Raw genomic sequence first — 72089 nt, forward strand, 5'->3', positions numbered from 1 at the left:
AGTAAAAGAAATTTAAGATCTCAGCATTGCCTGAGAAGCAGTAAAAGAGCTAATAAGTCATGGTACATGTGTAACTGCTACTTATGTAAAAATAACAAGCTAATACAAGGGAAAATGGAATTTGAAGAAATCTCAAAGGAAGAAAGAAGAGCAAAAGGAACATAACAAGGTGGGACAAATAGTAAACAAGGAGTAAACGATCTGTAAGAAAATACATTAACAGTAAATACTCAAAGGACAAGGATTATTGAAACAAAAAACCTAATTCTATGCCACCTACAAGAGACAAGAGTCAGATTGAAAATGAAAGGATTCAACAATTATGTCATAACAACAATAAGCAAAATTGAAGAAGATTTTTTAATGTTAACATAAATTTGAAAGCAAAAAGTATCACTGGCGATAAGGCAGGATAATAAAACCCACTGTTACTTTACAAGGAATATATTATAAATCTAAACTTCAATGCAATATATGAAGGGAAATTCCAAAAATCTAAGTAGAAATAGAAAAATCTGAATTACCTAGATCAGTAACATAGAACCACAACAATAAATCAGCAGATTATAGAAGATCTGAGTACCATCATTAAAAACTTTGGCCTAAATTTATATAAAACACTGTACCAACAATGATGGAATATATATATCACGCAGAAATTTTTAGGTGCACGTGGCACATTTATAAAATTGACTATATTCTGGTTATAAAACAAGACTCCGAATAAGCAAGAAATTTAAAACTATATAACCAATATTTTACCAAATAGTTGGATATTAAAGACATACTTCTGATCATTATGTAGGTCAAAGATAAAGTCGCAATGGGAATTAGAATTTTATTAATTGAATGATAATGAAAACATGCCATAACAAAACCTATGGGTTGCAAATAAAGCTGTGGTCACAGAGAAGTTTATGTATTCCAATTATACTCTCTAAATGTAAAAGGGAAAGGAATAAAGCAACTAGAAGAGAACTTATCACCCTGAGGTAGGCAGCTCCTGAACTGTACCTGTTGGGGAAGGCAGGGCAGAACTTCAGGAGGCCAGCTGAGAGCACGGTGAACACCATCTCAGGAGCAGTCTCCAAGAAAGAGAATTTAATGTACAAAGGGATGACTAATATATATTTAAGAGCTAGCACCCTGAGCCTTCTTAAGGATGACTTACGTTGCTGGGGAAAAAATAAGAAGTGCTCGATGTAGAAGGTGAATAGCTTTATAATTCCCAGGAGAATCTTGCTACCAGGACCACACAATGAAGAACTTGGAGTCCCCGTGGCTAATCCAGCAGAGAGAAAAGGAGGAACAGAGATGCGAGAGAAAATAAAGGGAACTCTTGGTGCAATTCGGTGCTGCTGCAGGGCCAAGTCCAGGTATGTGCTCTCTATCTCCACATCTTAAATAAAAGCCACCATGTTCCTCAGTCTTTCAGGTACTTAGAATTTCTCTTTAGAACCTGAAAATGGGGTCACGTTTCCGGTCTGCATTGCTACAATACAAAATAGAGGCAGGATGTTTGAAATAGTTCTCCATCTGGCAGAGGAGGCCTTGAAGCTGTGAGCCACTCACTGCAAACCAGCAGGACATGAAGGATTCTTGAGCAGATCTGAAGCTACTGGGAGGCCTTTGAGGAGTTAAATCCCATAGTAAATACTGTACCTTCAATGGCCCCTTCTCCCTCTCTGTCCAGCCTTCCTCCACTCCCGTGGGGGCCCAAAGGGGTTAAATGAGCACTCTTTGACTTGTACTTGGTGGTCCCAGAACTTGACGTGGGCTTGGAGACTTCCATGAAAAGTCTGCCTTCCATCTACTGGCTTGGGTTTCTTGGGCTCTCTGCTCCAGGCTAATCCCTTCAACCTGCTTTTTCCATTTCTGCCAATAATCCCCCTCTCCAGACCTTCCTAATGCTCTTCTGGGGCAGGGGGGAGACTTACTGAGGGCAATATTTATTTCTAGAGGGAGAGGTGACCACATGACTTCACAGTGGTCGTCCCCTTGATGATTCAGTTTCTGTCTAGATTAGTCGTGGGTGTTTGTGCACCCCAGCCTCACCCCCAGGAGGCTTTAGAACACTGTCCTTATCTCAGCACTGAGCCTCTCTCTAGCCTCCTTCCCTCTCTCTCCTTACCCATCTTTACCCACAGACTCGCAGGCTTTCTGGACCTCTGAGGAAGATAAGCACTTCACAGAACCTCTGCTACAGAACCAAACATATTGAAATGCTCTTTACGAAGATACTGAAACAACAGAAAAAGAATACATGACGATTGTTTCTCCTGAGGGTTCAGTTACCTAGGGGGCCTTTAGCAAACTTTGACTGATAAATGTAACCTTTCCGTCCTTGGCAATAGTTGATCACACTGTGAGGAAAACAAGTTAGAGAATGGAAAAATAATATTTGGATTTCAACGAAATAATAAAGATGCAGGGACTATCTTTGACTTTTGCAAGGTAAGAAGAGAGTTTACATTTTGATTATTTGATGGCAGGAATCCCTTTTAAAACAGGGCCAGTCTGCATGATGCATTTAAAAATCAACCTTTTCAAATATAGCCATAACCCCCACAAGATTTCTTGATTTCTCTGGGGTCAGATAAACCGTCACATTTCACAGTGGTGCCTGTATATGAAAGTGATAAACATACCCTGGAAGCACGGCAGTGGCTAAAAATATGGAGCTGGCAGCCATTCGCTGAAAGGATCTTTTGCTTTTAATTCATTGCAGAAAATGCTAATGTCCAAATTCAGGCAGGTAGATCTTACCAACCATCAAGAGCTTCAACCCTGCTAACAGCTAAGTATGCACTTTTAAACCCTACTTTGACTGCTCCAGAAACTTACTGGGTTTCGTTAATGCCTCTGTTACTATTTCCTTTGTGTCGTTTTCTTTTTCTTTAAAAACACAGCTGTGTGATCTTGGGGAAGTTATATTATTTCTTTGAGACTTGGTTGCCTTCTCTGTGAATATCTGGGTATAATTTTAGTATTGCTCAGTAGAATTTTTGGTGATAATGAAAATATTCTATATCTGTACCATGCAATGCAGTATTCAATAGCTACATGGAGCTAATAAACATCTTTGAAATATGGCAAATGCAACTGAGGAACTGATTTTTTAATCTTATTTTTAAATTTGTTTAAATATAAATAATGCCATGTGGCTAGCATCTGTTGACTGTACAGATCTACATAATATTTTAAGGACACTCTCCACTCAAAAACTCTACCATTCATTAACTCAACCTAAATATTTTTGCCCCCTGACAAACAGAAAATAATTTATGCTTCCCTTGAAATTATCTGTCAAGTCCTTTATCAGTTTGGGGACATTATATTCTTAAAATTCACTTTGCTTTATGAAACTTTAATAATGTTGGAGTTCCCTGCCCTTGGTACCACCTTTGTGATGATGGGAAATATTGTGGATGATCAAGGGCCATTTCAAGAGATCATGGAGAGAAATCTCCTTTTGGATTTAATTTCATTATGAGGATGTCAAAATGCTAAATTACTTAAAATAAAACCCATACCGTTTTTATGCTAAGTTATATTCTACATGTAGATGGAAAAATGTTAAAAAGATTTTTAAAGAACTGCGCATCTATTTTTGAAGCTGATTTCGCTGTTCAAGGCTTGCTAGCACTTTATCCATCTCAGTACTATTTCACTTAGTAAACAAATGCAGTTGCCATAATTGTTGCTTATGTGTCTGTGTTCCCTTCTAGGCTGTATGTTTTTGAAATTAGATACAATATTTATATCACAGCCCCTATGTATAGCACAATACCCATTGCTAATTCAGATTGTGTTTTAAGATATGAGACAAAATGTAAGACTTTTATTATAGTCATAAACATCTAGCAAACCAACCAGAAAATAAATGCTAATTTTCAGTTGGTTGGCCGAGAACAAAAAAGCGAAGAATACCTAGTGCAAAACCATATCTCTGCTAACTACTGTTGGATTTAGAGCACACACATGCTAAAAAATATCTTCTTATCAAAGATTTGAGGTTGGACCTGAAAATATTATATCGGAAGTGAAAATAATCATGTGGTCTGACCAGCGTGGATCATACAAAGTAAGTGTATACTATATATAAAGTAGATAGACTATGAGGTCCTACTGTATAGCACAGGCAACTATATTCAATACCTTGTAATAACCTATAATGGAAAAGGATCTGAAGAAGAAATACATATATCGGAATCACTTGGCTGTACACCTGAAACACAACATTGTCAATCAACTATACTTCAAGTAAAACAAAACAAAAAACTAAGTGTAAAGGGAAGTATAGTTTTATAAATTCACCTCTGATATCCAATGGACCAACTGAAAGACAACAGAAACTACAACTATCTAGGAGACAGGACATGGCTGGCAAACCAGGCCGTTACCCTCGGTAACGGTCATACCTGCCAAAAAATATACAGACTAGCCTGCATTCATGAATACATAGGAATTCTTCATTTATCTGGCATTGTTAGGCAATGAGGTATGTTAGGAGAAGTTTTTTTAAAATGACAAATTTAAGAGGAGTTATTTTAACCTTCACTCGGTAATTTTTTTCTAAAATTAAGAAATGTATCTACTGGTGTATCTAATGTTTCCGTGATAACTCGGGGTCATCAGTTCAATCAACGTTTGCATGAATAATGCAAATGGAAACAAGACAGGCAGGCTTACTGAAACTGAAAATGACATAGCAATGGCTGGAATAACTGATGAGAGAGCAAGAAAAAAGCAAAACTGAAAACAAACCGTGATGAGGAAACAATCAGTCAAGTTCTGACTTTCTGTACTTAGTTTAAAAAAGAGATACCACAAATCCCAGCGAGAGACTCCAGCATCATTAGCTGTCTTCCTCCTTTGTTTCCACCTTCCTCTCCTTTTCCTTCTACCCTAGATTGTTCCAGGAAGTGTTTATAGCTCCTTGCAAGACACATTCTAATACTTGCTTTCTCTCACACAAACTTCACAATATGTCCATGTGATAAATGGTGTGGAGGTGAAAGAGAATTCATCACAGGGACACCTCCTACGAAAATAAAATTAGAAACTAGCTTCTAAACATGCAGAGAGAAGGGCGTGGTGTCAGGCACTAATTTTCTTGCGAATTCCTCTCCATTTCTAATAGACGTTCTTCTTTACCAAGATCCCTTTTTATTGGTGTCCTATTCCAGACTGCTCCACTCCGCCCATCCTCATCCTGTAAAATACATTCACACTCTTTTGTGACCCTACTTATTTGCCCATTAAATAATCAATCATAGAACTGTCGGAATTAAATATAGAGTGAAATTAAAATGCTGGAGTCACTAGGAGGGTTTAAGCAGCTCCACCAGAAAATACTGGGCATGGATTTAAAAGAGGCTGCGTGGGACTTGCTCTTGTCCAACTTCTTTCTCAAGAAGTATCTGAAATAAGCCTAAATTCAGAGTTAATCAGACTCGCCTGCTTTCTCAGGTGGACTGGAATTCATTGCTCTTTCCCCTCAACTCCCTGATGTCAGTGGCACTTTCCGGAGAGGAGGTGGACTTCACTGCCTACTGCAGAAGCTCAGTTCCCCCCGGGGCCACTCCCTGTCTGAATCCCACACTTGAGGCCAGATGACAGCCTTTCCAGAACATTCGTGGCCTCCTTTCAGTTTTTGACCTGCTCAGATTGAGTCCCTCTAGACTCTTTCTGGAAACCTGACTTCAATCCCTTTCCCTGACCTCGATGGTTACCTGCCTACTTTAGGCCTCAGGTGCTTTATCTATAAAATGATATAGTTGCCCTTAATTCTAAAGTCTTCTTTCTAAAGCGCTACAATGTGGTGGCTCCTTGAAAATGTTTCTCTTTGCTGGTTTTAATTTTGTAGAGAATTAAAACCCCAGCCACTCTAAAAGACAGTAAGTTACATTGGATAAGGAAAGTGTGCTTTTGTAGTTAGATTAACAGGGATGGAAGACGACTTAGTATGTTTTAAGATACTCATGATCCGTTCTCTTGAGAGTCGGGGAAGAAGGGGAAGAGAGTTAATAAAATACCAAACCATTGTGACAAATTAAGTTCACCAAGATGTAGGTAATTAGTTACTACTTGAATAAGCCACACAAATCCAATCCAAGTTTTCCTTTAGTTTTCTAAGAAGGATCCCAGTGAACTAAGTCCCACGTTCAGTAACTCCATGTTCAATGGCTTAGTCTTTAAAAACTGTTATGTTGCTGGAAGCAGAAATATTGCCCATCAGTCCTAATTGATGTTTAGCTATCCCGCACATTTGAAATAAATTTATTACTTTGCCTGATCTCAGTGTAATACATTCTAAAGGGGCAAAGAGCACACGAAAAGTTATGGAGTCTCCATCTTCTACACTGCAGTGTGCAATAAATTACATATTATTTGGCCGAGAAATTCACAAGGCATAGAAACCACACCATTAGCAATGTATACAGTGGTAAACAGCAGGTAATGAGAATGATATAAAACCAAACAGACTGTGTAGGTTGGCACTGCTGCCAATAAAGCAATCATTAAATGCATTCATATGCATCTACGCTAGGTAAGCTCTTTGAGGGCAATTGCTATGAATTCTACATACCTGTCAGGATATTATATATAGCCCAGTTTCTATGCCCTTTATTCAAAGACGCTGAGAAAGGGTTACTCTGAGTAAATTCAGACCTTTTCTCAATATAGAATTTGGTCAACATGCATTCTGAACAGCAAAATTTCACAGTATTTTCCTACACTAATTGCCACCTCAGCAAATGCAGGATTAAGTATAATGGATTATAAGAAGTTAGAAAGGAAAGATGGAAGAAAAGAAGGAAGGTAGAAGAAAGGTGGATATGGAGTACTTCAACATTTATGTAGAGTGGACCTAAAACTAACCTGAGGTTTCCCTGAATTATTAGCATATGCTATAGAAACTTAAATGAAAAAATAAAAAAACCCAGCAAGGGAAACTCAAAGATTCTCTGTTTTTTCACTTTACTGCATATACACGTCCATCTTAACCAATCTATATGCTTATATCCAACAAGAGAGCATTGTTTTGCAAGGCTATTTGGGTTCTATCAGCATGTAAAGGTCGGACAACTCAACTTTAGCAGAGTCAGCTTTCAGGTGAATAATTGCTTCTTTCAGGTTGCGAGCATTTGAATTCTCCAGAAATGTTTCCCAAAACATGAAAATTAAAAGAGTCCTAGGACAGCATCCTTTAGAAGTTTTATAGTATCAAGGTTTTTGGAGGAAGAGTATCCTTGTCCATTATCAACACAATGACTCCAAGCAGATCAGTTTATGCTGAGAATATTATATAACAGAACCCACTTCACATCCATTATACTGACAGTGATCTTCATTACTTCAACCTTGTGCTTCTTATAAAGTTGAAAATACTGAGCCAAGAACAGACAGTGACAATGCCAGAGACTCAGATGTACCTATAGGTGCCTTCAGACAACATCAGCCACCCAGGCTAAAGTCCTGATTTAAAACATCCCAACATGAATGAATCTCAAAGACCATATGCTGAGCAAGTGAAGCCAGATCAGAAGGGCACCTACTGTATTATTCAACTTACATGAAATTGTAAACTGGGCAAAAGTCATCTCTAAAGATAAATAACAGATCCGTGGTTGCCTTGGGGTGGGAGATGGGGATAATTTTGCAAAAGCCTGGGAGGAAACTTTCTAGGGTTTTAGAATTGTTATCTATCTTTATGGGGGTGGTAGTTATACAAATGTATACATTAATTAAAAGTCACTGAGCCGTTGACTAAAAATGTCTGCATTTTATTGTATGTAAATGATACCTTAATAAGGTTGATTACAAAATGAACCAAAACCAAAACAAAGCAGAAGAAAAACCTCTCAAGACCTTAAAGAAAATACACTGTTTTCTTCCAGGGTACCAGATTGGAAATGAGGCATTGGTCTGTTCTACCCTCAGATTATCCCTAGGATTATCTAGTCTATTTTAAAGCACTAGAGTCCCCTATCAGGAAAACTCACCCCATGTTTAATTACTTGGATTTCTTCTGTGCCTCTTCTCCCAACACAGTGAAGCCATTCACGGAAGAAAAACCAGCTTTTTCCAACTTTGCATCACCATATATTCTTTGCAAAGCTATTATTTATAGAATAAAATGTGGTGACACTTTGTAAAAATCTAGCTTTTTGAGCCTTACAAATCTTAACAGTTAACCTATTGCCTCCAGTGGAATTTGGGAAAAAAATTTTGAAAATGAATAGCTGAGAATTGACATTTTTGCTTTTTGTGATTTTCTCTTCCCCTAAGATAGAAGTGAGTAGGAATGAGAAACACATACATAAAGAAAAAATTATCTTGCTGCCTTTGCATGGTTATAATTTATAGGAGGCCCTTTTCAACAATAATCTATTATCAGAATCAATAAAATATAATCTCCATGAAGGCCAGGCCAGGATATTTGTCCCTTTTTCAGCAGATTGCAATACAAACCACATTCATGGATATGCTTCTTGATGATCTTTGTAATACTGGAACAGTTGACCATTTCCTCATGCCTCTTCACCTTAACTTCAACCTGGTTTTTCACTGATGACCTCACATTTCCTTCTCTATCACTTGGTTGTGGGCCTCTTTTCCAACTCCAACTCCAACTCGCATTTCACTCTGGAACCAAAGGAAGACTCACACCTTCCTGCTTTTTAGTGATACCTCAAGGTCATTTCCATATTGTGATCACCCTGAAGAATAGCCAGACAATTGTTATTTCAGAGCCATCTGATAGTTTGTAGCTCTAAAAATTAACTAAGGACCAAATTTGTCAAAAATATCCTAGTTTAAGATTTTGGTAATACAGCAACAGTAATCCCGAAGTCACTTATGACAATCAGTGTGGGAAGCACCCTCCTTCAGGAAGATCCTTTGCCATACAATACTCTTTCCCTGTCAGGTAATAAGGAAGCACGGCCGAGGAAAGTAACCTTTTCTGGAAAGAAATACTTGGCTTCGAGAAGGCTTGCAGTTCATATCTTTTTCTTGAATTAGATTCCCCATTAATTACTTTATCCACAAAGGTTATTATCAGAATTATGTAAGCAATTAAGGAGATGCTACTCCACATCCTTTCAGCTTGTTGACCTTTCTCACTTTATTTCATGTGGCTATCTGAAACATCAGTGATTTACATGTCTGTCTTTTTTTTTTAACAGATTTCTGTGTGTGTGTGTGTCCCCATGATGAAAACATCATTAAAGTAAAATATCATGAATAGACTCTTAAGAAGCAGAGTCTACTGAAAGTCCTGGAAAATATGAAAGCACTAATATTCATGGACAGCTCTACACTCTGAAAGTTACTCCAAATTTTGTTGATGTCTCTTTTGTCTAGGACTTTTTCAAATTTTCTACCATGATCATTTGTTAGTTTTATAATTACATAATAAAGGCATTACATCATACAATCTTTTGTTATCCATTGCAGTTTTTTGTTATCCATTGCAGTTTTATCCTTTCCTTGTCATCAGCAGATATGTCATAGATTATTAGTACACAAGCAAAGACTTTCAATGTAACAGTACTTTATAGTGAGAAGAACTATACTGAGCTATCTCTATCCTAAGACAATGCACTAGGAAAGCACTAGGAATTCTTAAGCACTAGGAATACAGAGACGATCAAGGGGCAAGTTCCTTGCCTTCGAGTATACATGATCATTATAGCAAATGCTTAAATAGCACTTAGTATGTAACTCACCACAGCAGTCTTATTATCCTCCTTTTTAATAGATGAGCAGAGGAAGCCACAGGGAAGTCATAGGGTAAAGCCAGAATTTGAACCTAGGTAGACTAGTACACTCTCCACGGCTTTAACTACTACATTAAAAAATATATATATATATATGTTATATATATATATATAAACTCCAAGTATTCCAAAGTGACAAAACACTTATCTACCAAAACTCAAAAAGGAGCACACAAACTTGCATAGAAAATAAACATGTAAAAGTTCATAAAGAAACCACAGTATAACCTGCTCCACATAATATACTGACTGCAGTGTCCTGGGCCTCTCCCATCCTTAGGTAGCTGGAAATTACAACAAAATAATACTTTTCACCTTTGGAAACCACACCATCTCTCATACCAACCAACCAATTACTTCCTTAGAGAGAATAGGAAATTAACCTGGATATCATAAAAAAATATATATACATAGCATTACTGATGTAGAATCTTTGTTTAAAGACAATAATTTCAATAGCAGAGGGAACGTTACCATTGCAGGCTTCAGATAACCTCTATATTTCTCAGATTTCATGCTAAATCATAAAATGCCATATTGTGTCTGAAGCTATTTTTTCAATAGTCCGTTTTCTTAAATGGACTAGCAATGCCGTAAATACTGAGGAACATTTTGGCTCCCAGATCCTAAAGCCATTCTGATTATGCCTGGGTGATCATGGGGACGTCATTGGAACTACCAGAGGACTGGCTGAAATACCAGTGTTCTGGCCAGCTTACAAATTAGAAATTATACAGAATCCAATTTTATTTTTTTCTTAAGTAATTCCTATGAGGCTTTTGGGATGTCAATGTAAAGTCCTTTCATGTGTAATCTTTATCCATTAGATAGGGAACAATGCCAATCCCCATCATAAATACTTTCACAACCTGACGCTGAAAATCCATTGCAGGGCATAGGACCTGCAAATAGGATGTGAATCACACACATCCACTCATTCAAACAATCACAAATATCCATTTTTAAGTCTACTATATGCCAATAATGTACCGGCCTCTCAGATGCTAAACCATGCTAAATGCTGAAACAGACATACTCAGTTCGGGCCCTCCTGGAACTTATTATCTACAGAAGTGCCTTCATTGTAAATGGTCAGGTCTCAGCCAATGCTGAGGTTTGGTCATCAGCAGGTGACCAAAGGATAGAGCTTGCTTTCTAAACAAGCTCCACACTCTTTGCTTTCAACATATTTGCTTTCCTTCAAGGCACATAATCCAGTGGTCAGTTTCTCCCAGTTAGTGAGGTTTGGGGAAAAGGTACCCAGTGAACAATTCCTTGTGGCCTCACTCTTTCCTCGCACTCTCCTCTGTGCTTCTGAGCTAAAGAGACCTGGATTAAAGTCACTTGCTCTACCCTTATTATTTTAAAATACGGCTGCTCCTGCTTTGAGGATTTCCACTGGACCAACAGAGCAGCAAAGCAGCACTGAATCAGAAGCAGGTAAATTTCAAAATGACAGCTCTAAACATATCCACTCTCCTTTTGTTCTCCTCCTATCCCTTTGCCCTGAGGCTTTGCCTTTACCCTTCTCTGATTACTGCTCCAAAAGGGTTTCCAAGAGCGGGGAGTATTTATGGTTTCATTTGCTCCCAAGTCCTTGGTGGAAAAGGATGCTTGCTTCCTGATTCTTACTATTTCCACACTCACATCATCAACACAAAAATCATCATTAAAAAAAAAATTTCCTCAGCTTCATATTTCTTCTGGGCCAACACTGAAAGAATATTTTCAAAGAAACAATATCCTCTCTCCTTTGCCCTTCTGAGTTTCACGTTCTTACCTCCAGTCTCATTTTCAACCCTTATTACGGGATGCATCACAAAAACAGAAGAAAGTTCTTTGTGCTTTCCTGTACCAGCTAATTATTCTAATTTGTTCTGTCTCTACGGAACAGAATGCGAAATCAACACAAAGGCTGATTATGCGACCTCTTCCAAGGGAATGGTCTGAGAGTTGTCTATTTACTAATGAAGCTCAGTGTGTATTAAGGGTTGACTGAAGCAATCATCAGGAATTTTCATCCCTTAAATTAGTCTTTTCTACCAGATGCACATCTTTCATTTCGGATAATATAACTTTTAAGTTCAGGATACAACTGGACAAAAGAAAAGAAAAAAGGTAACCAACACAACATTTGCAGTAATCACACAGTAACAGCTATCATCCTTCCCTGAGGAATTCAGCCTACTTTATGGACACAATTTAGTACAAACTCATAAGAAAGCTAACAAAGCCCCAAACCACTTCACAAGAGCATAGAGAGGTAAAGGTCAGAAATTATTACTGCCAGACCCAGCAGACAATGGCACCTACCGGAAAGAGCACAGGACAGGAAAACCTGGAAGCCTGTGTTCCAGTTTCGGTTATTCCTGTAAGCACTAGTACGATCTGAGTGAACTCAGCCTGCCCTGCTTTTTCCGTTTATAAAAACCTACATCATCCTCTCAGTAGAATGAAATGCCACATCTGAAAAGTTGCAGATCTCTTTAGGAAAGAAAAAAGCTCATGCTTTCCAACCAAAATGGAATAATTCAGTCAATGGAGACTTAATAAAACTCTGCCATAAAGCAATTGTTTACTTGAAATCTATCTTTTGTGGTATATTTATTGGGGTAAGGAGTGTAAGCAAATCATAATCAGAGTTACCGATTATTCCAGAAATCAAGGTCATTGAGTTCAGATTCCAACGTTGACCCTGACCCAGGCTTACAGAGATGTAAGATGTCCCAATACCTCATATCCAGCATACATGGGAGAAACTAGGTATGCAGACAGATCCTCTTATAAATATCCCATATGTCGTGGTTTTAATACACGGTCTCAGATTCATTGCCATTCTTCGCATCCAGATGTGGGCATTTTCCCTTGAATTTGGGCAGGCTTTCCATGGCTTCAAACAATACAGCAGGGGTCAGTAAATTATGGCTGGTGGGCCAAGTCTAGGCCTCTACCAGCTTTTATAAATGAAGCTTTATTACACAGCCATGTTCCTTAGTATACGTATTGTTTGTGTCTGTTTTCACATCACAGCAGCAGAGCTAAGTAGTTGCAAAAGAGACTGTATGGCTTGTAAAGCCTAAAATATTGACTGTCTGACACTTTATGGAAAAAGGTCTCCAACGCCTGCAATAGTATATAATGAAAGTGATGCTATGTAACATCTAAGACTAGGTCATAAAAGGTCATGCAGCTTTTGCATGATTCTCGTAGAATGCTTCAACCCTGGACACTCATTCTCTTGGAATACTCTATCTTGAATCCTAACTACCACGTTATGAGAAGTCCAAGCCACCTGGGCAGCCATCTATAGGCACTCCAGTCAACAGTCCTTGTTGGGCCCAGTCTTCAAGGGCCAGACATGTGAATTAAAATTATCTAGATGATTCCAGCCCCAGCCATCCGAATCCTCATGAGCTGAGGTTTCAGATATCAGTCATGGAGTAGAGATGAGCCATCTCCTCTGTGTACTGTTTGAATTGCTGACCCACAGAATCTGGGCACATATTAAAATTTTTGTTTATTTCACCACTAAGTTTGGACTTCTTTATTATGTAGCAATAGATAACTATAGCACTGTGTCTGTACACAGGATATCTACATTTCACAGAGCACAGATTTTTAGATGTGAATGTTGACTGCTCAATTTCTAAGAAGAACGTATACACACACATAGGTACAAAATGTTTATGTATATGTAAATATTAGACCTATATAAACTAATCTGTATTATCCATAAAATGAGGGGGCCTTGATAATGGCTAACATTATTTTTCGGTACTTATTGTGTTCCAAGAACTGATAAATTCTTGCATTGTATGAATTTTCTCTTTCACCCTCATAGCAACTCCCTGAGAGAAGTAATGGTATCTCTATTTTATAGATGAGAAAACTGAGGCAAAAACAGATAACATGCTCAAGAGTACTCAACAAGTAAATTTTAGAGTCAAGATTTGAACCCAGGTTCTCAAGTTTTAGATCCCTTACTCATACTTACCAAGCTATATACTGAGGAAGGGGATGAAAGCTGACGCCATTACCTCATGCTCAAGAAGTTAGACAGAAACTTAGCAGGTACGGTTGAAAGAAGACAGGACTTGGAGTCGTAAGTCCAGAGCCTGAGTTATGAGATGAATTCTCCTCTCATCTAGATATAGGTTTGTTTTTAGAAAATGAAGAAGATCACTGCATATTTTGATTGTTAATTTCTGTACTTAATGATTACCAAAGAATGGAATTTTACCAGGGAGCTATTTTGCAATGACATAAATTATTGATTCAAACTCAAACCTTTATTATAAATTATTGATTCAAAATCAAATCTTTATTAAGTCTCCCTTGCATCAGAAGTTTTTCCCACTCTTCATTTCTTTGAAACCCTTTCCTGTCTACTCTTGGCCAAAGCTTGAAGCCTAATTTAACACTTGGAAATAAAATAATGAAATAGTCATAACACAGCAATTCCAATGCCTACTGAAATGGAAGCTCTAAATAATTTTTCAGATAATTTAGGAAATTAAAAATATTTACATCATAGATGCAAAGACAGAAGTTACTTGTGTAATAAATGGTGAGACAAAAAGTTTCTGGTCAAGTAGATTTGTTTAAATATGATCACTAATCTGAGTTCTACCCCTGTGCTAAAACCCAGTGACAGGTTGCGTACAGCTCCTAAAGGGATAGTTCAGTGCATTGGGTCAAATTCATGCCATAAAATGTGGTATTAGTAGTAGTACTAGAAGACAGAGCGACTGTCTTCTTTGGGACATAGATGAAGACCCCAAGATAGACAATATCAAGGACAAATTATGTAGAATAAGATATTATCTCAGTCCTTGCAACATGTCATCCAGGATAGAACAAGAAGTAGATTTATTATCAAGTACATGAAGCCAGAGACAGTAAGCAATGAGTGGTAGTTGCTTAAAATAGACAGGTTTTAGAAGTAGAGGCACGGATGTAGAAAACAAACTTAGGGTTACCAGGGGATTGTGGCAGGGAGGCTAAATTGGGAGATTGGGACTGAAATATACACACTACTATACATAAAATAGATAACTAATAAGAACCTGCTCTTCTTATTAGCCCAGCGAACTCCATTCAGTACTCTGTAATGGGCTATTTGGAAAAGACTCCAAAAAAAAAAAATAAAAGTGGGGCTTCCCTGGTGGCACAGTGGTTGAGAGTCTGCCTGCTGATGCAGGGGACACGGGTTTGTGCCCCGGTCCAGGAAGATCCCACATGCCGCGGAGCGGCTGGGCCCGTGAGCCATGGCTGCTGAGCCTGCGCGTCTGGAGCCTGTGCTCCACAACGGGAAATGCCACAACAGTGAGAGGCCCGCGTACTGAAAAAAGAAAAAAAAAAAGAGTGGATATATGTACATGTATAACTGATTCACTTTGCTGTACACCTGAAACTAACACAACACTGTAAATCAACTATACTCTAATAAAAAATTTTTAAAAAAACAGGTTTTAAGAACCATAGTCAGGGAGCAGTGTGGATTGGAAAGACCTGGCAAGAAATATTTCTGCATCCTCAGACAGTGCTCCCCAAGCTGGCTATTGCAAGGGTAAGCATTTAAGAGATCTTTGACCTAAGGAGGACATGAGATTAACAATCTATCCCAATGTGCATGAATTATTCTCCTCGGTGCTATCAGAAATCAGATGGCATCCTAGAGCAGGGGTCAGCAGATCTTTTTTGTAAAGGGTCAGATAGTAAATATTTTGGATTTTCTGTACCATACGTCTCCATTGCAACTGCCCATCTGCTGCTGTAGCACAGAAACAGCCATGCACAATACGTTAATGAATGGATGCGGCTGTGTTCAAGCCAAACGTTATGTACAAAACCAGGAGTCAAGCGAGATCTGATCAGTGGGCCAGAGTGTGCGGACGCCAGTTCTGGGTCAGTGTTCACAGCTGAATGAGTCATGAGGCCTTAAGTTCCAGTTCTCATTGTACTACTTTCTACCTGGGTGAACTTGGGTTCGTCCTTTTATTTATATGGGCCACTGTATTAGTCAAGGTTCTCCAGAAAAACAGAACCAACAGCATGTGTATACAATGTGCCCATATATACTGAGAGATATAGATCTAGATATCCATATTGATACCTAGATCTATATCCATATCTATATAAAGATAGAGAAAGAGAGAGAGATTTTAAACAACTGGTTCACACAATAATAGAGGCTTGGTAAATTCAAAATCTGCAGGTTAGGCTGTCTAGAGACTCTCGGAAGAGTTGCAGTTCAATTTCTGTAAGTCTTCTGGCAGAATTCCTTTTTGCAACAGGGAGGTCAGTCTTTATTAAGAGCTTCACCTGATTGGATGAGGCCCATGCATATTATGGAGGATAATCTGCTTTACTCAAAGTCCATCACAAATTTAATTATGAATTTCATCCAAAAACACCATCACAGGGACTACCCTGGTGGCACAGTGGTTAAGAATCCGCCTGCCAATGCAGGGGACACGGGTTTGAGCCCTGGTCTGGGAAGATCTCACATGCCGTGGAGCAACTAAGCCCATGCACCACAGCTACTGAGCCCGTGCACCTAGCGCCCATGCTCTGCAACAAGAGAAGCCACCGCAATGAGAAGCCCGCACACCACAACAAAGAGTAGCCCTCGCTTGCTGCAAATAGAGAAAGCCCACGTGCAGCAACGAAGACCCAATGCAGCCAAAAATTATAAATAAATAAAACATAAAAATTTTAAAAAACACAAAAACACAATCACAGAAATATCCAGAATAATATTTGACCAAATAACTGGGCATGGTGGCCCAGACAAATTGACATGGAAAATTCACCACCTAAGCCATAGTTGTGTCACCTTTTACTGAGAAATATGACTTATCTGAACTATTTTGATACCTAGAAGATACCTTCTAGAGGTAACACCCTCAGTATTTTACATGGTAGGCAGTAGAGGGAATGAGCCCATTTGCCCAGTCATATGACACCTGAAGGATAAAATTCTGTCTTCACTCTCCAACCCACAAGGATGAATGCCAAAAATACATCACTTATATCTGCTTTAGCTAACATAGGATAGGTCTGGAACAGACCTATGCTCCCAGTAAGTCTCATGAAATGCTGTTTCATTAAGGAGAGACTTTACTTGCTAAGATTAGAAGCAAAAGAGGGTGGTGGAGAAAAAACTGTCCAAGGATATAAGCTCATGCAAGGAAGCAGGCAAGAGAATGGGTATCCGAAGATGTGCGCTCTGAGCCAACACTAATTCAACAGCATCAGGTTACAATTCAGGGAGCCCAACCGCTGGGTTTTTTTTCCCCCTTCTTCTTTTCCCCCAAAGAGGGACAAGCATACTGACAAAGGAAGAGCATTAGTCACCACAGATAAATTCCTTTTTAGAGGTGATCTCGCAAATGGTTTGGCTCAGTGTAGACTATGATTTGGCTCCCCAAACCATAAGCTAGAGCATTTCATTCCAGGTCCCTCCTCAAATATCCATGATAGGTAAAACTCTGGCATCAAGTAGGTCTTGAAATCTCCCCAGGTGATTATAATATGCAACCAGGGCTGAGAATCTGGAGATGTAGAGCAAATTTAAATTGAACTTTAGTTAAACAGTAAAACAAGCTCTGACTCTACTGGCTGGAGCTAGACAAGGGATATGGATTTAGTGGGATGAGAAGATAGAGGACACCAGGGAGTAAATCAAATGCTTTACACCTGTGCTTAGCTAATTGTTACTCAGATAATTCAGACAATCTTACAGCACCTGAACCCTGAAATTCCTTAGTTCTGTTTAAGAAAAAGGAACTCTTCAAGTAACTGAACTCTGAGAATCATGCCAATCATAAAAAGAAGAAATCTTATTTTTTGAATTAGTTGATTTCATATATACTGTTTCACTTTCATGATATTAATTAGTTATCTTTCTTTCCATTTTATGTTTGAGGAAAGTAAGGCTTTAAAGTCTCAGTAATTTTCTCAAGGTCACTTGTTAAGGGTGTGGTAGGCAGCATAATGGCTCCTAAAAATGCCCTCACCCTAATCCCTAGAACCAATAATATGTTACCTTACATGGTAAAGAGGACTTTGCAGATATGACTGAAGTTATAGGCCTTGAGATAGAAAGATTATCCTGGATTACCTCATGGAACAAATCTAATTGCATGAGTCCTTAAAAGCAGAAAACCATTCCCAACTGTAGAAAGAGAAAGAGAGAGATGTCCTAATAGAAGCAGAATCAGAGAGATGCAACATTTTGGGGTTTGTAGGTGGAGAAAGGGGACTCTGAGTCAAGGACTACAAGTGACCGCTGGAAGCGGATAAAGTCCAGGGAACAGAAACACCCCTAAGAGCCTCCAGAAAAGAATGTAGCTCTGCCAACACTTTTTTTTCTTTTTTAACCATCTTTATTGGAGTATAATTGCTTTACAATGGTGTGTTAGTTTCTGCTTCATAACAAAGTGAATCAGCTATACATATACATATATCCCCATATCTCCTCCCTCTTGCATCTCCCTCCCACCCTCCCTTCCCTATCCCACACATCTAGGTGGACACAAAGCACAGAGCTGATCTCCCTGTGCTTTGTGGCTGCTTCCCACTAGCTAGCTATTTTACATTTGGTAGTGTATATATGTCCATGCCACTCTCTCACTTCATCCCAGATTACCCTTCCCCGTCCCTGTGTCCTCAAGTCCACTCTCTATGGCTGCGTCTTTATTCCTGCCCTGCCCCTAGGTTCTTCATAACCATTTTTTCTTTTTTTTTTAGATTCCATATATATGTGTTAGCATATGGTATTTGTTTTTCTCTTTCTGACTTACTTCACTCTGTATGACAGTCTCTAGATCAATCCACCTCACTACAAATAACTCAATTTCATTTCTTTTTATGGCTGAGTAATATTCGATTGTGTATATGTGCCACATCTTTATCCATTCATCTGTCGATCCTGCCAACACTTTTACTTTACTCAATTGAGACCAATGTCAGACTTGTAAGGTCATAAATTTACGTTGCTTTGAGTCACTAAATTTGGGATAATTTGTATGAAAGCAATAAAAAAAAATACAGAGGTCCTACAAGAGCCAGGCTATATATTTATAGTTAAGTATTTCTGAAATGAATTTAACCTTGTGATTGACAGCAGCAGCAGCAGCAGCTTCCAAGGGATCCCACCACACACCTGAGGCAAAAGGAGCCTAATACAAAGCAGTGACAGCAGCAGGTCACTGCCCCACACTTGGGGTAGAGGGGGACTTGATCTACTGTAGCAGCAGCATAGCCTGAATGGGAACCCATCCTCCTGTGGCACTAGTCCCATCAACATTAGTCTAATCTGCTAGCATCTGCTGTGCCAACAGGCCCAACATATACAAACCCCCCAACTCAGTAGCATTAAGTGAGCCAGGCTCAGTGTTTCCTGAAACTCATATCCAGTTGCACTGGAAATCCAAGATATCACCTACTGTTATGAAAACATAAACAATAACAGAAGACTGGGAACTTCAGAAAGAAAAGGGGAACAATGGAATGGGTGAAAACAAATGGGGTAAATATAAGAGACTATCATTAGCCTCATGAGTTTCTTAAATTCTATATGATGGTCGAAGCAAAAATGATGACACCATCTGATGGGGTTCTCAATGTAGAGAAAGGAAATACTACAGAAAATCATACTTTAAAACTGGGGAATATTAAGAGACCTAAATGGAAGTAAAATTTTGAAACTTCACTTGAAGTAATGGAACACTGATTCCAGTAGGCTATGATAAATTACATATGTATACTGTAATGCCAAAAGCAACCACTAAGAAAACTATACAAACAGTATACACAAATGATTATAAATGAATTAAATTAAAATGGACTTATTAAAAAATGTTTAAGTAACCCACAAGAAGGAAAAATAAGGGAAACACAGGATTGAGAAACTAAGGTAAAAGACAAAACAAAAAATAACATGGTAGATGAAATCTTTGACATGGTAATAATTACATTAACAGTAAATGGTCTAAATAACCAAGTCAAAGACAGAGATTGGAAGAGTAGATTAAAAAATCGCAAGCATGATCCAACTATATACTGTCTATAAGAAGCTTACTTTAAACATCATGATATAGGTAGTTCAAAGTAAAAGGATGAAAATGATATACCATGTGAACATTAATCGGAAAAAGCAGGAATGGCTATATTAATATCAGATAAAGTACACTTCAGAGCAAAGGAAATTATTAGGGGCAAAGAGGGTCATTACATAAAGATAACAGGAATAATCCACCTAGATGACCTAGTGATACTAAATGTGTGTGCACCAAACAACAGAACTTCAAAATGCATGAAGCAAACACTGAAAAAGGTAAAAGGAGAAAGTTTTAAATCCACAATTATTATTTGAGACTTCAACACAGCAATTTATACAACTACCAGAGAGAAAAATCAGCAAGGATATGGAAGAACTGAAAACATCATCAATCAACAGGATATAACTGACATTTAAAGAACACACTCAGTAAGAGCAGAATACATATTCAAGTGTCCATGGAACATTCACTCATATACCATATACTGGGCGATAAAAAAACATTAGGAGATTTAAAAGAATTAAAATCATAGAGAGTATGTTCTCTAGCCATAATGGAATCAGACTAGAAATCAATAAGAGAAAGACAACAGGAAAATCTTCAATCACATGAAAACTAAACATCACACTTCCAAATAACTCATGGGTAAAAAAGACAGCATCAAGGAAAAAATTTTAAATGCATAGAATAAAAGAAAATGGAGATACAACAGATCAAAGTTTGTGGAATGAAGTGAAAGCAATGCTGAAAGGGAAGTTTATAGCACTAAATTGGGAAAGAAAATATTTCAAAGCAATAATCTAATTTTCTATATTAAAATAGTAAAAAAAGGAAGAAGAAAAAACACTAAACAAGCAGAAAGAAGGAAATAATAAAGATGAAACATAAATCCATGAAACTGAAAACAGGAAAATAGGGGGGGAAATCAATGAAACAAAAGGCTGGTTCTTTGAAATAAACAATCTAACCAATAAAGATCTAGCAATACTGATAAAGATAAACAGAGAGATGGCACAAATCACAGATATCAGAAATGCAACCAGGGATACCATGACATATCCTGCAGGTTAATGAGGGACAAGTTACTATGAACAAGTCTACACTATAAATTCAAAAATGTAGATGAAATGGGCCAATGTTTCTACACCCAAAACTACCAAAACTCAGCCAAGATGAAATAGATAATCTCAATTTTCCTGTAACCATTAGAAACACTGGTTTTTCATTTAAAAACTCCCAAAAGAAATGTTCAGGCTTAGATGTTTCACTTTTACCCAAGACTTAAAGAATTAACACCAATTTTACATGATTTGATAAGAAATACAAGTAGAGGGAACAGTTTCTAATTAATTTTATGAAGCCAGTATTACCTTGATATCAAAACCAGACAGGGATAGTATAGAAAGAAACCTACAGACCAATATTTTTTATGAAATTGGCTGAAAAACCCTCAGCCAAATATTAGCAAATTAAATCCAGAAATATATGAAAAGAATAATATACCATGACCAAGTGGGATTTATTCCAGTTATGCAAAGTTGGTTAAATATTTGAAAATTAAACAGTGTAATCCACCATATCCAATAGATTAAGGGGGAAAAGTCATGTGATCCTATCCATTAATGCAGAGAAAGCATTTGACAAAATCCAATCCCATTCATGATTTTAAAAAAAGAAGAAAAAAAACTCCAAGCAAACTAGGAATAGAAAAGGAGCATACTGAAACTCATAAAGATGATCTACAAACAACCTATACCGACATTATATTTAACTGTGAAAGACTGGATGCTTTCTCTGTAAGATCAGAAAAAAGGCACTGATATCTGCTCTCACCACTTTTATTAAATATATCACTGGAGGTTCTAGTAAGAAAATAAAGCAAAAATAAATAAATACATAAATTTAAAAGTTAAATTTTTAAAAAGTTTATTTAAAAGATAAAAGGACTATTCCTACTACGTTGCATAGGAAGGAACATATCCTACTGAATGTTGAATAGTAATATATCCTATTATACTGAATAAGGAAAAGTAAAACTGTCTGTATCTGAAGATGAGATGATAATCTAAATGGAGAAAATACCAAGGAATCCACAAAAAGCTTGAGAAATAATATTAGTTTGTAAATGATTTAGAGTACAAGATCACCACAATTTTATCAAATTATATATTAATAACAAATGTGTAGAAGCTTAAATAAAAATATGTGATGCCATTTACAACTGACCTAAACAAATACTTAAATATAAGCCCAATAAGACATTTATAGGACCTCTATACTGAAAATTACAAAATGCTGATGAAGAAAAATTTTTAAGTCCCAAACAAATAGGGAGACATACCTTGTTCATGGATTAGAAAACACAACATGATAAAGATGTCAATTCTCCCCAAGTTAAGAGGCTTAACACAATTACTCTTAAAATGCCCTCAAGGTTTTTGTGGATCTAGACAAGCTTATTCTAAGATTTATATGGTAAGAAGAGGCTGAAGAAAAGCTAAAACAACTTGTAAAGGAAGATGAAAATGGGAGGAATTAATCTACCCAATTTCAAGATTTTGCAGTAATGATGGAGGGTAGATACATAGATCAATGGAATGGAATAGAGAACCCAGAAATAGACTGACATAAATACATATAACTTGTTTTTGACAGCAGTGCAAAAGCTATCAAGGAAGAATAGACTTTTCAAAAAATGGTACTGAAACAGTTGGACATCCCTCGACAAAAACAAACAAACAAAAAATGAACCTTAACCTCCACACCTTACACAAAAATTAAATCAAAGTGGATCATAATCTTAAATGTAAAAGTAGGACATTTTTAGAAAAAAAAATAGGAGAAAATGTTTGGCATCTAGAACTAGGGGAATAATTCTTAGATTTGACACCAAAAGTATGATCAATAAAGGCAAAAGCTGATAAATTGGATCTCATCAAAATGAGTTAAAAATGCTTCATAGAAGAGCCTTTTAAGTGGATGAAAACTCAAATTACACAGTAGGAAAACATATTTGAAAATCCCATATGAGACAAATGACTTGTATCTATAATATACAAAGAACTCTCCAAACAACTTAAAAAAATCCAACTAGAAAATAGGCAGAAGACAGGAACAGACATTTCATGGAAGAGAATATACACACGGCAAACGAGCACATGAAAAGATGCTCAGCATCATTAGCCATTAGGGAAATGCCAATTAAGACCATAATGAGATGTCAGAGAGTAACTAAAATTAAAGTATAGTGACAACATCAAATGCTGGCGAGTACATAGAAAAATTATATCACATCACTGGTGGGAAAATAAAATGGTTTATCCACTCTGATCAACAGCTTGACAGTCTCTTTTAATCCTAAAAGTAGATTCACCCTACAACGCAGTAATTGTACTCTTGAGCATTTATCCAAAAGAAAAAAAACTTAATTAAGTTCCCACAGAAACTTACACATAAATGTTCATAGCAGTTTTATTTATAATAGCCAAAAACTGGCAACTACCCAAATATCTTTCAGTGGATGAATGTTGAAACAAATTGTGATAAAATCTTATGATAGAATACTACCGAGCAACAAAAAGGAACAAATTATTAATATACGCAAAAATTGAAATGAACTTCAGGGGAATGATGCCGAGGGAAAAATCTTGAAAAGCCGATCTCCGAAGATTAAGTAATTCATGATTATGTTTACATATTATTCTTAAAATAACAAAACCGTGGAGATGGAGAACAGATTAGAAGTTGCCAAGGGTTAGAGATGGGGGTAGAAGGTACAGCGGGGGAACTCTGTGAGGTTTTTGTGGTTCCAGTACAAATAATACAGCAATCTTGGTTTTAATTCCTAAAGATTTCTAAAAGCAATTCCTAATAAGAGGTGTCCAGATATTTAGCAATGGCAGATTAGAGGTATAGCTCCCCAACATAACAACTTCAAAAGAGAACATACTAATTCAATGCATATGTTAATTTCAAAAAGGCCAGTCACAATACTTAAATGGTATATATCTTAACGATATTATTCTAAGTATCCAGCTATACCAGATGGACTAGCAAGATTTTCTGTACATTCAACCTTATTTAAGACAGTAAATCTTATAATAAGACAGTTAAAAAAAGAAAAAGAAAAAAAAAAACAAACCTCAACTACAGTTGGATATTTTCATAGGAAGATGAGGTGAAAATATGCAGCAGCGGTTCAAAAGCTTAAGCAGTGGCACCTAAATTTGGTTGTGCATTAGAATCATCTGAAGCACTTTTTAAAAACCCTCACACTGACGGTTGGTCATCGTAGACCAATAAAATCATTTTAAATCTCCTCAGACGATGCCAATGTCTAGCCAGAACTGAGAACCAGCGGACTAAGCAGAAGGGGATGTTTCTACAAAGATCTCTTAACAGTAAGTCCTTTCACCCAATCAGATTTACCTCCCCGCAAAGGGCTAAAGAACGCTAGTGTTGTCCATACTTGCTTAGCTTTAATTAGCACTTGTGACTTGCCCAAAACCTAGATCATGTTTCCCCTAAATTTCATGTTATTCCCTATGTTTTTCAAACCCAGGGCTAAGGGGTTTGCCAGGATGAGATTTTAAGTGCTCACACAGGGGAAGTCCCTGGCAAACCAGGACAGCGGTCCCTCTACATTGAAATGTAAAGCATCCTAAATAACCCTGCCACTGCTCCCAGATCCTAGTCTGTGCCAACCAGTGGAGAAAAGGCATTCTCCATTACTACCACGGCAAATGCTGCTGTACTTGCCTTGGCTGGTCCCTATCTTTTCCAGGCACCACTCCCCTTCACCTGCTGGTGGATGCTTTGGCCAGCTGACAATGCAGATATTTTCAAACTTTAAGGTGAATAAAAATCATCTGGAGGGCCTGTTATAACAGAGATCACTGAGCCCCACCAGAGCTGCTGATTCCATAGGGCTGGGACAGGGCCCTAAAACTTGAATATCTGACACATTATCAGGGGACGCTGGTAAAACTGGTCAGGTTGTTACCGAATGCAGGTTCGTGTGTCTGAAGCACAGAGAGGCCAAACAAACCTAAAGGTTGGAGTCTGGAGCAGAGAAAGGTTTATTGCAGGATCGAGCAAGGAGAGGGGTGGCCCGAGTTCCAAAACACCCTGAAATCTCCAAAGGATTTCAGCAAAGCATTTTTAAAGGCCAGGTGAGGGAGGGACGTCCCAGGGAATGTGATCAGCTCGTGCACAATCCTCTGATTGATTATGTTGAGGCCACAGGGCAGGTAACATTATCCATCCTTAGGTGCCAGAAGGTCTGGGGGCTACGTGCTCATGATCATCAAGGAGTTAATTTCTTCCACTGGGTGGTGGTTTTGAGCATCTGAAAACTCAAGAAATATGCCTGAGATACTATTATCTGAGTACTTCAGAGAGGAACTACAGCAGAGGATATGGGGGATGCGTCTGTCCTAGGAAGGCCCCATAGGGTACTGCTTGGTTACAAGGTGACCATACTTTGAGAACCACTGCTCTAGTGGCCTGGAATGTTCAGAAAGTAATGGAAGAATCCCTTCCCAGGTCTAGATTCTAGTATCGCCAGCTATTTTGGTGGGGGGAAGGGTAAGTTTTGTCCTTGCTTGGACTTCTTGTTCATTTATATCAATGCCTATTTGAGGCAGTGCGCTTGGCAGTCCTGCAGTTCTGTCTTTTGCTTCAACAGTGTTTGGAATGAACAGACCCAGGGACGCTCCTTGCTCCAGCCCCCGACCACCCTCCAACCTTTCTTCCTGTCGCAGCCTTTGGAATCAGCCACTCAGCTATCCTCAGCCTCCAGGACAGGCCAACACCGTTTTTTGAGCTTAGCTCCTTATCACTGATCAACCACGAGTTCCCAGGTTCGTCAGAATTATTCCATCGAGGTGGAGGCCGCCGTCCACCGCCTGTTCAACATGCATCTGGGGACACTTACCTCTCTCTGAGCTTCTATTTCGACAGCAACAATGGGACTCTGGACAGTGTGGGCCACATTTTTCGCCAACTGGCTGAGGAGAAGTGTGAGGGCGCCCAGCATCTCTTGAAAATGCAAAACCAGTGCTGTGGCCGCGCCCTCTTCCAGGATGTGCGGAAGCCTTCTCAAGATGAGTGGGGTAAAACCCAGGACGCGGTGGAAGCCGCCATTCTTAGGGAGAAGAGCCTGCACCAGGCACTATCAGATCTGCGCGCCCTGGGTTCCGCCCGCGCAGACTCCCACCTCTGTGACTTCCTGGAGAGCCGCTTCCTGGAGGAGCAGGTGAAACTCATCAAGAAGATGGGCGACCACCTGACCAACCTCCGCAGGCTGGCTGGTCCGCAGGCTGTGCTGGGCGAGTATCTCTTTGAAAGGCTCACCCTCGAGCACAAACAGGAGTCTCTGAAGTCCAGCGGCCTCCGAGGAGGCCCTCTGGCATCAGAGCTTCTGCCTGAAGCCCTGCTCTGCAGCTACTAGGCAGCTTTGTAACCGCCCTGGAGCCCTCTCCCAAGCCTTGGGCCAAATGGAAACAATAACGCTTTTTGCAGAAGGAAAAAAAAAAAAGCCTATTTGAAACACAAACAGAATAAAGAGGAAAAAAAGAAATATATGTATATATATATATTCATGTTCTTTTTTTTCCTTTTTTTAAAAATTTATTTTACTGAAGTATAGTTGATATACAATGTTGTGTTTATGCTGTACAACAAAGTGATTCAGTTATACGTATATATAATTTTTCATATTCTTTTCCATTATGGTTAATTACAGGACATTGAATATAGTTCCCTGTACTATGCAGTAGGACCTTGTTGTTTATCCATCATATATATAATAGGTTACCTCTGCTAATCCCAAACTCCTAATCCATCACTCCCCCACCTCCCCCTTCCCCTCGGGAACCACAAGTTTGTGTGCTATGTCTGTGAGTCTGTTTGTTTCATGGATAAGTTCATTTGTATCATATTCTAGATTCCACATATAAGTGATATCATATGGTATTTGTCTTTCTCCTTCTCACTTACTTCATTTAGTATAATAGTCTCTAGGTCCAGCCATGTTGCTGCAAATGGCATTATTTCATTCTTTTTTATAGCTGAGTAGTATTCCATTTTATATATATCACATCTTCTTTATCCATTCATCTGTGAGTGGACATTTAGGTTGTTTTCATGTCTTGGCTATTATAAATAGTGCTGCTGTGAACATAGGGGTGCATGTATGTTTTCGAATTATAGTTTTGTCCAGATATATGCCCAGGAGTAAGATTGCTGGATCACATGGTAGCTCTATTTTTAGCTTTTTGAGGAACTGCCATAGTGTTTTCCATAGTGGTTGCACCAATTTACATCCCCACCAACAGTGTAGAAGTAAGTCAGAAAGAGAGAGACAAATACCGTATGCTAACACATATATATAGAATTTGAGAAAAAAAATGTCATGAAGAACCTAGGGGTAAAACAGGAATAAAGACACAGACTTACTAGAGAACGGACTTGAGGATATGGGGAGGGGGAAGGGTAAACTGTGACAAAGCGTGAGAGAGGCATGGACATATATTCATGTTCTTTTAACATATGAATTGCCCCACTTTATCTGTGTGAAATAAGTTGTTCCCGTTATTGGGCTGCTTCTCAAGCTTTGCTGCTCATTTGAATGACCTAAAGAGCTTTTAAGAAAAACATTGGTGTCTGGGTCCCAGCCCCAGAGATTTTGATTCAGTAGGTCTAGGGAGGAGCCTGGGCACAGGGAGGGCTCAGAGTTCCCCAGGTGATTCTAATGTGCAGCAACTTTGGGAACCACCTCTTGGCTTCAATCCAGCTGGTGAGCAGATATTAAATCTAAGACACATGGGCTAGTGCGTGAGCTCTAGGAAGATTCGTGCCAGGGAAAATGATCGATAGTTGTGTTACTTCTCTGAAATGGATTGAAATTTCCAATTAGCATGAACAGGGGAGGGTGAATGGGTGAATGCAATAAGGTGTATCGTTTACGTATTGCCCTATGTGTATGGCTAGAAGCTTTTGCAACTGAGGTCTGCCCTACTTTTCATGCTAATGGTAATGCTTGTCCTCCTAATGCAGCTGTAAACTTTATAAGCCCATAGGTAGACAGCATCACAAAATATTTACCCCTCCCCACTGGCCCACTCTCAAGCTTCTCTCCCCTTCCCCAATACACAAATGTACATCAATGCTCTTGAGACCAATATCAACATATTGACCTTCAATTCTTCTACTTTGCAGCCTCCCTCTTATCAGGAGATGTCAGCATTTAGTGCAAGGACAAGTGCTTGCCTCTTGGTGAGTAATGTAGGCAATGCCTCCAAGAGACAAATAGCCCTTAGGGAGGGGGAAAAAGTCTTTCAAAAAGGTTGATGCCCAGAGGAGGCATTTTCAGTCATCTCAGCTTAGAGGTCAAATATCCAAAATTAAAAAGGTTAAAAAAAAGAAAAAGAAGAAAGCGAGGAAGAAAAGAAGGAAACAATTTTCTTATCTCATAGTAATAAGGCAGTTTTCCTTAAAAAAAAAAAAGACTTAAGCCATAAATTCTCTTTCCTAATCAAAATGTGCTTTTCCGTCTTTAGACTATTCCTCTTATATCCTGTATTATTCATGACGTTTAATTCTTGAAATAGCACATGGCTGAAAACAGAAGCTAACCTCTTGTCCACTATGAATTAAATCTTCTTTTCCTAGGACCTGTCTACAATGTACAATTTGGGGTTTGCCAACATAATTATTTTCTCTGAAATAAGTTACAACATTTTGCCTTTTCAATATATAGTTATACAATATATTCTTAACACAGCATAGTTAATATAGTCAATATAGTAAATACAACTATAACACACGTGATATGATGCCACTTTGGTGATTTTCTTCATCCATGTAATTCTGAAATTTGACAGTATAGTTTTCATATTCTAATGAGCTGAGTATTACCTTTGCAAGGATAGAAAAATAAAATAAATTCATAATATTCTTGTGTGGTTTGCCCCTGGGGTGGATTACCATAATGGGGGGATATTTGAGCCTTTCCCCAAGTCATTAAAAAACCTCCAGCGAGCAGCCAGCCCCTTGTCCTCTCCAGGGAGTGGGGGGAAAGGATCTTTAATCATAATAATCCTGGGGGGAGAAATCTCAGAAATAAGACATCTGCTTCTGTGCCTTGTTGTTTTGCAGAATAGCAATGATTGCTTTAGCAGCTTCTATTGCCATGTGTGTACAATAAGCAAATGAACATAAAATTGAATGAACGCATAAAAGAAGGATAAACCCACCCAGCTTAACAAATCCACTCTCTCACCTGCTGTGCCCTGAAACATGAAAGAAAGAATCATGGGATCATAAGGATTAATAAAATAACAGTCTCTGTTAACAATATTGACAGAAGGTATAGGAAAATTTGTCTGATGTGGGACCAACAGCTTAACTGCTTAATCCTTTTTTTTTTTTAAGGGCAACTCATTCATTTATTGTTTAAAGATTGCAAGACAACTTCTGAATTTCTGTAGCACAATTTAAATGTTTTACTTTTTTGATAAATCAGAGTATAATAGAAAAAACAATTAGTTTCCAGTAATATCTATATCTCTATTCAGAATTAAGTCTTCCACAGACATGTAACCTGGAAACAAAAGCCTGTTACAATAAGCAAAGCTTCAACAGAGTTGCTACTTTTCGGGCCAGGGAAAGGTTCATCCCTATAGGAGGAGGATGTGCTATGTAAAATGGCTGCAAGGTCGCAGTCTTGAGGGCGCTGGAAGTCTATTATCCTATCCCACATTAAGTAGTTTGGTGAACTTCAAACGTCCGTTCATCTGCAACCAAGCTGGCAAACTTTAACTGATATTTCAAGCAGGTAAAAAATAAATTAAAAGAAATCCTTACACTGATGTTCCTTGATTCACACTGTTAAATGGTTCATTAACATGTAATTCTGGCTAAGAATTACTTTTGAGACTCCTTGCTCAGATTTTGGTTAACAGTACAAATCTTTGAGAAATTCAAGTTCTTATTAATCAATAATTTGTCAGCTAGGCTACATTCAGGCATCAGCTGCAACTACAGAATAGGTGCACTGCCTCAGCGCTTTGGAAAGACATAATCTAGAACACTACTAGCAGACAAAATATCTGTTACTAGACAGCACAGGTGCAGTACAGCAAGACAAAAACATATATTCATGTGTGCCGCGGACCAGCCGGAGAAAGAGGATCTCACCGCCCACGGTCAGAAGGGAAGGGGTAAGGAACTGAAGTGGCACCGACGAATGGGGTCAGAAGGACGAAGACAACTGATGGTTGCAAGGCAAATTTTATTGCGCTACAGTTGCAGATTATCTAGACTAGAAAAAGGAAGGTTGCCAGATGGTGGTTTACATTATCTACAGACTGTCTCGGCTCAAGGTTAACTTCCCTGGGAGGAAACCCATAAACCCAGAAGCATCAAAAATAACCTGCATGTGCAGGGGGGAGACAGCTTTGCTTGTCTCATTTTACATTCTTTCTGATCTCTGGGCCCTGGTGATTTATCTCCCATGGAATGGAACAAGGAGGGGAACAAGTAGGGACAGTCCCTTCGAGCAGCGGCGGCATGCCTAGCATGTCCTTACCTGCTCTCAAGGCTGACTGCTTCCCACAGGTCCCCCATTTTTATTTTTTAACTTTTGCTGCAAAATAATTCCATGAAGTTTAGTGCCGAGAGTAGTGTACTGTTGCATGAGGATACGAAACAGACATGAGAAGATTATTATCAATAATAGGCAAATTATGGCCAGGGTAATAAATCCTGACAACCTTCCAGTAATCCAAGACTGAGGGTTTAACCACTTTAAATGATCCAGTAAAGTTTGAATTACATCTTCTGGTGAAACATCATCAAGATGTGTATTTTGTATATCCTGAATTTCAGCATTTAATTTCTTAAGATCAAGACTAATATTATTATCTGACCAAACACTCAGCAGATGCATTTTTACTTTTTCCCATTCCCAAATACAGTCACTGTACTTTTAAGGAGCAACACACATCCATGTATACGTTGCATGACAAGCTAAACACATCCTCAATTTTAATGCTGCCATCTGATCTCCAATCCCCAAAATTGCGTTTTTAAATTCATCTAACTTGTTATTAATCTGTAAATATATGTGACTTTGTAAAGATAAAGCAAGACTGCTATGTTGAGATAACTGATTAGCAAAGTGAGCATGATGAATACTCTGTGAAAGAGCAAGACCCGCAGTAGCCACGGTAGCAGACAGAGCAGCCGACGCAAGTAAACTTACTATTAGCCACCCAAGAAAACGTCTCCTTCTCTGCAAGGCTTTAGAGAGTTCCATCCATGCCTGTACTCCAGTATCTTCTTACCAAGGTTCTCTCAGATGTACAGGCACCATAACATACATGGGTTGCTTTAGTATAAGCACAGATTGTGTTCCTGCAGAAGGGAACATACAACTGCTAAAAATACAATTAACACAGCTAATATTATATGCTCCTTTGGAAGAATTACCAATGTTAATAGAACCACACAAACGTGTATATGGAGGAGCAACACAAGTTATAACAGGTGTATTGGAATAAGTTAGAGCTAGTTTCCATATATCCCAGTTCTTTTGAAATGTGATAAACCTATCTATGATGGGAAAAGAAGAGATAAGAATTGACACCTTGGTATAATCTATAGTACACCATATTTGGTTATTATTCCAAGATGCATTGCAACGTTCAAAAGTGGATCCAGGAAAGTTAACGGTCATAAAGGGAGGCAATTGATTTTTTGATTTTCTGTTAAGCATAGTAACCTTATGTCCAGCTATAAGTATCCCTTGTCCTCCAAGTAAACGCTTCATACAGAAATAATTTCCTGAATCTTCACCTGTAACCTTGGCTATAGTAATAGCGGAATCCCTAAGTGGTGAGGCGTATGAGATTTGACCTCTAATATTAATAGCTTGCCCATTTTATACCAAATGATGGTATCCTTAAGATCCTCTCGTCGGCTGGTAGCGTGGCATGTAAGAGTAATGTTGGTTCCTGTAAAACGAAGGATGCCTGGAGAGCCTGACAAACTAATTGATTGATCCGTTCCCTCATAAACATCTGTATGCTCATAACTAATAGCCTTTACACATCCAGTTTCCAGATTCAATGGGCTAAGACAGACAGGATGGGTACTAAACCAGTTAGTATAATTTACAGACATATTGATTTGTTTTATATTCCCAATAAGAGGCCCATAAACAGTTATCATTGTAAAATACAGGAAACTCTGCTTCAGACCAAGATATGGGTTGTAATAGTGGAGGATCAGGTACATAGGCCCAGTAAGTTGCTGCATTAACAGAGGAAACACATGAAATGGTTGCCAACATAGCCAAAAATAAAGTTACAGGTGTAACAGGGTTATTCTGTTGTTTCACTGACTCTTGAGCTCATGAAACCAGTTGTTTAATTTTTCCCCAAGTTGGAACATCACTCCTTTGGGTCGTCCTGGCAAGTGGTCTCCTCTTCTTCTTTTTCTCAATCAACACTGTCAAATTTTCAGGAGAGGTGCAGAGCTTCTTCATCTTCTGAACTAGGTGAGCTGTGGCGAGCCATCTATTTGCTTGACTAAGCGCTCAGGAAGCCAGCGAGGTCCAGGCGCTGATCTGGGAAACATACACACGTGACCACGTCCCCAAATCAACACAGGATCAGGACCACGCCAAGTGCTGGTTAACGGATCTTTCCAGAGGACCTCCGGAGATTGAGAGGCCAATCTTGGCTCAGCCACCAACCTTCCCCCTGCAGAGCAGCCAAATTTGTCAACAGTGAGAACATTTAAAATAAACAGAGCATCATTTATAAGGTTATGTGGCGTTGTTCTATACAATTCCCCCCTTTTTATTTTTTCAATAGTTAGCTTTAAAGATCTATTTGCACGTTCTATAATACCTTGTCCTTGAGGGTTATATGGAATGCCTGTAATATGGGTAATTTTGTAATGAATTACAAAATGTTGCAAAAGCAGCGGGCCCATTATCGGTTTTAATAATTTTGGGAAGGTTCATGAAAGCAAAACAGTGTAATAAATGAGTGATAACATGTTTAGTCGCTTCTCCGGTCTGTGCTGTAGCACAGAGGAAACCAGAATAAGTATCGATAGTGACATGAACAAACTGTAATTTCCCAAAAGACGGGATATGAGTAACATCCATTTGCCATAAATGTCTAGGTAATAATCCACGAGGATTAACAACATAATGTGGAACAGGAAGGTGAGGTAAGCATTGTGTGCATTGCTTAACAATTTGTGGGGCGGCTTCACGAGTAAGGGAAAATTGTGTGTGTAATGTAGCCGCTGACTGACGGTGTAAAGCGTGCAACTGCTGTGCTGCTTGTGAAGCAGTTTGATCATAACTTACCATAATATGAGGGTGTCCAGGACATGGACCATGAGTATCAAGAGTATGGAGATAATGAATGCAGTATATTAGCCATTCTTGACAGCATGACGAACGGAAAGGAGGAGTACGGTAAATTGGGACATGTCCTGCTTTAGGGAAAAGAGATTGAGGAGGAGGAGTAACTTCAACTCTATTCTTGGGAGGAAAATGTACAGGATAAAGATCACGTTTAGATCGAGTTAAAACATCTGCAGTCGCATTAAGTTTAGTCAATGGACCAGGCAAGTTAGAATGAGCACGGATATACAGACCTGCAACAGGACCATCATGGGAACGAATAAGCTGTTGAAGCAAACGAAAAGAGGATGATAATTCAGGGTCATTAGTATGTCCTATGCTCGCAGTCTCCAGAAGAAATCACAAGCTAATAAGATATTTACTATCAGAAAACAAATTAAAAGATATAGAAGGCAAATGTTTAAAAGACATAATGACAGCATACAGTTCAACACGTTGAGCTGAAGTCAAGGAAGTTTCTTTAACGAGGTTTGTTCCGTCGTCAATGATTACAGTAGCCACTCCTGAAGAAGAACCGTCCGTAAAAACCAAAGGTACATGAGGGACAGGCTGTTGCCTAATTATAGAAGGAAAGATATGAGTTAAGTTTGCTGAATTGGATCAATTTATCAGCAGGGTAATGGCATTCCAAGGTACCTGAAAATCCTGCAAGAGCAAGACCCCATTCATTACTATGTTGAAAAAGCCAATTTTGTTGACTAACTGAATCAGGGATAATAATTTGAGAAGGTTCTATACTTATAGGTTGTAAGCATCTAGTTCTACCTTGCATTATTAAATTACTAATAAGTTCATAATAAGGGTTAATAACTTTAGAGGGTGTAGATTTCATATGAATCTATTCAATAATTCCAACAGTTTGCCATAAGACGGCAGTAGGCACATGAGGAGTTGGACAAATTATTAATAGGAAGGTGAGTATGAATTCTAGTTAATTGTGTAGAACTGATAGATCTATTGACTATTTGTAAAGCTTGAAATCCTTCTGGAGTCATAGAGCGTGAAGAAGAAGGATCTGAGTCACCTTTAAGAATATCAAACAAAGGCTGTAATTGAGCAGTAGTAAGTTTTAAGGCAGGCCTTAGCCAATTAATATCTCCAAGTAATTTTTGAAAAGCATTTAATGTTTTTAAATTATCAACTCGAATTTGCAGTTTTTGAGGCCTAATAGTAGTGTTATCAATATATTTTCCCAAATATAAAAATGGAGATTGTCTTTGAAGTTTTCTTGAGGCAATGACCAAGCCAAATGATTGTAAGGACTGTTGTAAAAATTGAAAAGCAGTCTCTAATAAAGAAATATTATCAGTGGCTAAAAGTATATCATCCATATAATGTATGCGATATAACGATGGAAACCTTTTTCTCACAGGAGTCAAGGCCTGAGCCACATATTTTTGGCATAATGTAGGACTATTTGCCATGCCCTGAGGCAATACTTTCCATTGAAATCTCCTCATGGGTTCCTTAAAATTTAAGGCAGGCAAGCTAAAAGCAAAATGTTTTCTATCTTCAGGAAACAAAGGAATAGTGAAAAAACAATCTTTTAAATCTATAACTAAAAGATGATAATTGTGTGGTATGGCTGTTGGAGAGGGTAGGCCTGGTTGAAGAGCTCCCATTATTAGCATAGTTTTATTAACAGCTCTTAGATCCTGTAATAACCTATATTTTCCAGATTTTTTCTTGATAATAAAAATAGGAGTATTCCAAGGACTACTGGAAATTTCTAAATGACCTAATTGTTCCAGTACTAATTGTTCTGCAGCTTCTCATTTCTCCTTTGTGAGGGGCCATCGGTCCACCCATACAGGGTCATCAGTCAGCCAAGTAATTGGATCAGCAGTGAGTGGAGAATCCAAGGCCCCTAAGAAAAACCCAAACCTTGTCTATCATTTTTTATTTTCACATCAATAGGATAGACAGTTCCTTGTTGATTTGTTCCCAGCGCTTTTGTGGGAAGAAATCCTTGATCCAACATCATATTAGAGACTTGAGAGTTTGGACTATAAAGTAATACTCCCATTTCTTTTAATATATCTCGGCCCCAGAGGTTTAAAGGCAGCCCAGGCAAAACATAAGGCTGGAAATATCCTGAATGGCCCTCACTATCTTGCCATAAAAAAAACTGACTACTTTGCATAGGAGAAGAACTTTGTCCTATTCCGTGAAGTTCTGTAATAGTAGGACTAATGGGCCAACGTTTAGGCCAGTGTACCTGCGTCATAACAGAGACATCAGCTCCAGTGTCTAACAAACCTGAAAAAACCTTTCCATTAATGGTTCATTTCATTTCTGGACGTTCTTTCCCTATCTTCTGAATCCAGTAGGCAGCATCAGACGATCCAAAAGCCTTTGTTTCTCTCTTTTGATGTTGTAAAATTTGTCCATGAGGTACAAAGGGCAAAAGTAGCAATTGTGCAATTTTATCACCAGGAGAAATAGTTATTATATTTTTAATAGTTTGTGCCATGACTTTTATTTCTCCTTCGTAGTCAGAATCTATGACTCCTGGCATAACAGTTAAACCTTTCATGGTGACACTACTTCTTCCCAATAATAGTCCCATCAAACCCTTGGGTAAAGGTCCACAGATGCCCGTAGAGAGGGCCTGAGGACCCATTTCAGGAGTTAATACATATCGGGCGGAGGTACTGAGCTCCAGTCCTGCGCTTCCTGGTGTTGCTCTGGAGAGCGAGGATATTGTATGTTTTTGTTTTTGGTTAATGTCTGATTGATAATTTGAGGAGGATACACAGACATTGCGCTTATTATTTGTTGGGGCCGGGGAAGGCCCTGGGAAGAGTTTCCCGACAGTGGTGGCCCATCCTTGTGGGCCACTGAGCAACAATCTTGTGCCCAATGTTTTCCCCTATTGCATTTAGGGCATAAACCAGGGATTTTCTGACCATCTGGAGGTTTTTGAGTAGGGAAGGAAGGACTAGGGTTAGAATTAAAAGATCTACATTCTCTAGCAAAAGGACCTGCCTTTCCGCATTTAAAACAAGTCTTTGTTTTCTTTTGATTGTTTTTAAACCCCACTTTAGTTAATGCTGCAGCCACAGCAGCACCCTGTATATAAGTAGGCCCAATGTCTGCACAAAGGTGAATATAATCCTCCAATGTTCCCCGTTTTCTCCAAGGTCGAATCGCAGCCTGACACTCATTATTAGCATTTTCAAAAGCAAGTTGCTTAACTACAATCGTACCAGTGAGTCCGTCCACAATGAGTCTCCCCACCGCCTGTGACAACCTATCTACAAAATCAGCATATGGTTCATCAGGTCCCTGTCTAAGTTTTGAAAGATCTTCAGTTTTGTGTGTAGAAGGTCATTTCCTCCAGGCTTGTAATGCCAAATGATTTATTTGAGGATAAGCAACAAAGGGATAAGTTAATTGATCTTGTAAAGAAAGATATTGTCCTTCCCCAATCAGCATATGATAATCAACTGGAATATTATGGGCAGCATTCTTTTCTGCTTGTTCAGCAGCCCGTTCATAAAAATCAAACTTCCATATTAAATAATCTCCACCATTTAAACAAGCTCGTGCAATAGACTTCCAATCAGCGGGGGGAAGAGCTTCTCCTGTCAACCATAGCAGTAGTAAAAGGAGCAGTGGGCCCATATTGAGCACAGGCAGATTTTCAATCTTTCAAAACTTTCAAAGGGAGAGCCTGATGCTCCCTAGTAGCTTGTTGAGGATTATTAGGATCAGGTCTTTCTATGACGGGACAACAGAAAATAGGATCTTCTCCTCGTTTTATTGCTCCTTGTACAGCGCGCTGCAAGGGACTGAGCATTTTTACAGATGTGGATTTTTGAGGAAGACAGTCCTTATTAACCTGCAGCTTTTTCACTGACTTCTCTATCACAGCCATTAGAAAATCATCCTCAGGATATTTCTCTCTTTTATGTTTACAAGCCTCATCTGTTAAGTCAAAATGTTCCTCTTCATCTAAAATATTTAAATTAATTAGCTCTTTCGGTTTAGGAAGTGGCGACACAGTAGTTGATAATACAGTCTCTCCTTCTGTCAGAGGCTTATGTTTTTCTGACTTTACATTCAAATCAACACTATCATGAGAAGAATCTAAACATATTTTTATCAGAGTCCACAAACTATATGTAACAACAGGAGTATGAGTAGGCCCTCGAGACTCGTAATAATTTTTTAAATCTTCTCCAACTTTCTGCCAGATTTCTATGTCAACAGAGCCGCCATCAGGAAACCAGGGAGATACACCATGGATATGCTGTAAAAATTCAGTCAACAATAAAGTTCAGAAACTTTATTACCCCGAGCTCTAAGCATCAAAAGTAAAACCTGAGCAAATAATTCATACATCTTTGAGCCCTTTTGCCCCATCTTATTTTACTTCTGACTATTGCCTTATGCCTCTATTCGTTTCACTTTTACTGGTGGCCACACATATTTTGCATAAGGGTTCTCTTACCTGCACTTTCTTTTTCTTTTAATTGCCTTCACGCTTCAGGTCCCTGTTCGAGTGCCACTTGCCGCGGACCAGCCGGAGAAAGAGGATCTCACCGCCCAGGGTCAGAAGGGAAGGGGTAAGGAACTGAAGTAGCACCGACAGATGGGGTCAGAAGGACCAAGACAACTGATGGTTGCAAGGCAAATTTTATTATGCTACAGTTGCAGATTATATAGACTAGAAATCGGAAGGTTGCCAGATGGTGGTTTACATTATCTACAGACTTTCTCGGCTCAAGGTTAACTTCCCTGGGAGGAAACCCATAAACCCAGAAGCATCAAAAATAACCTGCATGTGCAGGGGGGAGACAGCTTTGCTTGTCTCATTTTACATTCTTTCTGATCTCTGGGCTCTGGTGATTTATCTCCCATGGAATGGAACAAGGAGGGGAACAAGTAGGGACAGTCCCTTCGAGCAGCGGCCGCATGCCTGGCATGTCCTTACCTGCCCTCAAGGCTGACTGCTTCCCACACGTATGTTGCCTTGTTTAAGCCTCAAGCCCTCGATCCTTTGTTGAAATACAATAATTTCATTCCTATGGTTTTCAATACCAAAAACTCAACCTCCAGGAGGGCTAAAGTCTAATTTGTACTCCAAACCAAGTAGCAGTGCAGTTCGCTACTACTGAGACTGAATCCATAAAGACTTCAAGACCACGTCCAGAAGACAAGTTATTATATATAATACCCTAGAAGGTCTGAAACATAATTATCATATACATAGCTGGTCCTTCAGAGCTTTTTACCTATAACATGTTTTTTGATGAAAGTTATTTAATGTACTGGAGATAACTGTGACTTACTGATCAAATATTTGAATACTTATACTTACCTGGGATTTCATTTCTGCTGAAAGAAAAAGGTAGAACAGGACTCACTAAAAAAAACAAACAAACATTAGAAATGAAAGTAAAAATCTTAACACACACTATGACTTTTGGAAGCAGCATAGAGGGGCAGCCAACGGTAAAACACTGGTGAAATAGGTCAAAACTCTAGGCCAAAAATCCATTATTATTATCATCAGTGACAGTACCACAACTGTGCCCTTCAGAATTAATAATCACTCCTAAGAATCTTCATTTGGCACCAGATGATGCGGTTAAGAGAAACACTCTGGGAGGTTTTGAATCAGACTTGGTTTTTTGTTAGCCAAGTTACAGGAGAATTTTTAAAGTAGGGGGAAGGGAAGAAGGAAACAGACCAGGAAAAGAATTTAAGCCATCATCTATAAACCAACAAAGCACTGATAGTTCCGAACATTATGTCAGACACTAAAATGACTGATATAGGCTCAAGTGGTTTACAAAACCTATAAAAAGACTATACCAGCAAAGTCCCCATTTATCTGTCGAGTTCAGAAACTAAAACAAGGAATATTTTAGCTTAAAAGCTTATCTCAAGAGAATCGTACACACTTCACATGAATAAAAATACCTGAAACCAAACATTTTTAAAAGCTCCAATACCCAAAATATAAAGAAAAATATTAATTCAGAAGACTCAATCAATCCACGATAATCACAAAACGGCTGGGCAATCTCTATCTCCCTTCCACACTAACCATCCATCCCATGGAAGACCAAGGGAGATCAGACCTTCCAGACTTACCTTCCAGACCTTCCAGACACCTGGCTGCTGCAAAATTCTATGGAGACTCCTTGTGGAACAGCAGTTTCCCATCTCTTGTGTCTCTCCCTATCGTGATCATGATCATGCAGGAAGCAAGTCTGGCTGTGCTATTTCTTATCATTGTCTGTCACCCATCTGCAGCATGGTATTGTACAGATAAGGAAAAAGTAGTTCCCTTTCCCCCAGAAGGTTGAGGCTCAGGTACAGGGTAATTCTCCTGTGCACACAGTCATTATTTAGGCCGACTCAGTGACTTCAACAGGCTTAATCATGTGATCAGGTTTGTTGCCAGCTGCGTAATGCTCCCACATCTGTAGATAGAGCCGCTCTAGGTCCATTGTGTATTGTTTGGTGTTGAACAGAGGGCTAGATGTTCTCTGCTTCCAGACTTTGCCACGAATTTTCTTCAGGTATTCTAGATCAGTTCCCAGTTTCACAGCTATGTCTTCATATTCTTGTCTATTTTGAGCAATAAGCTCAAGACAGCCTAAACAAGTGAGCTGGGAAGCTGCAACTCGGGAAGCAAGAGTCTCTCCTGGCATAGTCACCACGGGTGTCCCTGACCAAAGGACATCCATCCCTGTGGTGTGTCCATTACAGAGTGGAGTGTCCAAGCAGACATCAGCCAGCTGGCCTCTCCGAACATGTTCCTCTTTAGGAGCAACAGGTGAAAAAATGATACGCTTCTGGGGAAGGCCCATATTTTGTGCATACTGTTGAATATTAGGTTCTCCTACTGCTGGAAAACGCAACAGCCACAGCACACTATTGGGAACACGCTTCAGAATATTTGCCCACATCTGCAAAGTAGATGGGTCAATTTTATATAACTGATTGAAGTTACAGTACACAATGGCATCTTCCGGTAACCCGTACTGAGAACGTGTGGTTACAATAATGGTACGGGGAACCTCCTCTCCAGTGGCAGCCTTAATGTTGATCTGGGTAGTTGCCAGTCCATTGCTAAGACTGAATCCATTAATTGTTATCTGAATTTGTCCTCTGTTAATCATTTCAATAACTGCCTCTGCAATAGTATTCATAGGAATGACAGGCATATTAAGAGCCGTATTACTGCTGTCTGCGTTGTCTCCTCCATCAGGACATTTCATCTTGACAATCTGCACATCTGGGAGACTATCAAGAAATGCTTTGAGGTCGATGCCATTCAGCACAACCCGATTGTCATAAATGTGCCCATTGGACTTAAAATCGATGACTGCCTTCTTCTTCAGGTGAGGGAACATATTAGCATGATCACCAATAAAGAAAGTATGGGGCATATAAGCCAGTTTCTCAGAATACTGCTCAGCAACTTCAGCAGGTGAAGTTTCCTGATCAGTGATGATATAATCCATGAAAAGCACGCCACTGGTCCCAGGGTAGCCCAGCCACATTGCCTGAATAGGAGCTGGCCTGAGAGCAAAGAGTTCATTTCGAGCACCCCTGGTATAACCATTCATATTTACAAGGATGTGTATACCGTCTTGATGGATGCGATCAGCTGCTTTCCCATTGCATGGAATCTGAGAAAGATCAATGAAATGATGGGCTTCTGCCATCACCTTCGCTCGGAAGTTTGTGCCATCATCTGGGCTCAGGGCATAACAGAATACCTCAAATTTATCAGGATTGTGCATGCCTGGAATAGACTGCATAAGATGAGAAGTAGGATGATTCCCGAAGTCAGAACTCACGTATCCTACACGCAGTCGACCATCACTGAGCTTCAAGTCTTTTGGATGTTCGTACGGTGGTTTATGAAGGACACTGATCTCATCCAAGCAGAGGTTCCCATGGCTCTCAGCAATAGCCTTCCTGAAGCCATGAGAAAGAGGATAGAGCATACTATGATGAGGCTGCACAGAAGGCAACCTATTCTTCTCCAGCTGGTCAGCCACAATGCTGACCAACTTCTTCATTCGCTCATCATAGTCTGTCCAATCACAGACAATCTGCAGGCAATGAGCCAAATCACAATAAGCGTCAGGAAAATCAGGTTCAAGCTTCAGAGCAGTGCGATAAGAAGCAATTGCTTCTGGAATATTCCCTGAATACTTGTGAATGGAAGCCAGATTGCTGTGGGCATCCGCAAGTGCAGGGTTAATCTGAATGGCACGAGTATAACACTGCAAGGCTCCCTGAACATCCTGCATCTCCTTTAGAGTGTCTCCCATGTTACAGTAGGCATCAGCAAAGGTAGGACTGATTCGAACAGCCTCCTTATAATGCATCAGAGCTTCCTGCAGTTTTCCCTGCTGCTGCAATACACTTGCTAAATTTGAATGGGCAACAGCAAACTCTGGGAAGACTTCTAATGCTTTACAATACAAGCGAACTGCCTCTTCAAAGTTTCCCTGGTCTCCTTTGATATTGGCTAGGTTATTCAGAGAGTCTGCATGGGTGGGACACAGCCGCAGAGCTGTATTATAACACTCTTCTGCTTCGGCAACACTGCCCTTCTCTTCCAGGGCGTTGGCTAGGTTGCAGTAAGCATCAGGGAAATGTGGTTGCAATTCAATAGCTCGCCTGTAGGTGTCTACTGCCAGATCCATCAGGCCTTGCTCATAGTATACACAAGCCAGGTTGGCATGTACCACTGCATGATTTGGGCTCAAGCTTAGGGCACAAAGGTAAGCTGCCACAGCTCTGTCAAAAATCCGTGCCTCTTTCAAGACATTTCCTAAATTGATATAAGCATCCAGAAAATTGGGGTCAAGCGTGACAGCCTTTTCAAAGTGATGAATGGCAAGCCAAATCTCCCCTTGTGCATTGAAAACACAGCCAAGATTACTCCAAGCTACTGCAAAGTTCGGTTGCGTCTCCATTGCTTTCAAATAACATGCCTTGGCTCCTTCCAAGCGACCCAGGGCTTTGAGCAGGTTCCCCAGGTCACTGCGAACACAGTACAAATCAGGATTGCACTGAAGAGCAGAGACGTAAGCTTGTACTGCCCCTTCCATGTCGCCTGCTGCTACCAAAGCGGCTGCCAGGTTAATATAACCATCGATGAAATCTGGTTTGAGATGCAATGCATGCCGGTAATGCTCAATTGCCTCCTGCAACTGCCCTCTTTCCTTGTACACATTCCCCAAATTCGAATAGGCTTCTGCCAGAAGAGGGTTCTGTTTAATTGCCAGAGTACTAAAGTGGGCAGATCTGTCCAGCCTTCGACACTGGAAGTGTAGAGATGAAAGTAATAAAAGTACTCCAGTATTGTCTGGCTCTTGTCTCCACAGCTGCATGCAGTGTCTCTCAGCTGCCTCAAAATCTCCTGCCTGATACTCTCGATGTACCAACTCAGCTAACCCTTGGAAGGAAAGCATACGTTTCGTTGGTTCTGTGCTGTCGGCCACGTTGCCCACAGAAGACGCCATCTGGAGCTTCTGGAGAGAGTGAGAAAAGGGGGTAATTGAGTCCCGCTGCTGCCACTACTGGCAAGAATGTTTCTAGAGGTAGCAAATACGAGGGCAGCAGCCATACCACTGCTTTGGCAGGCTTAAGCGGCGGCAACAGTTACACGCACTGAAACTTAGGAACTCTGGTTGGCCATCTACCTCTCACGCTCTTGAAATCTTAATTCTTAACCCTGCCCTCTTCCACCATTTTTCTCCTAATCAGGGAATAAAAATTACCTATACACTTGCCTTAGAAGAAATCAAAAGTCAGTAGTCCAAACACTTTTTAAAATTTTGTTTTCTGTCCAGTTGGAAAGGAAATACATGATTGACTTTACTTCATCATTCATATAGTCAATGTGGAAAACATTAGGGCCGTGAATTTCAATACAGTAAGATCAGAAAATCTTAAATTGGCCTTCCCAAACCACTAATAAGTAACCAATGTTGTATATAATGCTAAAATCTTAGAGACTGAGTTTGATATTTTAAAAGTTCTGAAAGGATTAGCTAATTTCTCCTCATCATACTTCTCATGCCTCAAACCTGAGTATTACTTTTTTAAAATTAAATTTATCTTTATTTATTTATTTTTATTTTGGCTGCGTTGGGTCTTCAATGCTGCGTGCAGACTTTCTCTAGTTGTGGCGAGCAGGGGCTACTCTTTGTTGCGGTGCCTGGGCTTCTTATCACAGCAGCTTCTATTGTTGTTCCACAACTCTATGGGTTCCTTTTTAGGTCCTATGAAGAACCCTAGAAATTAGTTCATGGAATTATAAGTTTTTGCAAAATTGTCAAAAGTGAGATATTTTAACTTCCATCAGGTAAGACCAGCATCTCTTTCTTTGCCAATTTTCCTTCTATCATATTCCGCTATGTTGGATCATATTGGAATGGCCACAGGCTTTCTTGAAATCTGGCTAAGGAGATTTTCTTTATTCTGTGGTACGCGGGCCTCTCACTGTTGTGGCCTCTCCCGTTGTGGAGCACAGGCTCTGGACGCACAGGCTCAGCGGCCATGGCTCATGGGCCTAGCCGCTCCGCGGCATGTGGGATCTTCCCGGACCGGGACACGATCCTGTGTCCCCTGCATCGGCAGGTGGACTCTCAACCACTGCGCCACCAGGGAAGCCCTAAGGAGATGTTTTAAGGGAGGCTATTATGTGATTTTCAGACACCGCCATATGTAATTGACTATATACTATCGCATTACAGGAATAACTTCCAGTACTCATACTGACTACTCTACTGACTTAACCTAGCACAAGACACAGAAGCATAAGGACAAAAACCACCTTACAATATAGCCATGTCTTGCACTTCACAGCTCTCAAAGCATGTGCGTTTGAAGAAAAAAAGAACTGAAAAGTACAAAACCAGAAGCTAATCTGTGGAAAATTATTTCAATCATCAGGCATGTGAAAGATAAGTCAAAGATTCAGTTCTCATCAATGCTTAGTCAAAACGGAAATTTTCTTCTGTCAAGAATATACTCCAGGGGCTTCCCTGATGGCGCAGTGGTTAAGAAGCCACCTGCCAATGCAGGGGACAAGGGTTCGAGTCCTGGTCCGGGAAGATCCCACATGTCACGGAGCAACTAAGCCGGTGTTCCACAACTACGGAACCTGCGCTCTAGAGCCTGTGAGCCACGACTATCGAGCCTGCGAGCCACAACTACTGAAGCCTCCGTGCCTAGCGCCCGTGCTCTGCAACAAGAGAAGCCACCGCAATGAGAAGCCTGTGCACCGCAACGAAGAGTAGCCCCCAGTCCCTGCAAGTAGAGAAAGCCTGCGCACAGCAACGAAGACCCAACACAGCCAAAAATAAATAAATGAATGAATGAATGAATGAATGAATGAATGAATGAATATACTCCATCAACAATGTGTGCAATGGAATGGTATGAATGAGTATTTTATCAGAATCCCTGTAATGCACAAACCTATAGCAGTACTGAAATCAGTAATGCATTTATAATAGTAAATACTTATGAGGAAGTAATCCATAGAGGTTTTCTCAAAGTTAACAATGAAAATTAATGTGACATTATCAATAATAAATTGTGAAGCTGAAATAAACTTTTCTAAACTATCAATAACTAGAAGCAAATTCTAATCAACCATGCTACAAGAAATCTATGTCTAAAAACTACAAAGTTTATTTCTTAAAATTTTATTTTGAAAATACATAAACTGTCGTATGAGGAGGCAGTTAAAGAATATATAGCTAAAAGAGTGGGGGAAAAGTTTTATAGAGACACATCTGGCAGTAGTTCATTTTTAAATGTCATTTTTCTAGGTTTTGTGACACCTATAGTATTGATATTTGAAAGCATTTAAAAAATTGTAATTTGAAGATTTGCTACTTCCAGGTAGAATAAAATATTTTGAAGCAAAACAACGTTTGCACTGAGAAAAACAAAAAAAGCCAAATAAAATAGCCAGCATCCAATCAAAAAGTTCTAGACAAACCAAGAGATAGAATCATATGGCTAAAATTCTAAGAAAAGAACAGATAATACAAAAATATTTATATAAGATATTGTGTGTCTTTATCAGGAAAAGTCTTTATCAAGAAAAGACTTTAAAATCATCAGAATTAATATTATATTTTATTTATTTGTATATTATATTTATATATAGATATTTATATATTTATATAAAGAACTTAAAGATAAAGCCCTAGTTAAGGCAGTGACAATAGCAGTAGCAGTGGGAGTGAAAAGAAATGGTTATATTCAAGCATATTTTGTCAGGAAAAGTCCATGATCAAATGTCTGACTGCACACATGGGATGGATAGACGGAGTGGGAAAAATCAAAGTTAACTATAGAGGTTCTAGTGAAGATGGGGTTGCCGTCACCCAACCCAAGGGGCTGCGATCATCCCCAAGGTCTAGGAGACTCAAAGGGAAGGTCATGGTCAGAGGCAAAGTTAATTGGTGGGAAAATAAGACTCCCAGTCTCTCCATCTCCTTATACCAGTTTTTTTTGTAACATCTTTATCGGAGTATAATTGCTTTACAATGGTGTGTTAGTTTCTGCTTTATAACAAAGTAAATCAGTTATACATATGTCCCCATATCTCCTCCCTCTTGCATCTCCCTCCCTCCCACCCTCCCTATCCCACCCCTCTAGGTGGTCACAAAGCACCGAGCGCATCTCCCTGTGCTATGCGGAAGCTTCCCACTAGCTATCTATTCCTTATACCAGTTTTGTTTTTCTGCTCATATACGTAGCAGCATTTCATTCAAGGGGAAGTCATTGATCTGACTGGTCAAATTAAACAACATAGTTCAAGGCACATTTACAGTGGTTAGTTCCTCCACAATTTAGAAAGTCACATTCATAATTTCCCTCTTCCTACACCACGGAACACATTGGCCATTCCTCCAAAGTTTCCACTCCACAGAGTGGACAAGAGATGACGTTAGCCCAGAACTGAGAGCTTGGCATGAGATGGTGTCAGCCCCACGTACAGCTCTGGCATAAGTTATAACCCAACCCAGCTCTACAGAGAGCTCTGCATGGAATCCTGGGAGTAAACTCAGCCATAATAATGGGATTCTATTTTTCATTTGCTTTTCTTCCTTGCTTAACTTTCCCTGGCCACTCTGACAAACAAACTTTCAGGCATTCCTGGGCCACTCACTAACTTTATTCCATTTTATGTCATCCAGATTCCCAAGAAAATTACTAACTATAAGGAGGGAAATTTGGAACATGGTGAGTTTTAGATGCCTGAAATATACAGGTCATTGAATCCAGTTAAGTAGCAAATTATCTGGATCTCAAATATGCCAGTAGAATAGCAGACTAAGCTCAATTTAATGTACTCTTACTGAAGACACATGTAAATTCTGGGTCAATTTTGAAAAAGTTAAAAGGACATAGCTGAGATTAAAAGAAAGAAAGGAACACCTGCATGTTTCAGAAAGTAACAGAGAAATTAAATCCAGAGAAAGAAGAGCGGACTGATGTCTGTGGGTTCCGTTCCTTAGTATAGGCCTTATGTAAATAGGGGCTGGAGCTAGAAATCTAACATTACCTTGAGGCCAGGAATTTATAGACTCAGGATGGAACAATATTGAGAAGTTGGTACAGATATCCTACAGAAATTTCATGAGGAACTGCTTAGTCCATTAAGAGGGCCAAGGGTGGTGGTGAGGAAGATTGATATCTCTTGAAAACCTTCAGGTACAGAAAACATCAACACCTCTGAAAAGTAGGCCTCTCCTTCCCAGCGTTGTAATGGCCAGGTTGTCACTAACCTGTAAGGCCCTGTATGAATCAGAAACTGCAAGGAGAGTAATTCAAAGAAAAACAGATGCAGGATGGGTGTGGCAATAAATCCTAGGACCCTATCAGAAACAAAATTAAAACCACTCTAAAGGGAAATTTTAACAAACCAGAGCAGATAGTATCCTAACCAGAATAGAATAATAATTCTGAGGAAGTTACTTTAGTTATTTAAGTAATATTCAACATCCAGAGCAAAATTCACTTAAGTACTGTACTGGTGGAAATTGGGCAGCACTATGGAGACAATAAAAAGGTGTTTACCATCAAAAAACATCAAGGTAAGAAAGATAATGTCTAATATTTAATTATCCTAATTTTTAATTATTTTAATTTTTAAATATCCTGTGGTTTATTGAAATCTTTTGGAAACCCAAAATAGAGAAAACCTAGCAGGCAATGAAGACTTAAATATTTAGAGATTTATCAACTCATCTATAAAAGCTTTATTAATCTCTTTTAATACCATTCTGAGAGGTATAAATGTGTCCAGTGATAGGGTTGAAGAAGCCTGAGAGAATTTCAATTGTTTACTATTCTTGGTCAGCTATTAAGACCTTTCAGGAGCATCTTGATTTTCATGGCATCATCCAACAAAAAGCAGGATATTTTACAGAAAGTCCTGGTCCACTTTTTGGCTTGCTTTTGTGTTTATGTTTTTGGTTTTCTCACATTGGGCGGTACAGTAGGCTACCTACTGCACACTCCCTCATTCATGCATGCATTCATTCAAACAATATTTACTGAGTTGAGATATTTAATTAACACCCAATAAATGATGTTTAGATGAATGAATGCGCTTTTTATCAAAGTAAGTGTAAGAACTGAGAAAAATTACAGAATGTATGATCCCAGCCCCACAAAAGCGTATAATTGTGTTGAGGATATAACATATGCTGGTGAAATAACTAATATATCATATTGGACAGTTTCTAAGTTCAAAAATGAGTTTTTGTAAATAATCAGAGCCTAAGGAGGACAAAGAAGGGACAGTTCATTATGGGTTGAATCTATCAATAAATGTACATTTCAGATGAGATTTGAGATTGACCTTAAAGAAAGAAGAGGACTTAGATATATGAACAGAGAACAAAAAAGGCATGGTGATAGCATGTGCATAGATAGTGTGGCCAATATTTATGTTCTTCATTAAAGACAGTCAGAGATAACCCAAATGTAACTGTTTCCATGGGTCCATTCTCAGTATCCAAACAAAACGGCAAATCCTATCTTAGTAAAACTAATGAAAAACACAGTCTTTAACAAAGACATTGTGAAGGAAAGGGGGAGAGAAAGGCTTGCGTCCCACACCACACAACAAAACTTATTTAATTATTTGTTTCATTTTCTCCCTCTGAAAATTTCCTCTCCCCCTCTCTGTACGTCTCTCTTCTCCCACATCTGGCCACACACTACCAGCCACCTTTCCAGATCTTTCCAGAACTCTCCATCCTAGTTTCATTATGCCACAAGTTGAACATCTCACAGGTCTCCAGGATGCATCCTCATCACTTATTCCACAAAGACAAACAAAGGACACTTCTCAGGATCAAGTTTCTTGGAAGGAAGAGGTCACGAGGAGTGATTATAAATAACATAAGGTGGAGAGCAGTGACTTAAAACACCATTTTTCCTCTTAGAATGTGAATACAGGGAACTTTGGGAAACTAGAAAATCTAGAAAGGATTCATTGATAATTATTTATTTTCAATGAATAAAATAAAATGTAATAATACGGCTAAACTCTGACAGATTAACTTTTTCAAAAGTTGCTTTCACACACCTTCACTATTGGGATGTTTGATAAACACATCTTTCTTCTTTCTTTGCAGATACTGGCACCAAACTTTCAAACAATAAGAACCTTCCCATAAGTCCCTTGCCAGGCAAGATTAAGGTATAACAATCCAAACAGATTTTTGAAGAAGATGACTGGTTGAAAGCACAGGAAAAGAGCTGGGTTTCTCTTTTTCAACAGTCACATAATGAGTCATGTGGGAATTGGTTTACAAAGTCTCTCTCCATGAGGGGCTAAGGTTAAGATTAGAACTTCTGAGGCCAGAAGAGCAAAATAACTACAACAACACACATATTTTCAAGAGCCGCCCTTTGGATGTGAGGGATTGATTTTTCCCACGCTTTTTTCAGCAACCCAACTGGTGTCTTTAGTAAATGACATAAGGGAATACAGTGTGGCCAAGAAGGCTTAGATTTCCTTAGCTGCAAGTCAGATATTCTCAAGTGACTGTCCACTGAAATTAAAAAGAGAGATTTACAAGAGGAAACTGGATACAACTGAGTGTACTTTTATTTCAACCCTTTATCTGAATGTTTTGTTTTGATTTCAGTTCTCCACTGAAGTTGCCTACATTAATATATTTTTAAGAACATTTCCTTAAGTTGAAGTATTCATTCAGTATATTCATTTACTATAATTGAGAAAAGCCAAATGACTTAGGCAAATTCATTTCTATATTGCCACAGCAGTGTATTGTGAACTAAATGACACCTGGCAGTTCTTTACTCAGATACTAACTCAATTAGAAGGCAGAACAAGGATACCTACCCATTCAGGGAAGGAAAGGTCACTTAGCCTCTGTAGCTGTCTTAGGTCTCCTATCATCACAGTAACAAATTGAAGACTAAAAACCATACGGTCATCTCAATAGATGCAGAAAAAGCTTTTGAAAAACTTCACTATCCATTCATGGTAAAAGCTCTCCAGAAAGTGGGCATAGAGGGAACATACCTCAACATAATAAAGGCCATATATGACAAGCCCATAGCTAACATACTCAATGGTGAAAAGCTGAAAGCACTTCCCCTAAGATCAGGAACAAGACAAGGATGCCCACTCTCACCACTTTTATTGAACAGAGTTTTGGAAGTCCTAGCCACAGCAATCAGACAAGAAAAAATAAATAAATAAAAGGACTCCAAAATGGAAAGGAAAAAGTAAAACTGTCACTGTTTGTAGATGGCATGATACATAGAAAATCTGAAAGACACCATCAAAAAACTATTCGAGCTCAAACATGAACTTGGTAAATTTGCAGGATACAATAGATTTCTATATATAAATTTTGTATTTCTATACACTCACAGTGAACTATCAGAAAGAGAAATTAAGGAAACAATCCCATTTACAATCGCATAAAAAAGAATAAAATACATAAGAATAAACCTGCCTAAGGAGGTAAAAGACCTGTACCCAGGAAACTATATGACTCTCATAAAAGAAATGAAAGATGACACAAACAGCTGGAAAGATATACCATGGTCACGGATTGGAAGAATTAATATTGTTAAAATGACCATCATACCCAAGGAAATCTACGCATTCAATGCAGTCTGTATCAACATATCAAGGGCATTTTCCACAGACCTAGAACAAATAATTTTAAAGTTTGTATGGAAACACAAAAGATCCTGAATAGCTAAAACAGTCTTGAGAAAGAAGAACACAACTGGAGGAATCATGCTCCCTGGCTTCAGACTGTGCTACAAACCTACAGTAATCAAAACAGTATGGTACCGGCACAAAAACATCCATCACTGGAACAGAATAGAGAGCCCAGAAAGAAACCCATGCACTTATGGTCAATGAATCTATGACAGAGGAGGCAAGAATATGCAATGGAGAAAAGTCTGGGCTTCCTTAGGGATGGTTTCATCAATTAATTTGTTTTCTTAAATGGACCATACTTTTCCATGTCTTTGTATACCTTGTGAGTTTTTTGGTTGAACATTTGGCTTTCAAATATTGTAATGTGGTGTCTATGGAAATCAGATTCTCCCACTTTCCCAGGGTTTTCTGGGCTTTGGATTGTTGAAGGCTGTAGTAGTCTGTTTGTTTAGGGACCTTTCCAAACTAGTTTTGCAATGACTGTACCCCTTATCGTATGTAGGCACTGAAGTCTTGTTCCTTTAGTTCATGTTTAGCTAATGTTTTGACAGAGATGTCCTTGAATTCCTGCACCTAAGACAAACAAAAACAAATATACACAAGCACATCCACATGCACACTCAAAACCACACACCTCTCCCCATTGTGCAGATTGCTGGATCACTCCTTCAACATTTAGCTGACCTGCACTGAGTTCAGGGCTCAGCCCATGGTAAAAGCTTAGAGACTCCTCTGGTGTTTTCAGAGCATGCATCTTATCTTGAGTATGCATGTGGCTTTCTTAATTTCTCTGGACACATGTGTACTTTTTGTATGTTCTAAGTTCCCAAAGAATCTCCCCCAACTTTTGCTCCTGCATCTTATGTGGTCTATTGTATTTCAATGCACAGTCTTCTGCCCCAGCCATCTGTGCTTTGTCAGTTCACCTTGCACTTTTTTTGAGCAATGACCGCTGCTTTTCCAGACTGTGTTCCAGGTTAGCTAAGACAGAGATAAGCATCTTGTGTCAGTCCTTCAGGTAGCTCCCAGACAGGTTAGAACAGATACACATAATAATCCGAGAGTATGGGCTCTTCTGCTCCCTCCTGAAGCAGGATTGAGGGCCCCATACTACGAATGGTCTGCTGCTACTTTAAGACTATCACTGCATTAAGACCCCACCACTTTAAGACCATCACTACACTAAGAGTAGATGGGGCAAGGGCAAGTAAAAATGCCACAAAGCTTTCCTGCCATTTTCAAATTGCCTCTTCCCTGGTTCAGTATGTGTTTGCTTGCTGTAAATCTTTGCCTGATTTCAGGACTAAGAGAAACTCAAGGAACGCCACAACAAGAAACAGTATAATCAAACTCTCAGATGCCAAAAGACAGAGAAAGAATCTTTACTCCCAAAGGAGAAAGAAAAAACAAATTGGTTACAAAGCAGGGATCCTCAAAAAGATTCATAGCTAATTTCCTATCTGAAACCATGGAGGCAAGAGGCCAGACATATTTAAAGTGCTGAAAGAAAAAAACTGTCCACCAAGAATTCTATATTTGGCCAAACTGGTTTCAAAACTTAGGGAGAAATTAACACATTCCCAGATGAACAAAGGCTGAGGGCGTTTGTTTTACAACTTCCTAACACTGCCCTATGACAAATGCTAAATTGAACCTTCAGGTTGAAATGAAAGGACACTAGACAGCAACTCGAAGCTGTATAAAGAAATAGAAATCTCCAGTAAAGATAAATATATGGGCAGATACTAAAGCCAGTATTGTGCTACTGGCTTGTAACTCTACTTTTTATTTCTTACATGATTGAAAAAACAAATGCATAAAATAATCATAAATCCATGTTATTGGGCTCACAAAGCATAAAGGTATAATTTGTGACAACAATGATGTAAGGAGGAGGAATGGAACTGTAGAGGAACAGAGTTTCTGTGTGCTATTGAAGTTGGTTTCAATTCAAATGATACTGGTTGAACTTTAGAAGGGTAAATGTAATCTTCTTGATAACCACAAAGAAAATATCAATAGACTATATGCAAAAAGAAATGAAAAAGGAATCAAGAGTTCACTACAACAAAATCAGCTAAGCACAGAAGAAGTCAGTAATGGAGTAAATGAGGGGCAAAAAATGCATAAGACATACAGAAAACAACCAGGAAACAGACAGAATTAAGTTCTTCCTCATCAGTAATTTTTGAAAAAGTAAGTGGATTAAGCTCTCCAATAAAAAGATAAAAATTGGCGGGCTTCCCTGGTGGCGCAGTGGTTGAGAGTCCGCCTGCTGATGCAGGGGACACGGGTTCGTGGAGGATCCCACATGCCGCGGAGCGGCTGGGCCCGTGAGCCACGGCCGCTGAGCCTGCGCTTCCGGAGCCTGTGCTCCGCAACGGGAGAGGCCACAACAGTGAGAGGCCCGCGTACCACAAAAAAAAAAAAAAAAAAAGATAAATATTGGCAGAATGGACTTTAAAAACATCCATAATCCAAGTATATGCTGCCCGCAAAAAACTCACTTGATTTCAAGAGACACAAGTTAGTTGAAAGTTAAAGCACAGAATAAAATATCCCATGCAAATAGTAACAAAAAGAAAGAAAGAGAGAGAGAAAAAGAAAGGAAGGAAGGAAGGAAGATAGATCTGGGATGGCTACGTTAATATCACACAAAATAAACTTTAAATCAAAAACTATCACAAGAGGAAAAGGAGGCCACTATATGTTGATAACAAGTTCAATCTATCAAGAAGATATAACAACTATAAACATATATGTACCAAACATCCCCCAAATATGTGAAGCAGACATTGACAGAATTGAAGGAAGAAATAGATAGTTCTAAAATAATAGTTGGAGATCAATACCTTGCTTTCAATAATGGATAACACATCTAGACAGAAGATCAGTAGAGAGGCAGGGGGACTGAATAACACATTTAACCAACTAAACCTAACAGCCATATATAGATCACTCCACTCAACAACAGCAGAATACACATTTTTCTCAAGTACACATGGAACATTCTCCAGGAAAGACCATATGTTACGCCACAATACAAGTACCAATACATTTTTAAGAAACTGAAATCATACAAAGTATCTTCTTTAGCCACAGTGAAAGGAAGGTAGAAATCAATAACAGAACCATTGGTAGCCATCTCCCATCATGCCTGCCACACATGATATAAAGCAATGAAGGGAAAAACATAATTGACCATTTAGAAAAGTGGGAAAGAGGACATATCATTGACACAGAGTGTGTGCTGTTTCCCGTTGTCAGAGATAGAAATAAATTAGCATCATTTATTCATTAGTGTGTTAATTTCTTGGTCAATCATTGCTCAGCCAGTGTTTCTGCCTGATGGGAAGATTTCCTATACTCAGTGTTGAGTGGAGACAACCTTGAAAGGGACATTTAAAAGGATTATACTGTGATGGGCTTAGCAGTACCCTTCCTCCTATGCCAGTATTTAGGCTGGGGTATTTCCATGCAGTGTGTACAACCGTAGGCCCCAGGTCACCAGAATTTAGTTGGATTCGTTTTCTTAATACATTCCCTCAGTACTTTGTCTTTTATTTCACTGTTGCATTTACTTCATTCTTTATTATCACTGCGAAACAACTTTGTTTCCTGTTCAGATGCCAAAAAGTGGATATCAATACCTCCTGAGTTTTACACATCACAGATCTGTTTTACATATCGGAGACAGAGACAGCAACTATTTCCAATGACTTTGAGACATGCTTTGAACATGCGATTAACATGTTGAGTGTTGAAATATGTGTCGAGCTCATTATACTTGCTCTAAAAGGTTTCAAACTGCAAAGATTTAAAAATCTTTGTCTTTGAATAGTTTTCCTGTGCTGTCCCTTTGTATCAGATTGTTAATGTGCAGTCTGGCACCTTCAAATAATGTGGCTTTGTAACCAATTATTTACATGTTGTTTTATCCACAGAGAATCGTTTTTTTTTAAATAAATTTATTTATTTTTGGCTGTGTTGGGTCTTTGTTGCTGCACATGGGCTTTCTCTAGTTGGGGCGAGTGGGGGCTACTCTACATTGTGGTGTGCGGGCTCCTCATTGCTGTGGCTTCTCTCGTTGCATAGCATGGGCTCTAGGAGCTGGGGTTTCAGTAGTTGTGGCACGCGGCTTCAGTAGTTGTGGCTCATTGGCCCTAGAGCACAGGCTCAATAATTGTGGCGCACGGGCTTAGTTGCTCCACGGCATGTGGGATCTTCCCAGACCAGGGCCCGAACCCATGTCCCCTGCACTGGCAGGAGGATTCCCAACCACTGTGCCACCAGGGAAGTCCCCACACAGAGAAGCTTAAGGTCAAAACATACAACTCGATTAACTACACTTCCTCCTGTTCACATTTCCCTCATCTTTTCTTCATCTTCTATGTTTCCTTGGCACTGTTTATATTAAGTGCTTTTGCCATTATATTTGATTGTCTGTATTCCAGTGAGTTACCACAATGCTTTATGAGACACGGTAGGATATAAATGCATTTAAGATATATATATTTTTTATATATATATATATATAATATATATATAATTTGCTTTAGTGCAGTGTTTTTTGTTTTCTGTACTGAATTCATTAGCATGGGTCGGTATAAAATTTAGCATAGGTCAATATGTAATTTGTAAACTAATAAGGTCTTAAAAGTGAGGAATTAAGTCTTTTAAATTTAATTATTTATTGTAAAGAGCAGAATAGCATACATAAACAGGTGCCTAAGGAAAATTTGTATTCTAATATGGAACTCTCATGAACACCTTTTTTTTTTTTTCTTCTAACGGTATGATAGTAGGCCATTGTATTATTTTTATGGCTTTAACTTTACAACAATGAAATATTCATAAATTTTAAAAAGTATTTTTCTTTATTTGATGCGGGTGGGATACTGGCGAAATGAAAGGTCAAACACCTATTGAGGAATCCATACTTGTCTATATATTGTGTACTTTTATTTCAAGAACTGATTTAAAATTCCTAAAAGGATGCTATAATAAGTTATTATGCCATTTTACAGACTGAATTAAGTGAATTTCAGGGAGGTATGAAACCTGCCTAAGGCTATCCAGCTACCAAGCGGTAGAAGTGAGAATTAAATCCAGGTATACCTGGATATCGCCAAAGTTTCTGCTCATCTCTTTACATCATCCACTTTTAATAGCCAATGCTTTCCTGCTTACAAATATGACTGAGGTTTCCAGACAGTCAACAGTCCTTTTTAATCAGATAGAAAAATTACTGTTGATTCTCTAAAGACATATTCCTTTTCCATTAAGTGACTTTAGTTGTTCAAATAATACTTCCAGACAGTAGTAATCATACAGTTGGAGACTAAGAACAGAACTCAGGGATGTGTCTAGCAGTCAGTAAAGACCAACTGGGCTCACTGATGATATTTACGGTCATTTCCTCTAGACTAACATAATCTTATTAATAAGACCCTAATAATTCATAGTACTGCCCTTGCCTGATTGTTTGTTCTTCTCCCTCTATCACTCTCTCTTTCCCCATATTATTATTATTTTTGGCAATTTTTGGTGAATTAAATTCAGGGATTAGTATTCAGGAGTACTCGTCACAAAAGCAGAGAATCTTAGCTCACCCCAAATGAAGAAAATAGAGAAAAAGTATAAATTACATGAATACACACACATACACACATGTGCCAACTATATGCTGCACTTCTCCAAAATCTATTCGGTATCTGCACATTTACTGTATATTAGCAGTAAGAGCAGAAATGAGCGTAACGCTCTGTTTACAAGGCACAGAAAACAGACCCAAATATGGAAATTACTAGCAATGAGAATGGGGAAGAAAGACTACAACAAGGAATGTAGATGATATTTTTGTTTCCTAGCTATGATGCCAAATATTGAACTTTCAACTTGAGACAAGGAGGCCATAAAAAGTTGTATTAGTTTCCTAGAGCTGCCATGACAAAGTACCAGAGACTGAGGAGGTTAAACAACAGAAATTTACTCACTCACAGGTCTAGAGGCTAGAAATATGAGATAAGGTGTCAGCAGGATTGATTTCTTCTCAAGTATCCCTTCTTGGTTTGTAGATGCCATGTTTTCCTTTTGTCTTCACATGGTCTTCTCTCTGTGCATGTCTGTGTCCTAATATTTTCTTTTTATAAGGACACCAGTCATAGTGGATTAGAGCCCACCCATTTGACCTCATTTGACCTCAGTTACCTACTTAAGGGCCTTATCTCCAAATACAGTCATATTACGAGGTATTGGGGGTTAAGACTTCCACATATTAACTTGAGCAGGACACAATTCAGCTGATAATAGAAGATAAGAGTAATTTAAGCAAGTAAGTAACTATTGTTTACAGTGAGTTGCTTAAGGATATGAATTTACTCAAGAAAAACAAAAAATTACATAACACTGTATGTTATACAAAGATATTAAATTAATCATCATAACATCCTGTGAGATGGGCATTAAATTAGACTAAGCAAGATGAAGCAACTTATCCAGAATTGTATAGTTGGTACTTTCCAGAATTTAAACCAGGTATTTTCCCAGTTCCATTCTACGTTATATATTCATTTCATTATTTGAAATGAATTTTGAGTCTTCATTTTGCTTAGTTTCTGAAGTTATATGGGGATAGAATGGAGTTGGATATTTTCAGTGACATTAACACATGGGGAAGGAAATTGAGTCCAGAAGCTTCAGCAATGTTTCCATGGAGAACACTAACAACAGAACCAGAAATACCGTTATCCTTTTGGTTCAGTGATCTTTCCTGAAGCACTACAAGAATCAATTTTAAGAAGCCCAGTGCTTTCCAAACTTTCACCAATGGGCTCTGTAGGGTCCTCTAACAGTATCTAAGAGACTAACTAGTTTCTCATCCCAAGCCACTTAAGACAAGGAGTTCTGATTGTTCTCTGTGAGGAAATCAAGTGACAATCATAGCTGGTGATTTAGGATAGTTTCTTCAGGGCCCAGGCAAAACCTAATACACAGTAATAATCATTGTTAACTGCATCTTTGACAAGGATTAATCAGGTATCAGAGAGGTCTATAAACTGGGAGAAATTATGATCAAAGAGAAACATAGACCACAGATATTTAATTAATGCTCAATTATTTATGAGTTTAACTTTGGTTAACCTAATTTTCCTTCTTCTAGACAATTTCCAATTCGTCTCCACAAAGAGACCAGAATAATCACCTTCCAATACACGATTTATTGTGTTGCTTTAATTTAAAGAATACAGTGACTTCTACATTCACTCCACCAAGTTTTGCCAGGAGAGAAAAGGAGACGTGATATTTTGTCTTGAATTAGATATGCCACCATACGTGAATTAGCTCATCCTACTGGAAGCACTTTGAGGGCAGATTCTACAGTCTTGTCTTACATCCTCTATGGAATCAAGCCAAGGGAATCACACACAGTTACAGCTGGAAAAACATCTGTTCTGGGTTAATACTTTTAGCCTTTACCACCAAGACTTTATCACCAAGACCTATCTTTACAGTCTCTAAACAGGAGACCTTCTTGCCTTCCCTTTTCATATTGACTAGGAAGGTAAAGGGAAGAACTGAGAAGTACCCAAAGTCAGCTAGCAGCCAGCACAGATAAATCATCTGTGGAGATATTGTTTCTTTCAAAAGATATAAACATAAGAGGAAGTCCTAGTGTTTGAAACAACTGTGCATAATAAAATTCCATGAAAACCTAGAAATCCAGATGCAGATCAGTAACATATTGGTTAAATAAGCTGTTATGTTCATGCAATGGACAAGTGTACATACATTAAGAAGAACGAGATATTCTTTTCTATGAGATTCTCTTTTCACTGAATTCATCAGTGCTGCAAACACAATGTTACATAATACTTTTTCTTTAACATTATATCAGGCATCCTCATCTTGTCCTGCATTTATTGCCAGTGTTACTAAAGTCTATCACTTACCTCTTTCTCTTTTAGACATATAATTTCTTCTAATTTTGGAAGCATTCATCAATCCTATTTTACTCTTTCTTTTAAATTACAAATGAATATTGAATTTTATAAAATATCTTTTGGGGGATATTTCAAGTGATTGTATACTTTTGCTCTCCTTTGACCCTGTTATATGGTAAATTATATTTTGTTATTTTATATTATGCTATTTATTATATATTGTATTATGTTTACTAATGACATTTATTATATTATAATTACATTATTTTTAAGGTAGCATTTTGTTTTAGATAGACAAGACAACCAGTGGAATAGGAAGCATCTTAAAATTAGATGCAAGAGCATAAGGGAATTGAGATTAAAATAAAATTCACGTTTTGGATCAGCAGCAAAAATTATTCAACAAAAGTGGGAAAATATGGCTATCATAGAATTACTAAATTCTAGACACAGCAACTAGTTAAAAGTGAAAAAATAATGAAAGTGTAAAAGTATCAGAAACCTGGGAGACTTGAAATAAATTATTCATGAGGCATATCTTTCTAAGATACAAAGAAAAAAGGATACATTTAATTATGTAAGAATTAAAATCTTCCTCATGGCAAAATGCACTACAAAGGTCAGAAAACAAGCAAAAGAAATTGGGAAATATATTTAGAAATGGATATGCCTCCTTTACAACTTTTGAGAGAAGCACATGTTTCTTTTTCCTTTAACCGGTTATGTGGGTATTAATCTATAATGTAAGTGCATGGTTCCTTTCCTTTCATCTGTAATGTGAGCATCAACATGGGGCACTGTTTCCAAGCATAGACTTTGGATGTTCCTGTACTGGTCCCGTCACTGACCATCCACAAAAACTTACAAATGCTGCTTTACTTTCCTGGGGGTTAGAGTCTTAGCTAAGAAATGGAAGCAAAATAGAACTTTCCCCCAGGGATGATAGAAGGTTTAAAGGAGTAAATATGTAAGTGACTTAGCACAGTGCCTAGTACAAGAGAGATCAATATAAGTACATAGCAATTTTTTAAAGAGACAGATGAAAGAAATAAAATGTGGTGATTTCAATCTATTGATATATATTCTTGACATTAAACTACATTGGATGACCTAACTTGCTCGTGCTTTTTCTTACTCTAGTGAACTTGGGTCGCTAATATCATAGTTTAAAATTTTTCCTTTTATATTTACAAGTAAATTTGACCTGTAAATTTCTTTTTCCTTACAGTCCTAATCTATTTTCAGTATTAGGATTATATAGACTTCGTAAGATGAATAAAGGAGCATTCTTCCTTTGCTACTCCCTAGAAGTTTTTCTTTGTTAATATTGATGTTATCTATTTAACAGAAGTTGGATAGAATTCACCTCCCAAATGATCTGGCCGGGTCTGGTATTTTCTTGGTGAAAGATTGTAAACTATTGACTTAATTCCTTTACTGGTGCAAGAACTCCAGCTACAAATTTCCTCTTGTGTCAGTTTTGGTAAACTTTAGGAGCTAGGAAATTGTCCACTTTACAGAAATGTTCAAATTTACTGGCATTTCATATATTCTCTGTTTGTACTCTCTGCTATAACACTGTCCTGATTCTTTCTGTATATTGTTTACTTACATTTTTGTTTTGCTTAATCAAAGTTTGTTTTTTTAAATCTTTTCAAAGAATATTCTTTTGACTTACTAAATCACCTCAATTTTATACTTTTTTCTGTTTTATTAAGTTCTGCTCATATCTTTATTGTCTATTTTTCTATGTTCTCAGGGTTTATTGTTTTACTCTTCTGATGTCAATTAAAACACTTGGTTATTAATTTTAATAAATCTTTTTACTTATAAATAGTTGAACTTTTTGAAGGTTCCAGCTTAGTTGTACGTATCTAAGGGTCAGCTCCTCCTCACAGTTGCTGGCCTAAGGCTTAGCTCACCCTATAGCAATGTATATACTGACATTTTTTCCCCTCGACTTTCTGTGTTTTGCTACTTCTCACTTCTCTTTGCAGAGAAGCCCTTTGAAATACCCTTAACTTATTTTACAGCCAATAAGTCTTTAAAATACTGTGTATTTTTTAAGATAAATCAACTTATATAATTAGGCAGGAAATCTGATCTGCCATATTTTTAAAAACAGCATAATTTCACTCTTCTCCACGATTAATCTGCTGTATTACACGACCTTCGAGTTTTTAGCTTTATCAATGACATGTACTTTAAAAATGTTTGAAAGATCCTACCCAGTCTTTTAAAACATCCTCGCTCCTTGTTTCAGTTCTAGTTTTATGTATATTTTCTGCCTGGCACCTGATTATTCCAACATCTGATGGATGGCCTTGGGAATCTAATTCTGGTATTGATTGTTTTTGCTGATTCTCTCCACTTGTAGCTGATTTCTTCATTATTGTGTAAATTTAGATCATGAGCTCACGTTTAGCTAAACTTTATCTATGGGAACGCTATAGGCCTGTGTTGAAGGTCTACCTCTCCAGAAAGGGTTTAGTTTTGTGTTTGGAATACCACCGATTTGGGAGCATTTTAAGTTAATTTCTTAGCTTCTGTTTGCAAGACCGCAAATAAATTTGCAACCCAAACACTGTGAACACAGATCTGCGGTTCAGAATTCTCAAGATTTCCTACCTGTTTCCTACCCAGAGCAGAGGCCAAGAGAATTTGCTCTTAGTCTCCCTTTGCCAGCAGATATTTTTTTCTCCTGGCACACCCTTTCATTACAGGTGAAGCCAGGGATAGGTAGGTTTAGTTCTAACTTCCCATCTAGTAGGGATGGAGTCTTACCTCCTGCCTCCCATGTGGTCATGGCCATTTAAAAACAAGTCTCTATACCAGGTGTGTCATTCAACTACGGCCTGTATTCCAAATCCAGACAGCTGCCTATTTTTTATGGCCTATGAGCTATGAATAATTTTCACGTTTTAACTGGTAGCATTTTAAATGGTTACCTAAGTACCTAAATAATATCCTCAATTTTGCCTCTTTGGTCTACAAAGCCTAAAATATTTGCCATTTGGCTCCATAAAAACAGGATTTCCAGCTTCTGTTCTAAGCTATGAAGATCTTCAATGCACTCTTAATAGAGCTATAACTCTCACACATGTACCACCCTTCCTTCATGGGTCCTGGAAATTTCGACTGCACACTTCCAAAATCAACCACGCACTTAAAAATAAGTTGTGTACATTTAACCTAGCATACCTAACCCTTTTCTTTTAGGAGAGTTTTTCAAGTAATCTTGCCCACCGTATTCTTCAGAACTTCATTAATAATGGCAAAAAACTGGGCTTACCTGGTGGCACGGTGGTTGAGAGTCCGCCTGCCGATGCAGGGGACACGGGTTCGTGCCCCGGTCCGGGAAGGTCCCATATGCCGCGGAGCGGCTCGGCCTGTGAGCCATGGCCACTGAGCCTGTGCGTCCGGGGCCTGTGCTCCGCAACGGGAGAGGCTGCAACAGCGAGAGGCCTACGTACCAAAAAAAAACCAAAAAACAAAAAAAGGCAAAAAATTAAAACAACATTCAACAAAAATGCGAAATGTTCATAACAATTATAGAAGCACATACAGTAGAAAACTATAAACTGTTACTGAAACAGTGAGACATAACTTTTTATTCTTAAAGAACTATATTTAGGTCCCTTTTGTTTAAATAAGTATATTTCTGTGTATGTATGTATACAGTCATGTATTTATATACACATACATTATTTGTATATTTATAGAAACATATGAAATACATACCTATACACATACCTTTGATTTATATTTGTATACATACACAGGAATATAATTATATATTATATATTTATATACATTGAACTGAAAACTGGTAGTATACATACATATCGTGTATAAATGTGTGTCTACGTGCATGTGTAGGAAAGCGGGTTGAGCGATATGGAAGCATGAGTTAGACAGGGTTCAAATTTTAAAAGTACTTATGTGTAGGCAGTGAGGTTAAGGCCCATTTGATTGAAAATATTGCATATTTTTACATCAATTGTTTGAAAATATTGCATATTTTTACATCAATTGTTATGATGACCAGATTCCTATGTCAATAAAATTATAAATAGCTATACATACTCGTATGTGTAATGTATAACTAAAAGATATATAGTTTTATATATGTATTATATTTATATTATATAATACAATTATACTAATACATTATATATTGTTATATAGAATATATTAACTATAGTGTATTATATCAGATAATAATAATTATATATTTATATATTATATAATTATTTTATAATCAATATTACAGGATATATCATATTAATATTATGAACATATTAACCATAGAAATACATTTCATTACTCATATATTTTGTATATAATATATGCCAGGCAAAAATATATATTAATATAATACATAATTGTTATACACTAATATAAATATTAGTATATTACACTTATACATCAATATAATATTTAATATTGGTATATTTATATTATTTTTAATATATACATAGCTAATACTCTTTAAAGCCATCTGCTACAAGTAGAGTAAGAGCAGGAGTATGGCCAAAGCAAATTGTAAAAATATTAGATTACTTATATTCATTTATATGTCATTTTCCTGGAATCTGCATCTGGCTACTAGAGAGGACACACAGCAAAATCAACAAAAAGTGCCCAGGACATAGGATCCTTTATTCATTGGAACCTCAAAGGAAACACAGTGCTATTCAGTCCCCCTTCAAAGAGCCAAGAGCAAACCTTGAAGCACCCAGTAAAAGCCAATTGAAACAAAAAAGCTTTTCCACTTAAACTGGAAAAAGTTAAGTTCCCAAGAGACCCCCTACATCAACCACTGACGCTCATTTGGCAGTAAAAACAATAATGTTCACCGAACAACAAGAAACGCAAAACAATAGGTGTTTTGCCAAAAACACAAAAAAGCAGCTGATTAGTGTCTTTCCTGTTTGAAAGAAGGGGGTGGGAAGTGGGCAGAAGACCTGATAGGAAAGATAAAAAGAAAAGGAAAAGGAAAATAACAGTTTCCAGTTTGACACTCAAGCTGTCTTCTGCATCCATTTCGTCAAGACCACCAAGTCAATGTGGAGGCTTTTTCCTCCTTCCCTTTTCTTTTCATGAGACCGATCACAACCAGCACTGCAGATTCCATCGAATTAAGGAATGCTGTTGCCTACATGTGTGAATGAGCTGTGAGTAAAGTACTGAAGTAGAGGACATCTAAAGTGAAACGTCTTCATGAATGTCCACGTGGCTGAGCAGCAAGTTAACGTTTCATAGATGTGCTAAAGAAGAAGAGTTGGGTTTTATTTTATTTACTTTTCCCTGGACTGTGTTGAATGACTATCATCCACAAGTTCAGGCTACTTTTTGCTGAGGATTAATGCACTGGGAGAGCTGAGAGAACACTGAACAGTAGAGCTGTCTTTTTCTTGACCAGTTCACCTTAGTTTCCCAAACTCTAAGTCTTTCCCTAATTCTTTCTCCTTTTTATTGTAGTAAAATGAACATAACACAAAATTCACCATTTTGATCATTTTACAATTCACTGTACCATTCAGTGGAATTTACTACTGTCACAATGTTGTGCAACTATCACCACTGTCCAACTACAAAACATTTTCATCACCCCAAGAGGAAACATACACCCACTTTGAGGAGTCATTCCCTATTTCCCTCTCTTCCAAACCCCTGGAAACCACTAATGTATAGTATTTTCCGTGTGTATGGATCTGCCACTGCTGGACATTTCATATAAATGGAACCATACAATATAGAGCCTTTCGCGCCTGACTTCTTTCACCTAGTTGCATCCATGATGTAGCATGTGTCAGTAATCCATTCACTTCTATGGCTGAATTCCCTGATCCTGTTTTCTTCATACCGTTTGAATACAAAATTTAAAATAAGTTGAGAGTGAAGCTCTGTTTTAAGGGCACATCTACGAGGCCAATTCTTTTAAAAAAGGTGAAAAGGGAGATATTGTTGTGAAATGATAATCGTTGAGAAGCCTCAGCCAATTTGATAATGAAAAGTTTGGGAAATGTTGCAAAAAATTATCTGCTTTATATTAAAAGCCTTTTAAGCAAGGATTCAGGAGATTGTCTTTTTCTTGCAGGTAACTTAAATGAGTCAGAAGGAAATAACTGCACTTTAAAACAGATTTTGAAAGGATTCTATTTATTCTTAATAGACGAATGGGAGTACAGGTAGTTCACATTCAATATGGACTCCCTGTCCAAACACTGTTTATCGTTTTAGCCACCACTATCGAATTATATTTCTTGAGAGTAAGGCAGCTCAATTCCTGCATATTACTTTTTTTTCCTGCATATTACTTTTAAAAATTCATCTATCAAATTCATCAATCCATTGATACAGTATAAACAAGAGATGTTCATGTTTCAGTGCAGTTCAAATATCAGGTATAAAGAACCACCAGCAAGAAAAAGAATACTATATCTCTTGCCAGAATGTGGTCAGCTCTGGGGTGCTTTGCTAGCTGAAACACACTTTCATTGTTAAGAGGATAGAGGCTGTTTAAGAGGGATGAGAGCCAAAAAATGTTAACTACGTGTATGTGTTAAGAACAGTGCTAAGTTATCTCATATTCTATATCAGCCAAGACTCACCATTTTACATATGTGAAAAGCGAAGTTAAAAGTGTTTTAGTAGGGCTTCCCTGGTGGTGCAGTGGTTAAGAATCTGCCTGCCAGTGCAGGGGACGCGGGTTTGAGCCCTGGTCCGGGAAGCTCCCACATGCCACGGAGCAACTAAGAGCATGCGCCACAACTACTGAGCCTGCACTCTAGAGCCCGTGAACCACAACTACTGAAGCCCACACACCTAGACCCCGCGCTCAGCGACAAAGAGAAGCCACCACAATGAGAAGCCCGCGCACCGTAACAAAGAGTAGCCCCCGCTCACCGCAACTAGAGAAAGCCCGCGCATGGCAAGGAAGAGCCAACGCAGCCAAAAATAAATAAATAAATCTTTTTTTTTAAAAGTGTTTTAGTAACTTACTAAAAGGCACGCAATCAGTAAATCTGAGCAAGAATTCAATCCCAAATCTGTCACACTGAAGTTTAAGCTAATACATGAGATTAATAAAAACAGCACTAAATTAAAAGTTCAGAGATATTTTTAATTTCATACTCTTTCACTAACGCTCTTTGGAGATAAATCATTTCTTTTATATGGGCCTTAGTTTTCACAACTATAATAGTTAGAAGCTTGACTAGATGATCTGTATGTAGTCTTCCAATTCTAAAATGTTCTACTCATTTGGATTCCTACAATAATTGCCCTTGCAATACATGCATGCTGCCACCAAGTAGCCGCAGAGACTATTAGTTCCTTTTATATCCCTAGTGGGGAGTGCATTTTGACATCAGACTTACCGGTCAATAGTACAACCTGTTACTATAACTATAAAATAACAAAATAATCTGGTATTATTTTCTGTAAAGCAGAAGCTTTACATTGTCTGTGCATCATATCAGAATCACCTGTAGGTTTGTTTGGTTGTGTTTTAATATATTTATTGGAGTATAATTGCTTTACAATGGTGTGTTAGTTTCTGCTTTATTAACACCTGTAGGTTTTTAAACATAGAGGAAATCCATAACCCATTGAATGAGAATCTTCAAAGACAGGACATGGGCATCTGGATTTTTGGGCTCCCATCATCCGTATATTTTATTTTATTTTATTTTTTGCCTGTGTACAATATTTGTCACATCCTCTTGAATCTTTAAATGTTTCTTTTTGTTTTAAAATTTTAGCATATTCCATAATCTTCACCTACTTTTCATAAGGTGTTATCTGTTATGTTTATTCAATCTTGTGCTTCTCCTGGTTGTCTTCTTTTTTTTCTTTCTTTTTGGTGGTGGGGGGGGGCCTGCCTCATGGCTTGCAGGATCTTAGTTCCCTGACCAGGAATTGGACCCTAGGGCCCCAGCAGTGAAAGCGCCAAGTTCTAACCACTGCACCACCAGGGAAGTCCCAAGACTTCTGTTTTAAATGACTTTTTTCCCACTCTAATTCATTCCTGGGATCAGTTTCATGTTTGAACATTAAACCAACCTTGCATTACTAGAATAAAGCTACTTTGATTGTGATATATGATTGTTTTACATACCATGGATACAGTTTGTGCTTCTGTTTACACATTTTGCATGCATGTTCAAAAGAGAAACTGGCCTGTGATTCTATTCTTGTAATATTCTTTTCAGTTTGGAGCTGAAGCTTATGTTGCCCTTATAAATATTTTGAGCAATATATACTTTTCTGTTTCCTGGAAGATTTTTATGTAAGATTACCAATATTTCTTCCCTAAATATTTGGAACAATTTACTTGGAAAGCCATTTATCCCTGGAAATCATTTTCTGTAAAGGTACTTAATTATACAAACAACTTTTGCAGTAGATACAGGTTTTTGAGATATTTTTTCTTTCTTGGGTTAGTCTTGTTAGCTTGCATTTTTAAAGAATTTGTCATTTTCGATGAATTTTCAAATTTATAAATATGAAATTATCATAATTTTAACAGCTTTATTGGGATGTAATTTACATACCATAATTTCAACACTTTAATGTATACAGTTCAGTGGTTCTCAGTGTAACCACTAAAAGACTTGTGTAAGCATCACAACAATCCAATTTTAGATTTCTGTCCCCCCACAAAAAACCCATTACACATGAACAAGCTTTTTTCAATCTCCTCAACCCTCTCAGCCCTAGGCAACCACTCATCTACTTCCTGTCTCTACAGATTTGCTATTCTGGGCATTTCATATAAATGGGACCGTACAATATGTGATCTTTTGTGAGTGGCTGCTTTTCCTTTACATAATGCTTTCATGGTTCATCCATGTTGTAACATGGATCAATAGATCATTCCTTTCTATAGCTGAATGCTATTCTATTGTATGGATATTCCACATTTTGGTTATTCATTTATCCGGTTGTCATTCGAATTATTTCCACCTTTTGTTTTTAGAAATAGGCTTCTATGAACATTCACGTACAAGCTTTTGTGCAGACATAAGTTTTTATTTCTCTTAGGTATATATTTAGTAGTGGAACTGCTGGGTCATAGGGTAACTCTATGTTTAACACTTGCAGGAACTCTCAAGCTGTTTTGTAAAATGGCCGCACCATTTTACATTCCCACCAGCAATGTATGTGGGGTTCAATCTCTTCTCTTACAGCCTAGCATGTCATCTATGCTGGAAAACGTTTCACATGTAGTTGAGCAGGATGAGTACTTTACTGTTTGGTTGAGTGTTCTGTAAACATTTATTAGGTCTTGTTAATTCATAGTCTCGTCCAACTCTTCTATATCGTTGTTGATCTTCTGCCTAACTGTTCTATCCATTATTGACTGTGGAGTACTGAAGCCTCTACCTAATGTTGTGCAATTATCTATTTCTTCCTTCAATTCTTCATGGATTTTGGTATTTTCTTCTTCGTGTATTTTGGTTTTACCTTATTCAGGGCAAATATGTTAAAGATTTTTGTATCTTCCCTCTCTTTATCATAAAATGTCCCTTTTCATATCTAGTAACTTTTTTGTTTGTTTTAAAGTCTATTTTTTCTGGTATTAGTATAGCCACTTCAGCAATGTTTACAGTTGCTATTTGCATGATGTATATTTTTTCATCCTTTTACTTTGTACACATTAGACTTTTGAATCCAAGCAGTGTCTCCTATAGAAAACATTCCTTAATACCCAGTTCGACAATATCTGCCTTTTGATTGTATTGTTTAATTCATTTACATTTAGTTTTTATTATTGATATGGTAGGATTTATTTATGTCTATCATTTTACCTTTGGTTTTCTACATGTCTCATGTTTTTGCTTTTTTGTTATTGTTCCTCCATTTTCCTTTTATAGTAAGTAGATATTTTCTACTGTAACATGTAATTCCTTTAATGATTTTTAACCACATTGTTTGAGTAATGGCTGCACTAGGGCTTATGGAATACATCTCAGAATCTCTTCAGATTTTTACTAGGTTCATTCCAGATAGAAACAGAAACTGTACTTTTATAGAGCTGTATGCCTTCCCCTCTTTTTTGTTTTTATTACATTTATATATGTTACATACTTAACAACATATTATTATAATAATTACTTCTCACAAACTTATTTTTTCAAAGAGCTTAGAGAAGAAAGTTGAGCAAATAAATATTTTTGAGTTTGTCGGGTTAATCTATTTACCATTTCTGGTTCTCTTCCTTTCTTCCTGCAGATTCAGCTTATGATCTACTGTCATTTTTATTCTAACACAGCTTTGTTCTCACTGCCTTCGTTGTGCCATATCATCAAATATATGATTTTTTTTATGTTATATAGAGAACAATCCAAATATAGTCATATTGTTTAGGCACTTACTTTTTAAATTAGTTAAGAGAAGAAAGGAGAAGAAATTTGAAATTACAGTATCTTTTATAATTCCCTACACAACTGCTCTAGTCAGCATTCTTTGTTTTGTTTGTATGGCTTGAGTTACTGTCTGCTATCATTTGAAGAACTTCCACTAGTATTGCTTGTGAAGCCCGTCTGCTAACAATGAACTCACTCAGTTTCTGTTTCTGAGTTATGGTGAAGTATTGATGATAAGTTGTGGAGTGGTAGGAAAAACTAAAATGCGATGTGCTGTATGATGTATGTTTCACTGAAGTGTCTTGGTCAAATTCTAATGATTTATGATAGAAATCACATAAAGCAAGCATCACAATTCTCCAGGAATGTTCTGTGGAATGCTAATGTTAATGATGAATATGTGATCCCAAATCTTTCACTTGTATTGACCTTATCTCAATAATTCTTCTCCCAACAATGCCATAACTAGAGTTGAGTTCTAAAGTGTACCTTCCTCTTTTCCAATAGAAATGGTCCCACAATTTCAGAAAGTTCTCAAAGGTGAAAAAGTGCACACGGCGTTTATCACGTTTGCAAATGCCAATGAAAATGCTAAGGTAACACTGTCCAAAAGGCAATATTCTTCTGTGAGGGCACCCAACTTTAAACAAATACACATATTCTAAATACAGCTTAGATCTGTGACACGTTTTGGCCAATGAAGTGTGAGCAGACATGATGGCCTTCAATGAGCAGCAGAGGCCTTAAATGGGCTTGTGCAGTTGGGCTCACCTCTTATGTTTCAGTGAACTTTGTGAGAAGACAGGGCCTGGGAGCTGCGGCCTCACAGTTGGGCTCCAGAGGAACATGTGTGTTACAGACCTCAAACTGACCCAAAACACGGAGCAAAACCAGCCATCTAGAGGTCTAAAAGAGAGCCACTGCAGCTAGCCAATAGGTCCAAGAAAAATAAATTCTTGTTTATGGAACTGAGTTTTGGGTCGATTTGTTCCAAAGCATTATCAGAGCAAGAGCTGACTAACACAACATCCTCCAAATCATTGTTATGTAAATGGATGCCACCATGCCTACAAGTAAGGCAATTGTGTACTCAAAATGTGAGAGTCCTTGAACTCTTGGTGCCTCTCCAACACAATGTACATGGCTAAATTTCCACAAATAAGTTCACTAATATACCACAAAGATCTCCCTAAGCTTTTATTAAATGTAATGCAAAGTTCTTTCTTTTCATTTTCTGCTTCTACATAGTTAAAATGCTTTTATCAATGTAAAATGGCTCTTACCTTTTGGCTTCTGTCGTGAGAGTCTTTTGAACTCTGAAACACTGTAGGATATCACCTATAAATGGAATCTAAAACATACAACAATTGAACGAATATAACAAAAAAGAAGGAGAGTCACCGATATAGAGAACAAACTAATGGTTGCCAGTGCGGAGGGGGAGGAGGGGGCAATACAGGGGTGGGGAAGTGAGAGATGTAAACTACTGGGTGTACGACAGGCTCAAGGATGTATTGTACAACACAGGGAATATAGCCAATATTTTGTAATAACTGTAAATGTAAAGTAACCTTTAAAAAGGATATAAAATTTTTTTAAAAAAGAAATTCATACTTAAAATTCGAAACAATTTAAATGTCCATCAACAGGAAAATGCACATATAAATTATTGGATTTCCCTACATGGGAATCCTACGTAGCGAGGAAAGTACATGAACTAGACAGATCTTTACGTGTCAGCATGGATGAACCTAGCAAAGATAACACTAAATAAAGCAAGTAACAAGAGAAAACAAAATAGAATACGATATGCAGTTTAAGAGTACTTAAACATGTAGCCTACATAGAAAGACATCCATGCCAGTGATGGAGACCAAGTTCAGAAGAGTGGTTACCCAGGGTCAGCTGGGGAGTGGCTGTGCTGGGGAAAGTGGTCACACCAGAGACTCTTCAACAGGAATGGTAATGTTTCACTTCACACGCTGGCTGGAGGACGGAGGAGTGTCTGCGATGTTATAATGTGAGCACGCTGCATGTAAAACCCATTGCTGACCACACCTAGGGGAACTGATGCGTGGGAGCTGGTAGTGGGTGGAGCCATCCAGAAGGTGGTGGTAGAAGAGGAACGTTGTACACGTAACGCCTAAGGCCTGACCAGAGGACGATCACTGCTCTAGAAACTGGACACAAATCCAACTTCTACGGCCAATCTTAGAAGACAAACTGAGGCATATTTAAAATTTTAACACTTTATGTGCGCAAAAATACATTCAATTCAGGCAGCACAAAGCGGAAGAGGTGAGGAGCACTCCAGCCACAGGAGCTGCAGAGATGTTTATTTTAAAAGGGCAGAAGCAAAGCAAGGAAACGAGTGATTTGCTATGGCTTTAACGCCTAGTTGGTGGTTTGTGACTGGGTGTCCTCAGCGGTGTTCGTCACCCTGAGGCGCTGACAGGCTTAGATTTTGGTTGGTTTAAGTAGGCGGCCGCATCGCTAGAGCCACCGCAGGCTAACGGCCTCCTTGCAGGGTTAATTTACTAACACCAATTGTCTGAGTCCTTCCTCTTACTCAGTCACTTCACTTCCTACGCCTCACTTTCTCTTCTCTAAAGTGGATATTCAGTAGTAAATTCTCTGTGGAGGTGTCAGGACAAAACAAAGTGATTATTAGGAACCACGATCATGTCCTGAATGCACGGAACACGTCACCGTTTGCCAACCACTGTGTCAAGTCAGCAGAAACGACAGAAATTAAGAGCTCTCCGCAGAAATTCACACACCCGTGCACCAGGTAAGGGACCACAGGCAGACGTTCACTCAGCCTTTCCTGCGTGCCTCAAGGAGTTCACGCTCTCTCCTGGGCGGGGCGAGCAGAGACACTTTGAGGGAGTTTAACTACTTTTAAAATGCGCTGATACAACCATGTCTCACTTTTGTTTGGATCAGTCAGCAAACGCTTTTTGGAAACCCCAAATTCTCCACACCTCCTACCTTTTGCGCTGCCGTAGTCTCGAAGCTGCCGACACCGCTCCTCAAGCCGCGTCGTCAGGGGAGGCGGGTCTGCGTGCGGACGCACGGCGAGCGCGCAGAAGTCTTCGAGCCCCGCCCCCACGGGCCCGCCCGGAGGCTTAAACCGCAACCCCGCGGCTCGGGAGGCAGTTGATGCCCGCGCCAACACCAGGCCGCGTGTGGGCTCCGGACCGCGGCATGGAGGGCCCGGCCTAGCTGGGGCCCGTGGCAC

The 72089-nt window shown here is 38.5% G+C and overlaps 1 protein-coding gene and 1 pseudogene across 3 annotated transcripts; one reads left to right on the forward strand and one right to left on the reverse strand.

Annotated features, from left to right (window-relative positions):
- Window positions 1-13828: 13828 nt before the first annotated feature.
- LOC125961675 (ferritin light chain-like) lies at window positions 13829-26340 on the forward strand (annotated as a pseudogene).
- A 3789-nt stretch (window positions 26341-30129) lies between these two features.
- Window positions 30130-42812, reverse strand: LOC125961793 (UDP-N-acetylglucosamine--peptide N-acetylglucosaminyltransferase 110 kDa subunit-like). 3 transcript variants are annotated; one of them, XM_049700805.1, is made up of 2 exons: window positions 39408-42812; window positions 30130-38673 (listed from the first exon to the last, which is right to left on the reverse strand). In XM_049700805.1, exon 1 carries the CDS (start codon window positions 42803-42805, stop codon window positions 39665-39667), a length of 3141 nt encoding a protein of 1046 aa, XP_049556762.1. In that variant the 5' UTR covers window positions 42806-42812; the 3' UTR covers window positions 30130-38673; window positions 39408-39664. The 3 variants fall into 3 exon arrangements, with proteins under 3 accessions (XP_049556762.1, XP_049556763.1, XP_049556764.1); XM_049700806.1 differs by having other exon boundaries at window positions 30130-33858; window positions 37759-42812; XM_049700807.1 differs by having other exon boundaries at window positions 30130-33566; window positions 33727-42812.
- Window positions 42813-72089: the final 29277 nt, after the last annotated feature.

The sequence above is a fragment of the Orcinus orca genome, chromosome 17 (assembly GCF_937001465.1).
Source record: "Orcinus orca chromosome 17, mOrcOrc1.1, whole genome shotgun sequence".
NCBI lineage: Eukaryota > Metazoa > Chordata > Mammalia > Artiodactyla > Delphinidae > Orcinus > Orcinus orca.

Coding starts and splice junctions, on each gene's coding strand:
- LOC125961793 (XM_049700805.1), bottom strand. CDS start 42,805: ATGGCGTCTTCTGTGGGCAACGTGGCCGACAGCACAGAACCAACGAAA.